We start from the raw sequence: 72,089 nt of genomic DNA, 5'->3' as shown, positions 1-72,089 counted from the left end.
TTAACCCATGCACGATATTTATGAACCTATGTGTGAGACTACAATTGAGATCTTGAAGATGACAACATTTTTTTTTAATGCACATGGGTGAGGGTCCAAATTTCAAATACCCATAGACTTTAGCGAATGAGGATGTATTGACAGATATACGACCATAAAAAATTACAAGTAAGGTGTAGTGTTTAGCTAACCGTATATCATGGGAAAAAAGTTGAGAAACATACTTAGCAAAAGAGTTAATCCTGAAATCTTCATGTCAAGAACCGATTGTAGGGGTGTGTGTTTGTTTATGTGTGTGTGTGTGTGTGTGTGTGTGTGTGTGTGTGTGTGTGTGTGTGTGTGTGTGTGTGTGTGTGAGAGTGTGAGAGATTGATATCCCCTTTGATATACAAACTATATAATTAAATTATACTAAACACCAATACAATAAAACAATAGTGAAATATGTAACACCATTTCCATTCATAATATTGACCAGAAGCACATCATTTTGCTACAGAGGTTGTGGTGATGAATCCTCCATAGAATAATATTGAAGTTTATATACCTGCCACCATCCAACAAGAACACACCTAAGCATTGTGGGTAGACAGGTACAGGTACAAGGAAACCATAGCCTCTTGTTATCATTGTCAATCCCATAAAACACCCACCACACACTCAAATGTCAATACAATGTTAGTTATTTAGAGTAATGTACAATATTTTTGGCTTTTTGGGCAAGCAAAGGTCTAGTCCTAAACATGGTTATGTCATTTGTATCATGAGTAACTACCAGAGGGTCTGCTTCCTGTTTGTTACGTTCTTCAAGTATTTCTCATTGATAATTTCCATTCTGACTGGATTAGTACATACACGCATTCTAGCATTACTTTTGTAATTGTATTCCTTGCCCTTAGCTTGAACCTGAAATACATATCTATTTATGAGATATTGACAACATATGGAAAGTGCACCATTAAAAGTATTTTTTTTAGAAAAATAGTCCCAGATACCAATTTCCAACGAGTATGGTAATCTTACATGATCTTGGGTAAGAATTACTGCCAACAATTTATAATACCATCATACCAGCATGTTTAAAGTTTTTTTTCCTTTTGAGACTTCTTAATAAAGAGACATATGCTCACTTATGCTTAAAACAGACCAGAAGTTACAAGTCATCTATACAGAGTTTACCAATCAGCTTTATGCTTTGTAACATGAGTCAGTTTACCCAGTTACCAAGTGCCATTACCATAACATTACAATTACAGTAAGATGATTGTTTTACCACCCATCTTGATATGTCGAGACACTAAAAATTTTGCCAGAACTTTGTTTGTTTTTGTGTCTTTTTTTAGAAAAAACCATATATCATCATTGTACTATCATACCCTATCCAATTTGCAACGGACCTTATTTCTTAATGACCATCAAGTATTCCTGAGTAGGTACAAACCCTGTTTCTACAGCATTTGGAAATCAAAACGCTACAGAAATTATGCATGAACCATCATGTGGTATCCGCTAGAGACTTTTTTTTTTGCTCTTACCTAATACAGTTTAGCCAAATCCATATAGCATTATATTTCTAGTGTTTAAAAGCACATGATTAGTAAAACAATGATTAAAGGCAGTATTGGATAACTTGGAACAAACCGAAATAACAAAGCAGATTGAGGTACATAAAAGATTCAATGTATAGGTATTGAAACTATTTCATCCCAGTAGGTATGATTACCTACCTGATTACTTGCCGCCATATGTTACGGTGAAGTAGGTTGTAGTAAACCCCTCAATGCTAAGACCGCTCATGGACAACTTATTCCCGAGATAGTAGGGTCGTTGGTATATAGAGCCGCTTGTGCTTGCTGGTGTAAGTGAGTGTGAGTGATTGTATCTGACTTCGTATTTGTATAAGAGTACTCTCCTTACCATAGCCGAGAGAAGCAGAGTGTAACTCTATATTATTAGATAAATAGAACAAATAAAAACTTAATCAAAGCATGAGAATAACTTCTTTGCAAGTGTTGTAGCTTAATGAAAATAAGGCACACAAATACAAAACGTGCTGCCCTTATATATAGTGAGCTCAGAAAGGGGGTAGATCCTATATCTAGGGAGTGATTGTAGAGATATAGAAAAAAGGTCCAATAAGAGAGAGAGAGAGAGAGAGAGAGAGAGAGAGAGAGAGAGAGAGAGGCTGAAAGACTACGGCTAAACTTAGAGTGATTTAAGGAGTGAATTTAGAGTGCTAAAGGTAAAAAGGCCCTGGAGAGCAAAAAACCCTTTAGCCTTATTGAAAGCCTTAAAATGAAGATTTAAACTAGGACTAAGGTACTCCTAGGCTAGGGCATTAGGCTTGATCTCAAACATATATTGTTCCATAACTTCAACAGGAACACTACACAGAAGGGCTAAAGAACTAATGGAAAAAGGTGCACAATGGTTTATAAGCTCAAAATACCAAAGTTGATTGTCTAGTCGGATAGAATCCAACTCCACTTGTTTGGGGGGAACAAGAGGAACCACACCAGAGAATATATGTGGGATAGATTTTTCTGGTTTAGATGATGAAGGAGTGCCAGAAAGGGCTGAGAGGGCTTCTTGCTCTTGTGAATCAAAGAGATCAAAGTCTAAGAGAGGGTTGATAAAATTTTCAGCTTGTCTTATTTCTAAGGGCAAGATAGGGATGTTATTAACACTAGTCCTGTAAAAAATTAGCCACTTTTGTGGCTTTTTGAGACTTTTGTAAAGAAATTTCCAACACTATGTTAGTTATCTAAATAAAAAATGGTTTTAGGGAATTATGACCAACACTCAATATGAGTTGATAAAAAATAGTACAGACCTAAATGAAGGTCTAAAGGTGTCTTTCCATTGCCATCTTGCACAGCTAATTTGCACGGATAGACAATTTTCTTCTATTTTCTATTGAAAGTAAATCAAATCATTATTAAACAGACTCAAACTTCTTTGAAAAACCCCTGAATAGGTATGTGATAGATGTAGCAAGATTTTTTAACCCATATACAAAAGGTGGTGATATTTTTTACTTCTCCAAGTTAAGTAGTAAAGTGCAGTTTTGCGTAAAATTTACTAATTTTAAAAAAGTACTTTTTATATTTTTTAACTTTTCATGTAAATTTTGTATTTAGAAACTTGTTTCATATCTTGAACCCATAATTATGAAGTTTTATGAAATTTTGATGTCATATACAAAAGTTATGTTTCATTTACTAGAATCTTGATGTGAGCCTTTTTTTGGCTTTAGCCAGTTTTGTGGCTCATTACAAGTCTAGTATTAATAAAATATAATTTGTTTACAATAGTAGGAAGGAATGAAAAATAAAAATCCAAGTCAAAACTATCATGAGTATGAATTAAAGGAACATTAAGTAGAAAATTCTAAAATAAAGAAAGAAGGCTAGACGGGTCTTTCCTAAAAGAAGCCAAAAGAGAAATCCAATCATTAACAGAGGCAATGTTTAGAATAGATAAGGAATTGCTAGTTAAAGCGTCAGATTTGAAATCGAGAAGACGCTTATGAAACTCAGGTGCTTTAAAACTTGAGAGAATACATTGAGCGGTCGTAGGTGGGATAGGTATCCTTGGATTGTTGGTATAACCCAGTCTGGTTAGGGAGGAGATCCACTCTACCTGCTAAGAGTAAATATTATTAGTATCTTGGACATTACTAGGATATTATTATAATTTAATTATACAGGATCACTCGACCAAGAGTGATGAGGGAAACAGTATGGTGTGTGTGTTTGTTATAAAAATCCCCTTGGATATACAATCTGTATAATGAAATATTATACTAAACACCAATACAATAAAACAATATTGAAATATGTAACACCATTTCCATTCATAATATTGATCAGAAGTACATCATTTTGCTACAGAGGTTGTGGCGACAAATCCTCTATAGAATAAGACTGAAGTTTATACCTGCCACCATCCAACAATACAGATGTATTAGAACACACCTAAGCATTGCGGGTAGACAGGTACAAGGCAACCACAACCGCTTGTTATCGTTGTCAATCTCATAAAACACCCACCGCACACTCAAATGTCAATCCAATGTTAGTTATTCAGGGTAATGTACAATATTTTTGGCTTTTCAGGCAAGAAAAGGTCTAGTCCTAAACATGGTTATGTCATTTGTATCATAAGTAACTACCACAGGGTCTGGTTCATGTTTGTTACGTTCTTCAAGTATTTTCTCATTGATAATTTCCATTCTGACTAGATCAGTACATACACGCATTCTAGCAGTACTTTTGTGATTGTATTTCATGTCCTTAGCTTGAACCTGAAATACATATCTATTTATGAGATATTGACAACATATAAAAAGTGTACCATTAAAAGCAGTTTTTTTTTAAAAATAGTCTCAGATACCATATTCCAACGAGTATGGTAACCTTACACGATCTTGGGTGAGAATTACTGCCAAGAATTTATAATACCCATCATACCAGCATGTTTAAAGTTTTTTTTCCTTTTTGAGACTTCTTAATAAAGAGACATATAGTCACTTATGCTTAAAGCAGACCAAAAGTTACAAGTCAGCTACAGACTTTACCAATCAGCTTTGTAACATGAGTCAGTTTACCCATTTACCAAGTGCCCTTACCATAACATTACAATTACAATAAGATAAGTGTTTTACCACCCATCTCGAACTATGTAGAGACACTAAAAATTTTGCCATAACTTTGTTTGTTTTTTGTGTCTTTTTTCAAAAACAACCATATATCATCATTGTATTGTCATACCCTATCTGATTTGCAACGAACCTTATTTCTTAATGACCATCAAGTATTCCTGAGTAGGTACAAACCCTATTTCTACAGCATTTGGAAATCAAAACGGTACAGAAATTATGCATGAACCACCATGTGGTATCCGCTAGAGACTGTTTTTTTCTCTTACCTCATACAGTTTAGCCAAATCCATGTAGCATTATATTTTTAGTATTTAAAAGCACATGATTAGTAAAACAATGTTTAAAGGCAGTACTATATAACTTGGAACAAACCAAAATAACAAAGCAGATTGAGGTACATAAAAGATTCAATGTATAGGTATTGAAACTGTTTCATCCTAGTAGGTATGATTACCTACCTGATTACTTGCCGCCATATTTTCGGGGAAGTAGGTTGTCGTAAACCCCTCAATGCTAAGACCGCTCACGGACAGCTTATTCCCGAGATGGCTGGGTCGTCGGTATACAAATCCGCTTGTGCTTGCTGATGTAAGTGAGTGTGAGTGATTGTGTCTGACTTAGTATTTGTATAAGAGTACTCTCCTTACCATAACTGAGAGCAACAGAGTGTACCTCTACAGCGAACTGCACGCAGGCTATACTATGCACATGTATATGGTTAGCACTGTGTGCATTCCTTGTGTATGCATGTCCCTCTTATATACCAAACGTCCGGATGCAGAGCACAGCGCCATGCCAACCCGCTAACATTTAATACTGTAGATGCCCATTAGGTGAAGTAACTATATTTAGCATTATGTATTTAGACTCATGTTAATAACACCCACCACCCCCATGTGATCGGCCAGAATGGGAATTCCCAAAGAGCAAAACTGGTTTTTATTTAAAAGAAGATATATTTAGGAAAATAGGGAAAAATGCACAAATTTGGGACAATTCTTTGTGTCGCATGGACTTGAGGTGAGGTTGTGATGTACTAAGTTGTTGCACACAAGAAGGTTGTGGTACAATGTTTAGTGGATGCTAATATTGTAAGTTGTCAACAACCCTATTATACACTACGGTGTGTTTGGACATGATAGTTTACAAATTTATATATATATATATATATATACACACACACAACACACATCCAAATTCAAGTTATCCACTCAAACATACTTCATTATGAGAACAACTAAAATGTAAGTTGCAAGAGAGACGGGTAACTAAATTATGCTCCCTCGCCACCAGTACTTGTTCCAACATTCTTTGTAAACCTCCACATCATTTTCATTCTTCTTCTGTGAAATTAGTGCCAAGTATTGTACCTTGACTTGTCAGTGGTTTATTGACTTCTTGTTCTAATTGATGTCTATTGTTGCCACTCCTAGACAAATTGGATAATTTGCATCGCAAGTTTGCACAAGTACAAAGTCACCCTTTTCCACATCAAGAGTTGGGTTGAGCTCCTCAAAATATTTATTGTGAATTAGACCACAATGGTGGCCCTCATTTACATCAAGTCTTGCATTTGGATTACCTTCCAATGGAAGGTCAAGAGGATGAGCTTGTTCTCATATATACCTTGGCCAAAAGTCATCAAAGAAAGTGTCTTTGCTTGCACCAAGGGTTTCCATAGCTTGCATAAGATTCTCCTAATACATGAGGACAAGGTTGAATCATCTAACATACTCACTTTTGTCTTCTTTTCCTGGTCATTTCTATTCCATAACTTTATAGCATTTTCCAATCAACATTTATGGGGTGTACTTTGTACTGCATCAAAGGTATGCCATCACTCATATAGGGCCTAGATTGCAATGGTTTTGATCAAATGACCTATTACGTTATACAATGTCAAACTATCTATAAAAAAAACTATCTCAAACTATTTGACATGGAGATTAGATTTCTAGATAGATATAGCAATGGAGCTCAAGATGTTAGGAGAAAAAGACATGGAGTTTGGGCTTCAAGGTAGATTGAGGCCTGGAGATCAAATAAGGTTCTAGGTAGATATAGACATGGAGCTCAAACTTAAGTTTGAGCTGGTAGGTAGATAAAGGCATGGAGCTCAAATATAAGGTACCATTTAGATTGTTTAGAACATCTAGTTGGGTAGGGTCATTTGTAGATGTGGGAAGCATGTTGTTGCCTAAAACAATAAGGACATTGTCTAGACCCACCCGCTCGACGGGCGGCTTGCACCCCTCATATGACCTCCTCCTCCATGCACTTTGTGGCAAGAAATGTGAAGAAAGCTTGAACTCCTAAGCCCAATGTCTTGTAGTCTGTACGTTAACTAGAAACTCACAAATAATTTGTTTCATATTGCCAAGAAAATTCTAGTATTTAGTGTCACTTGGGCAATGTGAAAAAACTTGAACAATGAAGACACATGGAAAGTCTCACCTTTGTATGTAGTGCACCCTAAGTTGGAGCTCCTAGCCTAGGTAGTTATTCACATGAGCTCGAACTTAAGTTTGAACTACTAGAGATAAAGGCATGGACCCCTAGTTTACGAGAGCCTGAGAGAGAGAGAGAGAGAGAGAGAGAGAGAGAGAGAGAGAGAGAGAGAGAGAGAGAGAGAGAGAGAGAGAGAGAGAGAGAGAGAGAGAGAGAGAGAGAGAGAGAGAATCATAGAGCCATCCATGTTTGAGCTGGCGCTAGAGCTCTTGTGGATGGTACTTACTAGTGGTGAGAAGAGGGATATTTCTTGACCCGATGAGGACTCTCAACTGGGTGAGCAAGGCTATCAAATAAGATTGTTGAGCTATCAGTGTCCTGCACGATGTCCACAAGCTCTGCACAGGTGATCACAGTTGAACCCTCCTGCAGATTCTACTACCCTCCTTGTAGACGGCTGGATAGTTCATTATGTGGGGACGTCTTCTTAGAAGATGGGAAGCAAATTACTTAGTAATTACTATGGTAATTACTACAATAAACCCGAAGTGTATAAATAGGGCCCATTACATTGTAATTGGGTTGGCAATTATTATCATTTGGGTTAACGCCTTGGCTATACTTGTACTTGAGAATCATTGGCAGTATTGGCGGCTGTACTTTCTCTCTGTAAATCATATTTTCTATAATCCTGATCTGTAATCCCAATCATGGCATATATTTCAGTTATACTTACTTCTCGTTCAGTCTTCTGAATCTGAATCTGAATCTGAACCTTATTTCCAGTACATAAGTCTGATTCTTATTTTAGTATCCACATTCCAGTCTAGTCTCTGATTCCTGTTCAGTCTGCTGTCTGAAATCTTTCCACACTAGTAGTTGAAATCTTCCAACACTGGAATTAGCTCTCTCAAGAGATCAGCTTCAATTCCATTTTGGCGATCACGGTGGCTCGAGCTGAAGCTCATTGACTGAAAGAATCTTCTCCCGGTTGAAGTTTTCAACAATCGCACCAAAATCCAATGGTGGCCGAAAATCTACCATTCGTGTGGACTCCATTCCTGAGGAGTCAGGAAGAGAGTCTGACCCCAAGCAAGAGAAGATGACTAACATTGAGGCTCAGGAGGAGCATAGTCAGGCTGATGAGGCGCAAGACTCATAGCACTCCTGTCTTTCTCGATGCCGACAGGCAGAACGAGAAGCACGGAAGGCAAAGAGTTCCAAGAATTCCCAGTCTCGCCAGAGAGATGAGGATACCAAGGGCAGTAAGGGAAGTCACCGTACTTCTAGCAGACAAACCAGAGAAGACACTGACACTGAGACAGAGACAAAGATTGATTGGGATGCTGACACTGACAATTGCAAGAAGGCTCCCAAGCGTCATTCTGAAGCCAAGAAGAGAAGTGGCAAGATCAGTAGTAATCGAAATGATTACACAGCTTCCCTAAAGATTTCCTTTCCAATATTCAAAGGGGGGGGAAAGGATGATTCAAATGTTCACATACAAGCTTTCGAGCAGTATGTTGAACTAAAAAACATTGATGAAGATGATTGGGGGGAATATTTTCCACAAACCTTGAAGGAGGCAGTGAGGAAATGGTATTACCATTACCCTACATGCCAGCTGAGATCATATAACAAATTGCTTAAGGCCTTCAGGTTGGAATATTCCGACAATAGAGGGGACGAAGATATCCTTTGTGAATTAGATAAGATCAAACAGAGGAATTTGCAGTCCGTAGCTATGTGGAAAAGATAAAAGAGCTAACCAAGTTGCAAGAACCGCCATCTAAGAAGAGATTGAGGGTATGGTTCTTGAATGGGTTCAGAAGCAAGAAGCTTAGGGAGGAGGAGGTACTAGCTCCTACAAAAAAATTCAATGATCTGGTCCAAAGGGCATTAAAACTAGAACAGCAGGCTAAGAAGAAAAAGATCCACAAGAAGCAAAGGACCATTAGTAGCAGTAGCTCTGCTACTGAAACTTTTGACTCCAGTGAAATGTCCAGTAGCTCTGAGAGCAGCTCCAATGAACAAGCAAAGGAGAAATCAAAGAAGGGATCATGGACCAAGAAAATTGAAGAGATGGCTAGGCAGATTGCAGAAATTAGCCACACAAGATAGCCAGTTCGAAAGATGGAGACTTGGTGTTCAAGATGCAAATCCAAGGACCATATCTCCCACTGAATGTCCACAATGTACCTACTGCAAGGCCTTTGGTCACCTATGGAATAATTGTGGCATCAGAATACACCATTTTAAGAAAGGAAAGGATCTGTCAGTGGTTGCCTACACTGAACCAGTGAAGGTAGAACCAATCAAGGTAGCTCAAGAGGAGAGACTAGGTACCAGTGGTATTGGTCAGGGACGTGGCAGATACCAACCAGGAATGGGCAAAGGCAGAGGAAGAGGAAGAGGAAACTTCCAGAACAGGAGCATGAATTGCTATACTTGTGGGAAGTATGGTCATTTTGCAGCCCAATGTCCAGATGCACTTGTAATGACTACTACTGAGGCTAAGGCACCAGAGCCAGTCCCAGTCAGGGTAGTTACCAAGAGCAAGGGAGTAGTCATTGAAGAAATCCCAGACATTTCAGAAGTACCAATCAATCCTAAAAGTAGCCAAATGGTCTCAACAAAGAGAAGTTTGGAAGGCCAAAGGTAAAGAGAAGGTGGTAGATGAGTAGCAAGAGCAGAGGGAACTAGAAGCTAAAATCATTGAGGATTTAGCTAAGAAGCTGCAAGAGAAGCCAGAAAGTTCCGAAGCTAGAGTCATTCGGAGGATACCAGCCCAATCGATTGATAAAGATCAGTCAGTACCGGCCATGACCGAAACCATGCTGGCTGTGGTACATGGACTAGCTGATGAAAGGGGAGTGGATGGTAAGAGTGGAGTCACTGCAAAAGAAGAATGGCATTGTGAAGATACCAGTTCTTCAAGCTCTAACGATCAATCTGACCAAGAGAGAGAAGAAATTCAGGTGAAAATTTGTGATAGAATCCAGAAGCTGACCGTAGAGCTGGAGGATATAAGAAAAACCTTGCCTGAGGTGGCCAACTTTATCAGACAACGCAGGAAAGCTGAGGCAGAGGCCAGAACAGTGGATCTGACGACTGTCCGAGATGATGAAGTTCCACTTATTTAGGTAGATCACAAGGTCAGGTAGCAGTGGGAACCTCTCTCAAGCGTTATCTTGGATGGAGGGGCAGGAGTCAACATAATGGGAGCCCATCTTCAGCAAAGAATGGGTATCACTAATATGAAACCAGCACCATTCAAAGTAAGAATGGCAGATCATAGAGTCATACAGGCGACGGCTATGATTGAAAATATGCAGATAAGAGTTGGGAGGGAGAAATTCAAAACCAGTTTCCTAGTCCTGGATGTGCGGGGAGCATATGGGATGCTACTAGGGCGCCCATGGCTGAGAACAGCACTATGCAAACCAAACTTTGACCATAGAAGGGGACAGTGGCAGAATCCAGATCCAGACCAACAATACCAGGAGCTGGAAAAAGGAACTGAGGCCGAAGGAGTTGTGTCAGAAGTACAGAGCCAAAAAGATCGAGCGAATGCTAGCGGCTATGAACATATTCCCTTTGGCAGAAATCGACTTGAATGCAGTCTTGCTGAACAAAGAGCAGGCTGACAAGCAGAAGAGAAAATTCCCTGATCAGCTTACCGAAGTCAATACAGGGGAAAGAACAGTTCGGCTAATTGGAAGGATGGTGGAACCAGCTGATACTGGTATAGTAGAGGAACCAGTATGTTCTGAAGAATACCCACTGGATCAGAATAATGATTTAGAAATGAATGGACCATCCTGGGATTACACTGAAGAATTGACCGAACGAAAAGGAGTCGGACCAAACTGGTTGCTTCCAGACGACCAAGAAGTAGAAGAGTGGAACCTAGGATTAGAGGAAAATCCTAGAATGATCAAGGTTAAGAAGCACCTCAACCCGGCATGAAGGAAAAAGCACAAAAAATGTTCCAGAACTATAAAGATGTGTTTGCCTAGGAACATACAGATCTGAAGGGAGTAGATCATGAAGTCTGTCAGCACTGAATACCACTAAAACCGGATGCTAGGCCAGTAAGATTGCAAAGATACCGGATGAACCCGAACTATGCAAAGAAGGTCAAGGAGGAGATTGATAATCTTCTCAAGGCTGGGTTCATTACGGAAGTGGCAAGCAGTGATTGGCTATTTCCCATAGTCGTCGTCCCCAAGAAGAATGGAAAATTGAGATTTTGTGTCGACTATAGGAAACTAAATTCCCAGACTATTAAGGATCCATTTCCCTTACCTTTTACTGATATGTTGGTTGATGAGATCGCAGGATATGAGATGTATAACTTCATGGATGGTTATAGCGGCTATAACCAGTTACAGATTGCTTTTGAAGATAGAGCCAAGACCACTTCAATCACTGAGTGGGGAGCTTTTATGTATCTGGTGATGCCTTTTGGCCTGTGCAATGCACCAGCTACTTTTCAGCGGTGTATGATGGAGATGTTTAATGAATTTCTTCATCGGTTCCTCGCCATTTTCATGGATGACTTCATTGTTTATTTAGATGAGGAACAACACCTTCTATTCCTAGAAATGGTTTTCAAACGCTGTCAGGAGAAGCGGATTTGTTTGAATCCATTAAAATCTGTTTTTCTAGTCTGGAAGGGACAGCTACTGGGACATGTGGTTTCCCGCAATGGAATAGAGATGGCCAATGACCAAATACAGTGTGTTCAGCAAGCTAAATCACCCAGAACTGCTTCAGAGTTGAGTTCTTTCTTGGGTTATGTGAATTTCTATAGAAGATTTGTACACAAGTTTGCTTCTCAAGCAGTACCACTATATGAGCTTACAAAGAAGACCAGTAAGTTCAACTGGACTGTTGAGTGTGAGGAGAGTTTCCAGAATCTGAAAAAAGCTATTATCAGTAAACCAGTCCTTAGGCAGCTGAATTGGTATATTATTTTCCACGTACATGTAGATCTTCGGGATTGGCAATGGGGGCAATATTAGCTCAGCCAGATGGCAGAACAGACTATCCGGTTTATTTTGCTAGTCGCAGATTCAGTCAGGCTGAACAAGGCTATACGACTACTGAAAGAGAAGCCCCCGGAATGGTTTTTAGTGCCACGAAGTTCAGGCATTACCTGTTGGGGAAGTTATTCCATTTTTATGTGGACCATCAAGCTCTTCTGTTTCTGATTAACAAAGTCATTATTCAAGGCAAGCTGATAAGATGGATGATGTTCCTTATGGAGTTTGAATTCAAAATTTTCCATAAGCCTAGCCGAAACCATTGTGGAGCTGATTTTCTTTCAAGAAGTACGGAAGGATATTTAGAATCACCCTTGAGAGATGAACCAGTGGATGCTGATTTATTTCAGTTAGAGGCAGAAGAGTCAGTGGATCCTGAATGGTATGATATTTATCAATTCCTTTTCCAAGGTGCCTTTCTAGAGGATTGGAAGCAAAATCAGAAGAAAGCTCTGATCATAAAAAGCCTGAAATTTACTATCATAGGAGGGTTACTTTATTGACTGGGTGTCGATGGTATACTTCGACGATGTGTCCCTATGGAAGGAAGAATGCAAGTGATTTCACAAGCGCATAATGGTGAGTCTAGTGGACACTTTTTCAACGAAGTAACCTACAAGAAGATTCTGCAAGCTGGTCTGTGGTGGCAAACACTGATTGCTAATGTCAGAAGTTTTTGTAAACTTGTGACATATGCCAAAGAATGGGTCGACCAACAGGTATAGATATGACTCCCTTGATGCCAATACAACCACTGGGAGTATTCATGAAATGGGGACTGGATTTTATGGGACCTTTTAAGAAGGTGACTCCTAGGAAGAACAAGTACATAGTAATGGCTACTTGTTATGTTACCAAGTGGGTTGAAGCTAAGGCTCTTCCTGACAACACAGCCAAGTCAACTGCAAGGTTTCTATTTGAGAATATTGTCTTCTGCCGATATGGATGTCCAGTAGAGATTGTGACCGATCAAGGAACACATTTTATCAATGACACTATGGAAATCCTATTGGATATGCTTTCAGCCAAGCATCGGAAATCTACTCCTTACTATCCCAGATGCAATGGACAGGTTGAAAGTAGCAACAAGACAATAAAGACTATTCTCACAAAAGTGGTGCAAAAGAAACCAGATCAGTGGGATTTGAAACTTCAGACTGCTCTATGGGCTTATAGAACAGCTTATAAGGTAACCACCCACTGGAATGACACCATTCAGAATGGTGTATGGTACTGAAGTTGTGGTTCCTATGGAGTTTGTGATCCCCATTCTAAGAATGGCTATGAAGTATGGGTTAGACTTCAACCATAATCTTAAAAAGAGGCTGGATGAACTCATGCAATTAGATGAACTCAGGAAAAGGGCTATGTTGGAACAAGAAATTGTTCAACAACGAAGGAAGCACTGGCATGATCGCCGAATTAAAGTTCAAGAATTCCAGAAAGGAGACTTAGTGCTTCTATATTAGTCTAGACTGGGTCCAAAAAAGCTGAACTTGAAGATTGCCTGGGCAGGACCTTTTGAAGTAGATTGGGTCTTCTCCAATGGCACAGTCAGACTGAAAGATTTATCTGGATTGATGTTGCCACGAGTATATAATGGAGCAAAGATCAAGCTTTATTATTCAGAGACCAGAGAAACTGAGCTAGAACAAGGTACTAAGGAACTAGAGGTTGCTGATCAAGAGATAGTGGAATCAGACATTTTTGGACTTTTTCATGTGCAACCAGTTCCAACTTCAGAACCAGTACCAGAAGGACCAAATCAGGCTAACCTTAGAATCCATACCAGTATGGTCAAGCCAGACTGGAAATCAGTCCAGTACCAGTATGGACACACTTTCCAATTTTTAGTCGCCCAACGGTCAAATGGCACGCTAGTGGTAATTTTTTCAAGGATGGGTCACAGTCTTGTCCAATGCATGTCTGCCACGATAGCAACGACACACACAAGTCTAGGAGCGGCGAGTGGTGGAGCTTTTATGGCGCGAACACGTATAACAGTCAGGAGAGTTAGCATTTTTCCTCATAAATCCCCTGCGCGACCCTTCCCTCATGTTAACCATTCGCCATCGCCAAGCTCCGAGGTTTCTTCGCTACAGCCGCAAACTTCGACCTCTGACGAGACAGTTGACTGTCAGCTAGCCTTGCCAGCGACACCAGGAAACGGCTTCGACACGACAAGTAAGTCATCGTCTCTTTCGCCTGTTTCATCGTCATCGACCTCACAGTGTATGGGTAGAAGGAAACGCTCAGAGAAGATGCAGGAGTCTCTTGAGGAAACCCAGGCCATAGTTGCTGAGGCAAAGGCAAGCCTTTCCATTATCCCGTACAGTAAAATCCAGCGTTATGTCTTTACTGATCAAGCGATGACTCTGCTATAACTCTGGGATCTTCGAGTTGGGTTGCAAGCTACAAGGATTGCTTTTAATGTAGACATCATCAAGCAAGTTCTTGATTCCTTCGACGCTGAAAATGGTAGTGCCATGGTAAATAGTAGGAAGGTGTCAGTGACACCAGAAGCCATAGCATTTGCATTCCGAATGCCCAATGAGCCCAAACCTTCTGTGGCAACTGCGCAGCAGATAAGTATAGCTCTGAAGGAGGATGAAACAGCTAGACGAAAGCGCAAGGCAAGTACTCAAGGAGTTCCAGTAGAGCAGGACTGGAAGCCTCCACTGCTTACACGTTTGTAGCCGAAGCAGTAAGTCTCAAAAACAACCCAACGTATGTATCCGAAAAACTGTTTGCTATGCTGTTGGCCAAGATTTTGGATCCACAAGTTCCTATTAATCTTTGTCAAATTCTCTCGCACAATGTACTCTAGCAAACTGTCAAGATAAAATCTCAAAAAGTTTTCAAAACCTGGTATGTTTGGAAATTCCTGTATTGGGCTACTGCAGCAACAGATGCTAATGAGCAAGTAGAGAAGGCTTGGAGTGAGAAGCCAATTTCTGAGCCAAAGAACATCGAGCTGTCCTCAGACGATGAAGAAACGGACATTCAAACTATTTCAACAGGCCTGAAAAGGAAAGCAACTGCAGAACAGGCTGGCAGTTCAAAGAAGCCAAAGACTACACTGACAAAGAGCAGTGAGTTTTTGAAGCAGATAGAAAGCCAGGTCAAGATAGTAAACACTCAGAAAGCTGTAGTGAGTCAGACTGAGCAGCAATCTGCTCAGAAGACTGTGTCTGACCAGTCAGTCCGTAAAAAATATAGTTGCTACTGGATCTGGGAAAGATCATGCCAAGCCAGACACTGTTGAGAAGATAGCAGACCATTCAGGGGACAAAGGCAAAAGTCAACTGGACAAAGGGAAAGGTCCAGCGTTCTCGACTTTTCCTGGTGGTGTTCCTACTCCAATTACTAAAAACCTTCTGCAACTGGTAAAATAGAACAAGTTGCAGCAAATGCAAACTAAGCCATTGAAAGGGCATCTTCTGCTCAGCAAAGCTGATTATGCGACTCTACCCTACGTAGCTCCAGTGGCAATATATAAGCCTCCTGATTCTGATCCAACCACAGTCAAAGACAGATGTTCAGTCCTTATACAGTCTTCTTGGAATACCATTGTCAGTTGTATGGGACAACTGATGGAGGCTACTGGATCAGAAGAGGAAGTCAAAAATATCAAATCTGACTTGATAGAGGCACAAAATCAGATTAAAAATCTCCAGAAAGCCAAGGAAGAGCAGAACATACAACACAAGGTACTGGAAGCTCATTCGGAAAGGACTAATGAGTTGTTGAACAAAAAGTTAGCTAAGGCTGAATCTGAAATAATGATCATCAAGGATTTACGAAATGAAGCACTAAGAGATGTAGAGCGGGCTGAAACAATGCTCAGGATGAAGTGGGTGGAATTCAAAAAACTGCTACTGCACCATACAGCTCTGAAGGCTTCTCTGACTTGAAGATACATTTATAACAGCTTGTCTGAAATTTTAAATCCATCAGGCAATGCTGTTTTCAATTTAGAGAATTTAAAGTCCTTGATGGAAAGTATGCAGAGCGATTTGCATGACAAGGTGAGTGAGTACAATAATGCTCTGATGAATCAAGCTATATTAGATTATATTGAGCAATAGACTTCTCCGGATGAGGAAGAAGAAGACAAGGAAGATGAAGCTGATCAGGAGGAGGATGATGAAGAAGCTAGGCATACAAAGGATGATGATGATGCCCCACCATCATCTCCACCTCCAAGACCTGGTACTGAGGCCAGTCACAGCCAGGCCAGAATGAGGGCCAGCAGGAAGGACAGGACAAAGAGCACCAGTCGGGTAACCAGCAGACTGAAGAGCAGCAACCGAGTCACACTGGGAATCAGCCAACTAATTAGTCTCATCTCAACAGAGATGCTAAAGGGAAAATGAAAGTGCAGGATGAGGGACCAGTTGTTGATCATCAGCATTCACTGCAGCTCATTACCCTAAATAGGCAATTGAGACATCAACATGCCTCCATCACCAGACAGTATTTGGAGGATGATGATCTTTTGTCCGACTTGGAAAGATTTCAAAGGTTATATGTGGGAGCCAGGGAAATGGTAGAACATTGGAAATCAGCATCTTTCCATGATAAAGAAGCTTGCCGATTACCTGCGCATCCAAGTACAGCCCAGCTGCTGGAACAAGTTCCTAAATGGATACTCAATGCTGATGAGAGAGTGGCAAACCCGCACTGACAAAGGCAGTCTACTACAGATTTTCGCTCCCTAGCCCTGGAACTGGAACTTCTGCTGGGTAACAAACCAACTTACCGTTGTATAAAGGATGTTAGGGTACAACTCAAGGAAGTTTTGGTGCAAATGCAAACTGCCAGAGGTGTTTTGGATCAGAGAGTCAAAGCCATTCTTGAGGACCAGACAACCACTAGCAGAGGACCTCAGACGCGAATGTCCGTTGGAGCATAAGCAACTGCTCTCCGAACGTTGTTCCAGGTAGTGAGAATCACTAGAAAGATGATGCAGCAAGAGAACCACGTTGTTCTCAATTTCTAAGAATTTGTGCCTGATTCTCCAGTCCTCTTGTATGTTGTTCCAGCAAGAGAAACCGAGCTGCCAGGATTCTTTTCAGCGCTGTATCCTCAACATCAAGAACCAGTTGATCGTCTCACATACTTCAAAATTACTGATGAGCTTCAGGATTGGTATGAGCGCTCAACTGTGGAATGGAAGACTTGGCAGACGGTGTTCAATGATGCTCTCCAAATCAATGACATTCAGGCACTGAAAGAGGAGATGCAAAGGATCGAGCTGTGTATGGGCCAGTGGAAGATTCAAGTCAGAGGATTGACCAGGATTACTAATCAGTTGCTACAACTTACAGTCGAATCTTCCAAATTACTTGAAAAAGACATTGCAGCAAAGCCGGGTCTGGCACCACAATACAGGGAGATGGCTGAGATTCTTTTCGAAGCTCGAGTCAAAACTAATCAGCCTCTTCTAGAAGGATGGATCCATACGGCTTCGCATTGTCATAAGCTGGCCAGAACCAGACTTAGCAAAGGTAGGCGTACACTCTATGATCCTGACACCAAAACCTATCATTGTCTCACGTCTTATGAAGTAGAGACGACCACCGACCGGCGGGATCAACTTGAGCAGGAGGCCATTTACCAATTGATTCAGAAGGAGAATGCTGATACTGGGACTTCTCAGGCGCCATCCAGGTCAAAGGGCAAACGGAAGACGGTCCAATGGAAGGATACTGGGTAGTTCCATCTCAGAATTCAGTGGTGACTTTTCTCCTTAGCAGGCAAGTGGAGATGACAGCTCTACCTTGGCTTGATGAGAGCTGCACCTTGGCCTTTTCAATTGAATCTCGCAATCATTGGCCTTTTCAACTGCCTACTCGCAATCTTTGTATGGACATTCTATCAGTGGTCAAGCCGGAATCCCAACATCAAAACCAGACGATGGATTTTTCAGTCTCACATCAGAATCAGACAGGGGAATTTTTCAAAAATTTTGGACTCTTTCCAAAATTCAAGAAACAAGGGAAGGATGTAGACGGCTGGATAGTTCATTATGTGGGAACGTCTTCTTAGAAGATGGGCAGCGAATTACTTAGTAATTACTATGGTAATTACTACAATAAACCAGAAGTGTATAAATAGGGCCCATTACATTGTAATCGGGTTGGCAATTATTATCATTTGGGTTAGCGCCTTGGCTATACTTGTACTTGAGAATCATTAGCAGTATTGGCGGCTGTACTTTCTCTCTGTAAATCATATTTTCTATAATCCTGATCTGTAATCCCAATCATGGCATATATTTCAGTTTTACTTACTTCTCGTCCAGTCTTCTGAATCTGAACCTTATTTCCAGTACATAAGTCTGATTCTTATTTCAGTATCCACATTCCAGTCTAGTCTCTGATTCCTGTTCACTCTGCTGTGTGAAATCTTTCCACACTAGTAGCTAAAATCTTCCAACACTGGAATTAGTTGTCTCAAGAGATCAGCTCCAATTCCACTCCCTCTACGCATGCGTAGGCAAAGATGCTCCTCTTCTTGATACAATAATGATCATGACGTGGATGCCAATAGTATCCGTCATGAAGCAGCTCCTCCTTGGCAGTCCCTTCAAGGTCATAAAAACTCCAAGCTCATAGTAAGCTCTCTGTTCCCCCCCCCCCCCCCCCCACACACACACACACAGAGTCACATACACACACACACAAGCGCAAGGGCTATAGGCTAGCCTTGAGCTCCACTCCTTGTTGGGATTGTTGCAGGTCAATCCGCGGGTTTTTTTCATTGGTGCAATCCTGTCGTAAACTTGCTTCAAGTGTAAGCAACTTCATGCCCTGGATATGCACAATAGCTTCTCAAGTACAGTTGAGCACATCCTTGTCCCTGTCCAGCTTCGACGACAGCCCCTCCCTTTGTGCATGCATATGCAAACAAGGGCCAGAGATGAGAAACCCATGTTGGGGCAATATTTAACGAGTGCAAGCGAGGTATGTACCTCAACTATTTCCTGCATCAGTGGTCCAGACAACCTGCCAAGCTTTTCCGACTATAGGTAAGAGGGGTGACTATATTAAGGTTGTCTCTCAGAGAAGCAAACAAACCAAGAGCTAATCTTTCAGCTTGAACATCTGTGAGGGATTCTGAGGCACGCACAGAGAAGGAGATCACAGATGCGAGGGATACTAGGGTGCGCACACAGCTGTGTGAGCAATGACGTACTCTTGGAGAGATCAACTACGCATGTGGAGATGCAATTCATGGATGGAGAAACACCATGTCCATTCCCTTGTGATCTTCTTTGACGTTAGGTTTGAATTTAAAATTAAAGTGCACTTTTGCCAGTGTGTTCTTTTCGTAATTATTAGTGCACTTTTGCCAAGAGGACTTGTTCTTTTGCATTAATACTATAGTGCTATGAATAAACTTCTTTCAAAAGCTTGTAAAGCCTACAGAAGAGAAATTTAAGAGGGAATTTTACTAAAATAAACTTTTTTCAAAAGCTTGAAAAACCTACATAAGAGAAATTTTAGAGGGAATTTGATTATATTCATAGGTTTTTACACTGGATTTCTCTGAAATCTTTTAAGTTCTGTAGGTTTTTGCACCTTCAAATTTAATTCTTTTATGTAAATGTTAAAACTTGTAAGTGGGATTGGATTAAGCATAAGTTTTCTTTTAGCACTAATTAATAGCTTGTGTTGAATTTTTATTTAGGTCCGTATAGAAGTGTCATGCTTGGCCTCATCCTTGGAACAAGGAAGTTGGACCTCAACCTCGGACCTCAACCTCAAGTTTGAGGTAAGGCATGCATTCTTTGGGACTTGGACCACAACCTCAACGTCAAGCTTGAGCTGGAGAATCAAAAATTGGACTTCAAGGCTACCAATGGATAAATATTTCTACCAAAGTATAGCCTCATTTTCAAGTTTGTGTAAACTGGATACTCAAACTTTTTGTAGTACCTTTTTTGTAGAATGGAAAGACTAGCCACATGGTGGGAAACTATGCATGATAGGTACATCATTCAACCTAACAATCAACATTTGTGCATCATTGGTGAGCATACATTCGTGTAAACAAGCGTTTAGCAAAAAATATAGGTACATCATTCAACCAACAATCTTCTTGCATTTGGGCACATTGTTCAAACATCAACCCTTATTCAACAACTTTAGGCAAACAAAAAATGCATCCTACACCGGTGTTCACTTCCTCTCAAGGAAACAAGAAAAATATTACCTTTTTTGCACTTTTTTTCTAAAATTCCTAAATATGCCTTCGAGTCACCTCAAGTTATTCTCTTGAGCTCTTTGAAGCTAGCAAAAGGTTGAGATTTAACATTACGTTTCAAGGCTCATTTCCATATGATATTGTAGTAATAGCCTAGGAGGCTACCAAGGGCAGCATGAGCCTCATGACATCCTTCTAGTTATAGAGGGCATATAAAAACACCTTTAGGCTCAAACCTCACTTGAATATGCTATTGTAGCACTAGGGTGTAAGACTAGCCTCATGACCTCCATTTAGATACCTAGGACATAAAATAACACCTTTAGGCTCGAACTTAAGTTCGAGCCTCAAGTGCAAATGCTAATGTAGCCTAACTTGAATATGCTATGGTCACACTAGGGTGCAAGACTAGTCTCATGACATCCATGAGGATACCAAGGGCATAAAATAACACTTTTAGGCTCGAACTTAAGTTTGAGCCTCAACTGCATATGCTAGCATAGCACTAGCTCATATAGGATGCAAAGCCTAGCCTTATGACATCCTTGTGGCTACCAATGGCAAGAGGCCCAAGCTTAATCTTGAGCCTCATCTACCTATGATAATGTAGCACTATCATGCATGGCTAGCTCGTGACACCCTTGATGCTACTACCAAGGGCATGGAGAAACACCTTTAGGCTCAAACTTAAGTTCGAACCTTGCCTGCATATGCTAGTGTAGCATTAAAGGTGCCATGCTAGACTCCTGATATCCTTCTGGCTAACAATGGAAATAGACTTGAACTTAAGTTTGAGCCTAAAGGTGTTATTCTTTGCCTACACCTTTACGCTCAAACTTAAGTTTGAGCTTCATCGGTATATACTAATGTAACACTAGGATGCAAGGCTAGCCTCATGATGTGCTTGTGGCTTCCAAGGGAATAGAATAGCACTTTTAACCTTGAACTTAAGTTTGATCCTCAATTGTGCATGCTAGTATAGCACAAGGGTGCAATCCTAACATCATGATATCCTAATGGATACCAAGGCTAAGAGGCTCCTCGACTGCATATGCATGCTAGTATAGCACTGTCATGAAATTCTAGCTTTATGAAATCCTTGGCTACTATGGGAAAAGAAAAACACCTTTAGGTTCAAGACTCAAGTGCATTTTCTAGTTTATCCTCTCTTTAATATGTTACTGTAGCACTCGGATGAAAGACTAGTCTCATGATATTCATGAGGATACCAAGGGCATAGAATGACACCTTTAGGCTCAAACTTAAGTTCGAGCCTCAATTGCATATGCTTGTGTAGCACTACCTTATATAGGGTGCAAAGCTAGCCTTATGAAATTATTGTTGCTACCAATGCCAAAGGCTCGAACTTAAGTTTGAGCCTCGTCTACCTATGCTAATGTAGCACTACTATACATTGCTAGCCTCATGACATCCTTGAGGGTACTACCAACAGCATATAGAGAAACACCTTCGGGCTCAAACTTAAGTTCGAGCCTCGATTGCATAAGCACTAAGGTGCAAGGCTAGCCTCATGACATCCTTGTGGCCAACAATGGCAAGAGGCTCTAACTTAAGTTTGAAGCTTGCTTACATATTCTAGTGTAGTACTACCATGAAAGGCCACCCCCTCATGAAATACTTGTGGTTACCAAGGGCAAAGAATAACATATTTAGGCTCAAACTTAAGTTTGAGATTCATCGGTGTATGGTAATGTAACATTAGGACGCAAGGCTAGCCTCATGACATCCTTGTGGATACCAAGGGCATAGAATAACACCTTTAAGCTTGAACTTAAGTTTGAGCCTTAATTTTGTATGCTAGTGTAGCATAAGGGTGCAAGGCTAGCATCATGATATCCTTATGGCTACCAAGGCCAAGAGGTTCAAACCTCAAACTTAAGTTCGAGCCTCAACTGCATATTTTAGTGTATCACTAGCTCATATAGGGTGCAAAGCTAGCCTTATGATATCCTTGTGGATAACAATGGCAAGAGGCTCAAACTTAAGTTTGAGCCTCACCTACCTATGCTATTATAGCACTATCATGCATTGCTAGCCTCATGGCATCCTTGAGTTCTACAAAGGGCATAAAGAAATGCCTTTGGGATCAAACTTAAGTTTGAGCCTCTCGTGCATATGCTAGTGTAGCACTGAGGTGCAAGGCTAGCCGCATGACCTCCTTGTGACTAACAATGGCAAGAGGCTCGAACTTAAGTTTGAATCTTTCTTACATATTCTAGTGTTGTACTAGCATGAAAGGCCAACCTCTCCCAAAATACTTGTGGCTACAAAGGGCAAATAATAACAGCTTTAAGTTTGAGCCTCATCAATACATGGTGATGTAACACTAGGATGCAAGGGTAGCCTCATCACATCCTTGTGGCTATCAAGGGCATAGAATAACACCTTTAAGCTTGAACTTAAGTTTGAGCCTCAATTTTGTATGCCAGTGTAGCATAAGGGTCCAAGGCTAGCATCGTGATATCCTTATGTCTACCAAGGCCAAGAGGCTCAAACCTCATTTTCATATTCTTGTGTAGCACTATCATGCAACATTAGCTTTATGACATCCTTGTGTCTACTAAGGGTATACAAAAATACCTTTAGGATCGAACTTAATTCGAGACTCCAGTGCATATGCTAGTGTAGCCTTGCTTGAATATGCTAGGGTATAAGACTAGTCTCATGATATCCACAAGGATACCATAAAATAACACCTTTAGGCTTGAACTTAAGTTTGAGCCTCAACTACATATGCCAGTGTACCACTATTTCATATAAGGGTGCAAAGGTAGCCTTATGAAATTCTTATGGCTACCAAGAGGCTTGAACTTAAGTTTGAGCCTCGCCTAGCTATGCTAATGTAACACTACCATGCATTGCTAGCTTCATGACATCCTTGAGAGTACTACAAACAGCATAGAAAAACACCTTTAGGCTCAAACTTAAGTTCGAGCGTCGCCTGCATATGTTAGTGTCGCACTAAGGTGCAAGACTAGCCTCGTGACATCCTTCTGGCTAGCAATGGCAAGAGGCTCGAACTTACATTCCAGGCTTGCCTACATATTCTAGTGTAGAACTACCATGAAAGGCCAACCTCATGACATCCTTGTGGATACCAAGGATGTGATCCTTGTGGATACCAAGGATGTCATCCTTGTGGATACCAAGGGCAAAGAATAGCACCTTTAGGATCAAACTTAAGTTTGCACCTCATTGTCGGTACATGGTAATGTAACACTAGGATGAAAGGCTAGCCTCATGATATCCTTCTGGCTACCAAGGACATGGAATAACACTTCTAACCTCAAACTTAAGTTTACGCCTCATTTGTGTATGCTAGTGTAGCACCAGGGTGAAAGTCTAGCTTCATGATATCCTTATGGTTACTGTTAGACAAGGGGAACTAGAACCCAGGAGTCGACCACCCAACCACCCACTATATAGCATGGCTCCTAGCCCTTTGCCCTAGTTGGACTCCCTTTCCACAATGCCTAGCCCCCGGCCTTGCCCTTGTTTAGTCCGTCCTTGCCCGTTGTCCTGACATTACTCCCCCCTTAAAGAAGAGTTTTCGTCCTCAAAAACAAAAGTGGGAAACTTCTTCTTAAGAACACTAATGTTTTCCCAAGTGGCACCTTCCTCAGGTTGATCTTTCCACTTGATTAATGCTTGTTGACGTACATAATGACGTGTACGTAACTCATGATAATTGAAAACATGTTCAGGTTCATGCGTTAAGGTAGGAGGTTCAATGAAATCAACCAAAATCTCGGCATACGACTTAGAGCGTCAGCCACCATATTGTATCGACCTTTACGATATCGGAGCTTGGCATCATATTCCTAAAGAATCTCGATCCACCTGGCTTTCGGACCCTTCAAATCCGTTTGTTGTGTAAACCATTTGATGCTTTCCTAGTCAAACATAATCTCAAACTGAGCACCATACAGATAATTCCGCCATGTCTTGAAGGCAGACACTATTGCATGGAGTTCGCGCTCATAAGCTAGTTCAGCTCAGCTGCATAAGCTCAGCTATACAGAGTCAATGGTGAAGAAGTTACATCCTTCTCTCCTAACAACACATGTGCGCCATGGGATTCAAACATGAAGCTGTTGTGCTCATAGCTAAGATTCAGTGATGGTCCTAGGCTATGCAACCACTCCCTACCAAGGACCACGTCTATCCTCTCCATGTTCATAACCTGAAAATCCAAGGATGTTGAGTAACCTTGTACTTCCAACGGAACAGCTCGGACTTGACTATCCCAGATTTTGGTACCATGTCCATTCATCATTGCTACCTTGTAGCGGCAATTTAAGTTTTTTCACCAATCTGTAATTGATGAAATTGTGAGTAGCATCGTCATCTAACAAGATGCGCACCTTGTGCCCTTGCAGAGATCCGTGCATACGTACTAACTCATGTTGGGATTAAAGCCCAAGTGGCCTCTTATGCGGATATGGCCGGCCGCCCGCCTAACTCACTTACCTCTAACTCTTTGTATATACTAACATATTCTTTGTGAATACTAAGGATTTGGGAGATAACCCTTCTAACATCTCTCTGCGTATTGTACTGTGTAAGCTCACTGTGTGTGTGTGTGAGAGAGAGAGTCGACCCACGCTCCGCTCCGCGACTTCAATTGGTATCAGAGCCTTGGTTCAGTGCGGATTTGCGCAATCGCGCGCGCGCGCACTTTTCCGGCAGATTCTGGATCCGGAGTTCGAAAATTCACACTCGGCGTTCCGGGAGCGTTTCCATCAGGCGACCTGGGGTTTTACCCCCCTTTCGAAGCCGTTTATGCCCTCAGAATTTCGTTCTGAGCACTACAGCAGAAGATAGATTTCAGCCACAAAGAAATCCGTCTTGTGTAGATTGGCAAGCAGGAGGTGGTCGACATCAATATCGACATCGACATACATCACTTATTCGTCTTCAGAGCATCATCTATAGACCAGGTACACATATATATCATCAGATATATATATTGTAGTCTGCATTGCTACTTCTTGTGCTTGCCAGGTTCCAGGGGAGGTGTGGCCATACGACGGCTTGACACCACTGGCATGTATTGCAGATTGATGTACTGTGATTGTGGGTCTGCTAGTTGTGAGTCACGCTAGCAGACAGACCGCCGCAGCGGTCATAGGACAGTGATTGGTCTATTATAGGATGTATGCTAGTTCTGGGCAGTTTGCTGAGCCATCTGAGAGGGTCGTGTGTGAGGTTTTTTGAAGCCAAGCACTGGGGGCTGGGTTACCCAGTGTGAGGTGGATTAGGTTGCTGGAGTTCCCCTCTACACGCATCCTCTTCGGCGACTTTTATCCCTTAGGATGTATGACTTTGTGTAGACACTGGATTGCATCTTATGCGTCAGGCCGTTGAGGCATTGTTCAGGGTTCAGTCTTGAGACGGATACAGGTTCTGTCATCGCCCAGAGAGGAGACAGTGTATGCTTACAGGACAGCATATTACAGGGATTTTTTAGATTTGTCATTGGTCAGCTATTTATGATTGTTTCTTGAGCTATCTTTTGGTTCCCAGAGCTCAGTTTACAGGGGAGACTCTGTCAAAAATTTTCAAAAATACTGACAGTTCCTGAGGAGAGGTGTTCAGCTTGTTGATTATAGCTTGTTTACTGTGTACAGAGGCCAGTTTACAGGGGAAACTCTGCCGGATTTTTCTCAGGAGTAAACAGTTTGGCAGATATGGCATCTTCTCACAGTGAGACTCTTTACAACATAAAGAAGCTGGATGGCACAAACTTTCCATTCTGGAAGAAGCAGATTTGGCAGGTTTTGGTGCAGAAAAAACAAGTGAAGCCACTGAAGCTCAAAGGGGAGAGACCAGAATTTATGGCTCAAGATGAGTGGGAAGAGCTTGACGAGTTAGCTTGTTCCACAATCATGCTGACACTGGCAGAAAATGTTTACTTCAACGTAGCAGAAGAGACTACAGCGTATGGCGTATGGCAAAAGCTATGTGATATGTACGAGAAACAAAGTGCTACTTCTCAGATTTACTGGCTCAAGAAATTGGTGGATTTGAAGATGAAGGAAGGGACAGCCATGTCAAATCATCTGAATGAATTTCACTCAATTTTCAGCCAGTTAACAGCACAAGAGATAGTCTTTCCAGATTCAGTGAAGGCTATGTTTCTCTTAATCACTTTGCCAGACAGTTGGGATACTTTTCGTACAGCGTTAAGTAATTCTGTCGCGCCAGAAGGTCTTACAAGTGCCAATGTAGAAGGCAGCTTGCTCACAGAGGAAGTGAACAGGAAGAACATTGACAAAGGCAAAGGCAATAGTGCTTTGGTCATTCGAGGGAGACAACAGTTTAAAGAGAAGAAGGGTAAGAAGGCACAAAACCGAAGTAAGTCTCGTGATTCGAAGTCAAAGGATGACATAGAATGCTACCATTGTGGCAAGAAGGGTCACATGAAGCGAGACTGTACGAAGTGGAAACAAGAAAAAGGCAAAACAAAGAGTTCTGAGCAAGATGAAAAGAAGAGTTCAGTGAAGATTGAAGAGGTGAATGTCACAGGATCTGGTTCAGACAGTGATTCTGGTATAGCAGGTGGTGACATCTTCCTTACAAGCAATCTTGATTCTGTTTTCTTGACTGCAGAGGATGGACATGCTATGAGTGATTGGATTATCGACTCAGGGGCATCTTTACATGTTTCTCCGCACAAAGAGTGGTTTACATCATATGTGGCTACTAAAGATTATGTCAGACTTGGCAATGAGCAGGTTTGTGACATACTTGGAGTGGGAGATGTGCAGTTGAAGTTTCAGAATGGCTCTTATTTATGGCTCAAGAATGTCAGACATGTTCCAGCAATCCGAAAGAGCTTGATTAGTACAGGGAAGTTGGATGATGCGGGTTATGTGACAGTTTCAAGACAGCATGGTCAGGCTCAGGAACAGCCTATAGTGGCTAGAGAGGCAGAATCAGTTGTGGTGAGACGTTCTAAGCGTGTCTCCAAACCACCTGATCGTTATGTGCCATCTCTAAATTATGTCATGCTCACAGATTGCGGAGAACCATCTTGTTACAAGGAAGCATTACAAGTGGTTGACTCGAAAAAATGGCAGTTGGCCATGCAGTCAGAGATGACAGCTCTGCATAAAAACCAGACATGGAAGTTGGTTAAATTACCACAGGGCAAAAAGGCTCTACCTTGTAAATGGGTTTACAGGTATAAGATCACCGCTCATGATAGTCAGCCAAAGTACAAAGCAAGGCTTGTTGCCAAGGGCTTTAAGCAAGAACAAGGCATTGACTTTGATGAAGTCTTCTCTCCAGTGGTCAAGATGACTACATTGAGATGCTTTCTTGCATTGGTTGCTATATTGGATTTGGTGTTGCACCAAATGGATGTCAAGACAACGTTCTTGCATGGTGATTTAGATGTGGAAATTTACATGCAGCAGCCAGAAGGGTTTGTTGAGAAAGGCATGGAACATTTGGTATGCCAGTTGTTAAAGAGTCTTTATGGCTTAAAACAATCACCGAGGGCATGGTACCATAAGTTCCACCAGTTTATGCTTTCTCAAGGCTACAAACGTAGTGAGTTCGATCACTGTCTATATACAAAGAAGGCTAAGGATGGCAGTTGGCTGATCCTTATTTTGTATGTGGATGACATGTTGATTGCTGGCAAACACTTGGAAGAAATTTCAGCTTTGAAGTCAAAGATGGCAAAATCGTTTGACATGAAAGACATGGGTGAGGCAAGTCATATACTTGGTATGCGCATTGAGAGAGACAGATCAAAGAAGTTGATTTGGTTATCTCAAACAGAGTATATTGACAAGGTTTTGCAACGTTTCAATATGGAGAAGGGAAAGGCATTGAGTGTTCCATTGCCACCATATGTGAAACTTAGCAAACAAGATTGTCCTGTGTCTGAGGAAGAAAAGGCTGAAATGGATAAGATTCCATATGCGTCTGCAGTGGGTAGTTTGATGTATGCAATGATTGCTACACGTCCGGATATTGCATTTGCAGTGGGAGTGGTTAGCAGATATATGTCAAATCCCGGCAAGAAACATTGGGAGGCAGTGAAAGGTATCATGAGATACTTAAAACATACAAAGAGTATGCGCATATGCTATGGTAGTCAGGATTTGAGTGTCAGAGGATACACTGACTCAGATTATGCAGGAGACTTGGATAAGAGGAGATCTACATCAGGCTATGTCTTTACATTGGCTGGAGGTGCCATATCATGGCGATCTCGATTACAAGATTGTGTTACGCAGTCTACTACAGAAGCTGAGTATGTTGCAGCAAATGAGGCATGCAAAGAAGCTATTTGGCTTGGTAGATTGGTTGTAGACTTGGGAATCAATGCAGATATGCCAGAGTTATATTGTGATAGTCAAAGTGCTATACAATTGGCAAAGAATCCAGTGTTCCATTCTAAGACTAAGCATATTGATGTGAAGTATCACTTCATTAGGGAAGTACTTGAAGACAAGCAGATACAACTGCTGAAGATCCACACCAAGGACAATCCTGCTGATCTACTCACAAAGGGACTTCCAGGAGAGGGCTTTGTGAATTGTCGTGAGTTATTGGGCATTGGATAGATGGCAGCCATGTAAATCTTTGTACATTTATGTTCATAGATTTACAGTTACTTAAAGTGCCACATTGGACTTTAAGTGGGAGGTTGTTGGGATTAAAGCCCAAGTGGCCTCTTATGCGGATATGGCCGGCCGCCCGCCTAACTCACTTACCTCTAACTCTTTGTATATACTAACATATTCTTTGTGAATACTAAGGATTTGGGAGATAACCCTTCTAACATCTCTCTGCGTATTGTACTGTGTAAGCTCACTGTGTGTGTGTGTGAGAGAGAGAGTCGACCCACGCTCCGCTCCGCGACTTCAACTCATGTGATCCAAAGGTCTGTTGCCACATGGAAGCTGTGAGACAGCATTCATGCACCACCTCGATGTGTGTTACTTCCATTGTAGATAATCGTGAGGAAGACTCAAGAGGCAACAGTTGCACTGTGTGCCCTGCTATCTCCTTGCCATGTGCAACAGATTTCCCCTTGGGACAATTCTTTTTTCCATGACCGCATTAAATTTTTGAGTTTCTGCCGCGATAATACGCAGAAAATGTGTGTGTCGAAGTACTTGCCGGCCGTGTCGATATGCCGAGCCTTGCCGAAGCCGCACAAGAGGGAGGGGGGGGGGGGGGGGGTACCCCACTGTGGGTACTGTCCCTTGTGTTGAAAAAAAAATTTGGCCACTAACCCCCAAGGGGTTGGGCGCCCATCGGGTGTGTAGAGTTAATTTCTCACCGGCTATGGCCACCTACAGATAGCGTGAGGGGTTGAGCAAAGCTCCCCCCCGTCTCGTGTGGTGATCGTCTCCGCCTGCTACAGGCATGGGAAAAGCTCCCCCCACCGGTGTGATGCCGTAGCTCGCAAGGGCTTGCTTTGGCGCAATGTTAGACAAGGGGAACTAGAACCCAGGAGTCCACCACCCAACCACCCACTATAAAGCATGGATCCTAGCCCTTTTCCCTAGTTAGACTCCCTTTCCACACTGCCTAGCTCAGCCTTTCCCTTGTCTAGTCCGGCCTTGTTGTTGTCCTGACAGTTACCAAGGCCAAGAGGCTCAAACCTCGCCTTCAAATGCTAGTATGGCACTATTATGCAAGGTTGTCTTTATGACATCCTTGCAGCTACTAAGGGCATAGAGCAGCACCTTTAGTCCCGAACTTCACTTCAAGCCTCTAGTACATATGCTAGTGTAGCCTTGCTTGAATATGCTATGTTAGCACTAGGGTGCAAAACTAGTCTCATGACATCCATGAGGATACCAAGAGCATAAAATATCACCTTTAGGGTCAAACTTAAGTTCAAGCCTCAATTGCATATGGTAGTGTAGCACTAGTTCATTTAGGGTGCAAAGCTAGCCTTATAACATCCTTGTGGCAACCAATGGCAAGAGGCTCAAACTTAAGATTGAGCCTCACCTACCTACGTTGATGTAGAACTACCATGGATGGCTAGTCTCATGACATCCTTGAGGCTGCTACCAAGGGCATAGAGAAACACATTTATTCTCAAACTTAAGTTTGAGCCTTGGTTGCATATACTAATGTAACACCAAGGTTCCAAGCTAACCTCATGACATCCTTGCAGCTAACAATGGCAAGAGGCTTGAACTTAAGTTTAAGGCTTGCCTACATATGCTAGTGCAGCACTACCATCAAAGGCCTACCTCTCGTGACATCCTTGTGGCTATCAAGGGCAAAGAATAACACCTTTAGGATCAAATGTAATTTTGATCTTCGTTGGTACTTGGTAATGTAACACTAGGATGCAAGGCTAGCCTCATGACATCCTTGTGGCTACCAAGGGCATAGAATAACACCTTTAAGTTCAAACTTAAGTATGTGCCCCAACTACATATGCTAATGTAGCTTTAGGGTGATAGGGTTCCAAGGCTAGTCTCATGAAATCCTTGTGGCTACCAATGGCAAGTGGCTCATTTGCATATGCTACTATGGCACTTTTATGCAGGGATAACCTTATAAAATCCTTGTGGCTAACCAAGGGCATAAATCAACATCTTTAGGCTTGAAATTAACTTTAAGCCTCGTCTACATACGTTAGTGTCGCACTAGGATACAAGCATAGCCTTATGAAATCCTTGTGGCTACCAAGGGTAGAGAATAACACCTTAAAAGTTGAACTTGAGTTTGAGTCTCAACTACATATGTAGTGTAGTTGTAGCATCTAAGTATATCCTCATGACATTCTTGTGGTTACCAAGGGAATAGAACATTAATTTTAGGCTTGAACTTGAGTTTGACCTTACACCCCATATGATACTTTAGCACTTACATGCAAGGCTAGCATCATGACATCCTTTCAAATATCAAGGGCATAGAGCTTCACTTTTAGGATCAAGCTTATTTTCGAGCCTAGCTTGCATATGGTAGTGTAGCACAAGCTTGAAAGTCTACCCTCATGACATCTTTGTTGCTAGCAAGGACATAGAACAACACCTTTTGGCTCAAACTTAAGTTCAAGCCTCACCTACACATGCTAGTGTACTATTTAACTTAGAACCCGTGCTCCTTGTTTAGTTTCTTAAATTGGGTATTTTTTAAAATAGGAATGGAGTCTTCCAATGTATCAAACTACATTAGGTATTCAAGGTGCACAAGTCTTCACATTGGAATCTCTTCAAATATCCACTCAAGCCAATATACTGCTCATAACTTAAAGGTTGATAAGACGTTTGAATTAACAAAAGAAGGAGTGAGATGGTTTGTTGATACCTACAATATCAATGTAAGCTGCAAAGGTGATATTGATCTAAAATTTCTCAAGGTGAGATGAAATATGGAGACATGAGGATTGTTATGGGTGTCAAAGATGACGTGGATGCAGCAATGTCATGCCTTGCATGTAATGTACTACCTTTTGGAGAGAACGCAAACTCGGGGGATTCAGTAGTACTACTAGGAAGACATCACCTGTGTGCACCAAAACTGTTATTTACCCCCTATATATGGTACCCTCCTTTCTAGTAAAATCTACTTTTTGTACCTCATAAAACCCCCCTATTGTACACTCACATGAGACCATATGGTAATCCTTAGTGAAGACCCTGGGAACACAAAAGAAAACAAGTTTTTTGCTTATCATTGGGTAGTTTTTATGTAGTAGCAAACATGAATGGTGAAAAACAAGGAAAAGAAAACTCTATTGTAAAAGTTGGGACTGAAGATCTTCAACTTTACTAATCAAGAAGACTCATTTTTTGGTGTGAAGGCAATGAAACATGCAAAGCGGACCTTGATCTTACCAAAGAAGGTTGTATTGAGTAAGAAACCAATAGGAATTCTAGCTAAGAAATTTGTGAAGAAGACAAGGAAAGCCACAATTAGGGGTGCATTTGCAGTGTTTTCCAATTTTAGCTGGTTAAAATGATAGTAAACCGGGGTTTTTTGCAAACATTGGAAACATATAAAGTCATGATGCAAGATCTTTAAAGCATGCAGAGAATATATTTACCACCATTAGTTTTATAAAGGCCCTAGTGTAAATGCATTGATAGAAGGTTCACATGAGCAAGAGGTAGAAGGACTCACAAGGAAAATAAACGCAAAGGACAATTCTACTATCGAAGAAGATTGACCAAAAAAAAAAAAGCAAAGAGGAAGATGACAAGGAGGAAGAAGACAAAGGAGGAAGATGACAAGGAGTGAAGAAGACAAAGAGGTTTTTTAAGAGAAGTTGATGGAAATTGAAACTCCAACAAAAGATAACAAGACAATGATGTCATTTTAGACTTCACTCAAGAACAAACGCAAGAAGAGATATTGGCAATGTTGATGGCCTTTGATCTTTCTATCATATGTTTCCTTGTCAAACATGCCAAAGAGAATGTTCACAATGTTGGACTATTAGATCATCTCTAAAACACACTCCATTAGTGTTGCCAAAACATTTGCAAGGTGCAAAAGTTGAAAAGGTTACCCATCAATTATGTTAACAATTCAATTATAGATGATTAAAGATTATTCTCGATTTTCCACCAAAGTGTTGCCAAACGAGATTTTTCTCAACAAAATGATGCAAGCATGAGTACAATGGAATGCAATTGGTTGTCCTTATGAAAGGTTGCTAGACATCAACTGAGAATCATGAGTACAATGGAATGAAAATGGTCATCCTTCTCAACCACTGTGAGGAAGTGTTTATCCTTCTAAACCACCACGTTACATCAAACCAAGAAGGGATTTGAGTCTTGGAAGGTACTTGTTTGATTCTTTGAAAATATTACTATGAGCCTTTCATCAATATGTACAGAGTCTAACATAAGCTCAAGCATGCCCTCCATGAGAGGTCATATAGAACTTCAAAGTGAGGCTTGAAGTTAGGCTTGAGCCTTACTTGTACAAGAGGTTCTAACCCTAACGTGAAGATTGCCCATGTATTTTAGACTTTGCACAGATGCATGCGAGCATATAAAGAAACAATTCAATCTAAGAAGCAAGGCTTGAACTTAAGTTTGAGTCTCAACACCACAAGTTAGTGTATTCAAAGCAAGTTAAGAACACTCCTAGTATGCCTTATCATAACAATGAATGTTGGAATATGAAATTTTGTAGTCCTTTGTTAAGACCATGGAGAGCACACTTCAAAAGCAATTTTTCAAAATCAAGTTGCATTTGATTCTATATGATGAGGATGTAAAGAAGAGGTGGGTCAAGATTATGAAACAATATGCTCAAGGCTTTCCACCCAATATGAAGGAATACACAATTGACAAAGGTTCCATTAAAAATCTTAAAATATTAAATTTCTAACTATGAAGGGTTGGCAGGTTCAATAAGCACTAGCCAGAATAATGCTTGCACCTCTATTATTCAAGTGCATTTATGCCTTGCAAACAAGAGGTGAAGTTCTTGAACTACAAAATGAGATCTTGAACAAAAGCATATTTCTAAAGAATGGCAAGTATACCCCTAATATAATGGACATGGATGAGATGACTTGGAAGTTAAAAACTTATCAAGTGTTGAAAGGAGTGAAACTCTCATTCTTCTTTGATCTAAGAAGGAAAAAGTTATCATGGGAGCAAGTTTGCAATAAGTACAAGATAGGAGAGTAAGTGTACAATCAAATGATGAGGTATAGCCAGTAGTATGTCAAGGAATGTTTCTAAGAGTATCTAGGATACCAAGTTTTATGATGCATGCAATTCTCATGTACCAACAAACTCACAAAGTGTGAAAGGTAGAAACTCATATTGAATTGATCAATTGTGAAACTTAAGGTTCTTGAAACATTATTTTAGCTAGACTATATTGTGTCTTTATCTAAAAGCATTGAATTGTAATATGGTATATTATTTTGTGAAAGTTGTTATGTGATACTATTCAAATAGTGGGTTTCCAAATACTTTTCTTAGAATCAATTGTTGATTTGAGTGGCATCTATGCACATCTATCATTAACACATTATGGGAGGATCAAAATTGAGTTTGAGCCTCACTAATCAGACAGAATTCATCACAAAGAATGTCTTTTCTATTTAGAGTTCCATCCAAAAATTATAGCAAGATTAAGGAATTAACTATTATGAAAATATAGTAAGGGCTAGCAAGTTTGGTTTTGGTGAGACAAGAATGTCAAAAACACCGTCGAGTCTAAAAATAAAGCTCAAGGTTAACCAGGAGAGCTAGTAAAGCACTAGTATATAAGTCTCAACCAAAAAAGTCCTTGGCATAGACCCCTAGCTGAGCAATTCCAAGTGAGGCTCAAAATTTCATATCCTAGTGTATAAATTACATATGCTAGGTGCAACTCATAAACTCTTTGTGTCTAACAAGAGATTAACATTTATATTGTAGGCTCAAACTTAAGTTCAAGAATTTTCTCCATATGTTAGTGTAGCAGTATCATGTGGGGTCAGACTTATGTCGTATCCTAGTGTAGTAGCTACATATGCTAGGTGAGACTCATAAACTCTGTGTATCCAACAAGAGATTGACATTTATTTTGTAGGCTCAAACTTAAGTTCAAGCTTTGCCTCCATATGTTAGTGTAGCAGTACCATGTGGGGCCAGACTAATGAGAATTGTAGAAAAAGAATGTTATAGATAGTAGTTTATAGCTTGAAAAAATTCATAGATAAAAGGTTTTGTAAATAGGCCTCTTGGCATAGTATTTTGTTGGAGCAACTCATGAGAATACACAATGTTTGAGAATGTATTTATAGTCATTGGATGGAGTTTATCTTTCCTAAGGATGAATTCTAAAATACTTGGATATCATATTATTATTTCAATTGGATTTTATTTTTTATCTTGGTGTTTCTAGACACCACACTCTTTTGAGAACCCCTTCAATTCTGAAATTCATTCTTGAGTATTTTAGAAAAAAATTGGGTATTATTGATATAGCCAAAGATTTAACCTTAATGTTTCAAAATTGTGCTATTAATTTAAAGCACTTATTTCACATGAAGAATGTTGTATAATACAAATTAAGTTTAGTGCCATGCATCCCTCACACTTTTGATGTCCTTGCAATTGATGTATGTACCTATGTGTTTAAATGCAGACACCCCTATAGATATGTGTCAAGGGATATATTTTAATGGGACATTGAGTGTGCCCAAAAATAGATGACATCTCCAAATACACAAAAATACCAGGTTTTTGTATTAGAATTATAAAAAATGGGACTTCAATAATTCCCAAAATTCCTAAATATGTCTTAAAGGGAATATTACAACATTATGAAAATTCAAAGCACACGGAATACAAGAAGGGGAGAAAAAGCCTATTTTAAGCTTTGAAATTACATCATATCATCTTCATCATCCAAATCGAGTGAAGACCGTGTTCACATGCTGTCGGAGGAAAAAATGGTGGCCAAAGAACTTCCTGAGATAGAATTTTTCTTCATACACCATCATGTACAGTTATATTCATGAATAAAACCAAGAAATGTCTTGGAAATATTGCTAGTATGAAATTTTGACCTTGAGAATGCCAGTAAAAAAGCTACTGTGGAGTAATGTTATTTTAAGGTTTTAATGGAATTTGTGTATAACCCGACACCATTCCAGTGATTCCTCCAGATCATTCCATGTTATGAGTGTGTGTGTGTGTGTGTGTGTGTGTGTTGAACTATTAATCATATATTTTATTCACAACTTGAAGCATATGATTCAAAAAGAGAATTGACAAAGATCAATAAAAATGAGTACAAACATTTTTTTTAAAAAATTACATTTGAGATGAAATTTGGATGTTCTAATACATCTAAGAAGTAAAAACTAAAGTAGCGGCAAAATTTCCTACACAAATGGTAGAGCATCATTTGAATCCATTGATCAAAGAAGTCAGAATCCTTACCTACAGCCATCATGCAAAAATATATATATATTAGCATTTTGTTTAGGCATGGAATGCAAATATAGGACGGAATCCGTAGTTGTCATACATGTCCCTCTTATTTATGCATTCAAATCTGTTCAAAAAGGATCAGAACATGTGGTCCATACCCAAGTATGCCTTTGGCAACAACCCTTAGGTTGAAGATTACAGAAAATACATCCATAGGTGCCTTCATATGACAAGTTGTGTGTGTGTGTGTGTGTGTGTGTGTGTGTGTGTGTGTGTGTGTGTGTGTGTGTGTGTGTAGCTGTTCTATTATAGATAATAAGACATAATTGAACTTATCAAAAGACAACTAGCTTTTACACAAAGGAGATGATAAGGACAAAACCATTCGGTCTTAGAATCAATTTTGTACAATGATTGTAGGAATGAAGCATCATTCCAATATATAGTTTAATAAAAAAACTTTTCAAGCAGTAGATATGTGTAATCTAGTGTTGGACAGCTTGCTAGCCAAAAAGAAAAACTTTCCAAGATAAGATAGAGTCCTTACCTGCATCCATCCAAACAAAACGACAGATATGTTAGCCTTGGATGTGTTTTATAGGTATCAATGGACTATACCCGTTGCTATCCATGTCCATCTTACAAACTTTTTAAAAAAACTTACCAGCTAAGTCCATATTTATGAAAAATGTTTTCTCTTTTTTTTACAAAAATCCCAAAGTTTTCAGTAAAGGAGTGTCATTTTGATTAGAAGGCCATCACCCCTTCTAATCCAAGTGTCTGAATCCCCCCTTTTTTATTATTATTTTTATCAATTTTATCAGTTATGTCAGTTCCATCAAAAGAAGTTTTTCTTAAAAAAGTTCCATTTTAAAGTTCTTATATAGTATCAAGCCTGTTTAAGTTTGTTATTAGGTCAGATACCCATCTTGGTAAATGAACTCCAAATTATCCAAAAATCTGTATTCACTTTTCTTAAGCACTCCAAGTAGCACGGAGCCTTGATATAAGCCAGGCCTTGAGCCGAATCCATGAATTTTTAAGAAAAGATATACCATGCTTAACATCAATATCCAAAGCTACAAAAAGGAGTAACATCCGCCCAAAAGAATGCAGAAACTGTAATGTCAACCCAAAGTAAAGACCAAGTACTACAATATTATGCAATCAGGCCCAACATGCCTAAGAACCCATAACAATGCGCAGTAAGACAACAAAGCACCATAAGCTATGTATGTACCACACCCAACCTAAAACAATGCGCAGTAGGATAGGAACACACCATCATCCATGTATGTACCCATAGCCAATCAATATGCGAGGCCTATCAAGGCTTCTCTATGATAGTGCTAAAAAACCTATGTAAAAGCGAGAGTAGCAAGTAAATCACAAGGGATTTTGATGCTCATTAAGCTCCTCAAAGCATGTCTAGTAGCTGTCGACATAGTACTTGCCATGCTACATAAAGTGGCAACACAATCCCCTAAAAAAATCCAATGTTTGACATAGAGCAGTCCTCCAAAAAAAAAAAACCAGTTTTCAGAGATTTTCAACGGCAACAACCAGTACCTCATACGCCCAAAAAAACCTACAGTAATCACGACGTTTAACAGCAACCCCACCAGTGGAAGGGAAAAAATCATGCTAAAATACCATTACAATATATGTTTTTTCCATTCAACCAAGGACCTTAACCCAATTATGTTTATACAGAGCTGAAAACTCATAAAGCACCACATTAGTTACAGCACCATTATCATAATGAAATTGCCCCTTAAACCAGTAGATATTGTAGGAAAAACCAGTACATACCATAAACTACAAAAGCATGCTATTGTTTAATCACGATCCTATTTGCTACACCATGTGGTAACTCCATAATGAGTATGGTCAGATTAGTTCAACGCAAAAATGTACATCATTCATGCCACACCCACATGAGGATTAAGGCTCTTTTTACCATCATTAGATAATTTGCAAATAATTTTCAAAAAAAAATCCTTTATCCATCAACAAAGGATAGCATGAAAAAGTACTTTTACAGATGTGATTTTACTACTATATACTTAAGTACCTTCATCAATATTGAGTTCCTGCATATACAGATATATCACTATATAACAAAATTTCCTCCTCAAAAAGCTTTTGAAATTTCCATTCCCAAAAGAAAGTGCTATTTTTAGCTCAAAACCCATAAAAATCTTAATCTACAAGAATGTAAACTTCTATGTCAAAGAAAGAGATGAGTGTTCAGCTTTAAAAGCTATGAAAATTTCAACTATAATACCAAGATGCCATTACCATCTTAGAGAGAGTACCACTTAGAGGGAGTACAATATCAAAGTTAGGAATATGCATCAGTATCAGAAAATCCCATCAATATGGGAAAGTCCATAGTATATTATGGATGGTAGAGAATCAACCCCCATTTTCCTAGCTTCAAGAACTGGATTTTTGTCGACAACAATTAACGTCCCATGATCAATAAACCCCAATCATGTTATCATAGTGGCACATTTTGGTATCTATATGCCAATGATACCATGCCATTACCAACTTTCCATATCCAAAAACAAACAGTATGTCCAAATTTCGATATTATTTTGCATTCTTATGACAAGCACTTATCTTGCATAAAACATCATGGTCATAGGGGCAACCAAATTAAAGATCAAACTTGTCAGTATATGCCTGTTGTTCAAGTACCAAAACAGCCTAAAGTGGTATATTGGTTAAAACTCGAGATGCCAAATTGAAGATATTTTCAGATCTTGGAGATTTGGGTCAAGCTCCATCCTTAGTTAAACGCTTTAAATGTGCAGATTCTGCCCTTATCACGGTATGAAACAGTTGCAGTAGGATACGAGTGTGTATAATTGAGAGGAGAGCACGAGGGTGCAAGAGGTAGATTGGGACCAAGGCAGACAGAATATCGAGTGTGTGTGTGTGTGTGTGTGCACGCCCCTGAACACAGCCAAAGAAAGAACCATATCCTCTTTGATCAATAAGCTGTATAGCATACCACCACATAAAAGTCCCCCAAAATAATTGTCCTATTCCCAAAGTAACATTCTCATCATTAAGAATTATCTTAGACCTATGGGACTAAATGAAAAATTCTACTTGCTCTATGTTGATTTGATCAATGAATCTTGAGGCTTGAATATTACGGATTTAAGGATGGCAACTAACAATTCATGAGGGCTAGGAGAGAAAGGTATGTTGGCAATGGTTGAGGCTGAAATTTGAGAAAAGCAAGCTTAATGTGATGAGAAACTGAGCACTCACATAGTGTAATAGCTATGATACTTAGACTCTCGTAAATGTGCGCGACTAAGGCGGGCGACCAAGGCAAACTCGATCGGCAACTCGACGGCACCAAGGCTCCGAAGGCTTCCGTTGGCTACGCGCGTAAGAAGTCCCGCTTAATCCTTGCATGAAGGAGGGTTGAACACACCCCATGAGGGTAAGAGGCCAACACTTTACCATCAATCTATTGGCCCTTGTTGTGTATAACAAGGAAAGATAGTCTACTTGTCTTGAAAGGAAAACTAGAAGGAAAGGGAAAGCTTCAAACTTCAAGAAAGTAGCTTTACCCTTACTTTTCACTTCTTGGAGGAAGGCAAGTTTTCCTCCAAAAATTCGTTGTTCCTGAAGGAGATAGCTCCAAAGTGAAGAAAAGCCTTCACAAAGACGATGATTTTTTGTGAAGAATCATCAAAGGAGTTATTGCAAGGAACGAAAAGTGAAGCACTCAAATTCTCGCAAGGCGAGGTTCGCATGCAACGCAAATCGCAGAGCATACAAAACACAATGACTTCAATTTCTCAAGGTACAAGTTGTCATTTCTTTTTCTCTCTTTGCATTAGTGTGTGTTTACCATGCCCAGTGAGGATATCCCACTTACACATACGTTTGATTTTGAGCACGTACATCAAAATCAGGGCACCATGGGTGCTGTTGACACTAATATGCATGATGATGATGATCTAGGAGATCATGGGCTTGTAGATATGGCTTCTTTCAAGACTTTGGAACATCACCAAATCGTACATGAAAGAAACCTCTCTGCATTCAATGCAAATGTTACCAATCTTACAGAGTTACTTCTGAAATTTATGAATTCACAGACAGCTCCAGGAGCCATAAGTGGTACGGTTCAAGGGAACCAAGCTTGCACGACTCAAGGAGTCCAAGAGACAAGTGCTGCAGAAGATGCAGAAGGTAGCAATGCATTACTTAATAATATCACCATTCCTGAGTTTCACGGGGAAGAGCATGATCGCAACAAGGATGCGATCAATACGTTCTTACACAAATTCATAGATTGAGACACACCCCGGATATAAAGACGGCTATGGAAACAAGTTTATCTCTTAAAGGCAAGGCCTATAAGTGGTGGATGACATTTCCAATAGATGCTCGTCCTCCGTCTTGGGCTACGTTTCAAGCTTCTTTCTCCGAAGAGTTTTTGGACTCCAATAAAGAAGATAAGAATTGGTTAGCATGGGATGCATGCCGCATGTCTGGCCTCTCTCTCACACAATACCTTTCAAAGTATCAAAAAATCATATTAAAACTAAAAGGTCTCGATGAATTCCAAAAGATACGGGGTTTTAATAGGGGTCTTGACAAAGACTATCTTCTTCATGTCAAGACCCAACATCCAAAAACTTTGCAAGAAGCCATTAGTCATGCACAAAGATATGATGATGGCCAAGAGAGGAAAGGAAATGTTCCTTACTCTAAGAATAATTTTGCTAAGACTAATGTGGCTAAAAGCCAATGGCGAGGTAGATCTCCCACACGTTCCAAGAGGAATAAGAGACAATTTACCTCTCCACGTCCACAAGAAGCCTAAGCAATCACAAGATACTCCGCGTGGGTCTCTCAGTACTGCTGATTTTGAGCGTGCAAAGAAACACAATTTGTGTTTTAGATGTCTTTCGGACCAACATAACAAGAAAGATTGTCCTCTTTTGCAAGAAAGAAAAGACCATGCACATGGTGCAACGCCTCACATTAGATTCATCTCCTAAATATTGTGCTGTAGAGGTTCTTCATATGGAAGAAAAGCACAAGTGTTGTGTGTCTGCTTCAATGTGGCAGCCCACCTTTGGCCCCCATGATTTGATTCGCATGCATGGAAATATTAACGGACAACGTGTTCGTATTTTAGTGGATGATGGTGCAACTCATAACTTCTTGAACTATAAGCTAGTCAAGAAATCGAAGCTTACACAGACTCCCTGCTCTCACAAGTATGTGGTGGAGCAGATGTCTGGGAATGATAAAGAAGTATGGGACATTGTAGTTCAAGGGGTTGAGCTTATTGTTCAAGATCATACGATGACCCTTGACTTCCAAGTTATGAACATGGACCGTACTGATGTAATTTTAGGATGGTTTAGGAAACACATTGCACACTAGTTATGAACACAACTCCTTATCCTTTATGGCCAATGGTAAACATGTGCTTTTGCTTGGTGAGAAAAATATACCATCTGCACCTCTTATATGTACAGCCGAGCTTTCTATTTTTCAGAAAGCAAATTTAATAGATGAAGTCTTTTTGTGTTACTGCTTGTCTCTAAGTCTTGTGAATTCTCAAGAGCAAAGTGCGGTGAATTCTAGTAATGGTATGCAAAGTGCAATGACTTTTAGTAATGGTAAGCAAAGTGAAATGAATTCTAGTAATGGTATGCAAAGTGCAATGAATTCTACTGATAAACAAAGTGTTAACAAATCTAACGAGCAAAGTGCTCTCAATTTTAATTCTATGGAGCAACGTGCAACTGTTGTAAAACAAACATTACAGGAATTACAAGATTCTCCATCCTAGCATAACTCTAGTTTACTTTCTCCTTTTGCACGGCAAAAACTGACTCACTTACTCACGGAGTATAGTGATGTAATCTCAAGTGATTTACCACCGGGTTTACCCCTACACATGATGTGCAGCATGGCATAGATGCCTTGCCAGGCACTAAACCGGTGAGTAAACCACCTTATCATATGAGTGGTAAAGAAGCCAAGGAGGTTGAGAGTCAGTTGGTTGACTACCTTGCTCGTGGTTTCATTAGACCTAGCACTTCGCCTTAGGCATCACCAATTCTATAGGTAAAAAAGAAAGATGGTACTATACACATGTGCGTAGATTATCGTGGATTAAATGCGATAACCATCAAGAACAAGTATCCTCTACCGCGAGTGGATGAGTTATTTGATCAACTCCACGAGGCAAGATACTATACAAAAATAGATCTTCGTTCAAGATACCACCAGGTACGTATCCTATTGCAAGATATCTCCAAAACTGCCTTTAGAACACGGTTTGGGCATTTTGAATTTTTGGTAATGCCTTTTGGTCTAATCAATGCTCCAGCTACATTTATGACACTCATGGATAGTGTCTTATGTCCCTATCTTGGAAAATTTGTTGTAGTTTTCCTTGATAATATTCTCATTTACAGTAAGACTGAAGATGAAGACATAGAACACTTACGATTAGTGTTTGAACAGCTACAAGCTCACGCGTTGTATGCTAAGCAAAGCAAGTGCGATTTCTTTAAAACAGAGATACATTACCTCGGTCATGTGATCTCTTATTCTGGCATCAAGATGGACACTCACAAGGTCGCTGTCATTCTTCGATGGCCACATCCCAACACGGTGTCAAAAAGTTGGCGGTCGTGCCAGGAAGGCACCGGGCCTCTTGCTATGAAAGTTTGTGAGGAAGCTCAAGGGTTATGAGAAGGAGCTAAGATGTAGATAACATAGCTTCTAGAGCTAAAGAAGAAATGTAGACAAAGAAGCCGCTCACTTTCCCTTACAAACACATACATACTAAAGAGAACTCATGAAAGATAGTCAAAACAAAACAAAAATGAAAACATCGAGATTACGATCATATCGTATCATGGGTAGGCTAAAAGGGTTAATGGATGAGTTAATGATATTTAATCTTTGTTGTCCAAATAAGCTACGGATTGCTCTTTGGAAATGTAGCTTTGTGCTTACTATAATGTATATGTTTTGTCTAGCAATGGGGATTAGTTGTAAGTGCAAATCCTCTTGATTCATAATAAAATAACCACACTCACATCAAAAGAGAAGTTATAGTCAATAATAGGTAGTATGATGGGATCTGGAGAGAGAAGTATTTCGTTGAGCCTTTCAGGACCAAATAGAAACACTATGTGTTGTTGAAAGTGAATCTTTCGACTAATCCAAATGTTGACACTAATAGATTGCACAGAATGGAAATGAAAGAAATCGCCTCTATGTGGATTATGGTTATTCATCGATGATATACTTAGTATGTTCAAAGATAAAGGTGTGAAAGAAGTGAAAGGAGAAGAAGAAGAGAGTTTCTCTCCCAAGCCCAATTGTTGCCCTTAGGCAATAAGGATACTGCGGGGAGAGAAGTACCTGTAGCAAGGAGATTCTAGAGTTTGTGAAAGAGAATGAGAACCTTGAGAGAGAGAGAGAGAGAGAGAGAGAGAGAGAGAGAGAGAGAGAGATGCATGTGGAAGATGAAGATATGGTTACTAACCTTGTGCACATAATTGTTTCCCGCAAGAAGGTTGTACCCATTACATTGACAAGCTTGTTGCTTGAATACCTTTCAATGAAACAATTAGGACACAGCAAGAGAGACCAAAGGAGGAGTAAGATAAAATTAGAGATAGATCTAAGTGTGGTGGTGGTATTAAAGATAGATAATGAGAGATAGAGATAGAGTTAGAGACAAGTATTGGACTAGATATGCAAATGAAAGTAAAACTAGCAACATATATCTTACTTGAGAGCAATCGCCATCACCTTAATGGAGAGAGAAGATGAGGCAAGACTTCAGCCATTCTTCAAGAGAAAGTGTGACACTAAGATGAGTGTGTCACTATGGAATTGAGCTATTCTCAGTCACTCATAACTTACCCCAATGAAGAGAAGGTTTCCCTTTTTATAGGTGAGGGAGTTATGTTTTACATAATCACTTGATTAGGCTAAAGAGTTAGCCCAAATCAAATGTTCTTTGGATATTTCTTAGAATGGGCTATATTAGGACTCAAAATATCATGAAACTCAGCATTTTTGGTCGTTGAGGCTCCATGTGGGTGCATGATGTATATGGCCCCACCTAGGCATCTTCTGTGTGGCTCCAGCAGGGGTCCCAACTTGTGTGTCTTGTCCTTCAAGGCATCTTTGAGGTGTCACATTCACATGCTTGTGTCTTTTATCCTCCAAATATCTTATTTTATGAAAAAACACCAAGATTACCTCTTTTCACTTGATTCACCTGTTTACCATCTCTTCTTGCAGTGTAGTTGTGAGAGGATTTTTCACTCTTTTCCCTGTAACTTGGATTGGCATGCTTCAAAAGGCAAAATTGGCCTACTAAAAGAGCTTGACTTGGTTTTGGCCTTTTCTCCACGCCCTTAGGTCGGGATTTTCAAATTGGGATGGTCCAAGAAGCTTTGGATCTTCCTTTTCGTAAAGTCTTGTAGTAGGCCTTTCCCTCTTGTATGTATCCAAGAAGGTATGCATTATTGAAGGGTTATATTATTAAATAAATATGGAAAGAAGAAAATAATTTATATATGATAGGATATAGCTGAGATATTATAAGAAATATACAAATGCTTTTTTCCCAGATAAAAAGAGGCACAATCATTGATACTTGCTTATAGTACTTTCTAATAGTAATGTACATTTATATTACTTCAAAGGTAATACTAACGTATGGTAGAAAGCTTTTATTTATGCATATGAGTATTATATGAAGTATACTTATGCATCAAAAAGTCACAAGATAAATCGTTTAATGCCCGTTCCCACTATATACGTGCCACAGCACGACATCCACCCCCTCTAAACCTGCACATCCTCCGGTATGTGCCACGTTGTCTCTTTGTTAGATCAGACCTCTTGTACATCTTCTTTGCTTTCTTCTTCACTGGATGATTCTAGAGCTTCATATTCACTTTGATCTGCACCTGTGTTTTTCTCTTCTTCCTCATCAACATCTTCTAGATCATTGTCTCTTCTTCTCTTAAACATTTTAATCCTTTTTCCCGCAATGGGAATCTTTACTTCTGTACCATTTAGTTCAGACAAGCTGTAAGTAGCATTTTCATGCACATGCTTTACAACATACGGTCCAAACCATCGTTTTGAGAACTTACGCATAACTGTGTGCTGGTTATCAAGGCTACTATCATACACTAAAACCCAGTCACCTTTGTCAATTGCTTTGCTCCTGAGTCGATGTCGCTTATCAAAGTAGTCCTTGTTTTTCAACCTTGCATTTTTGCGTCGTTCTTTTGCAGCTTCAATGTCTCTAGGTCTTCTTTCTAGTTGCCTTATACGTAGTGCAAGGAGATCTTCCCTGCTAAGCCCCTCTTGCCAAGGTAGTACATTCCATGTGGGAATTGTATCTTCAATCGGCATCACTGGCTTTTGACCATACATTAGCTCCGCAGGCATATATCCAGTTACTGAGCTATGTGTTGTACGATCAGCCCATAAAGCATATGGTAACAGTTTTGGCCACTCATCAACTCTTCCTTCACAAGCCTTGGCCAAAGCTTTGATGATATGAGAATGCCCTCTTTCACTCTTTCCATTGCCTTCAGGTTGTAAGCTGTAGTAAGAGAAAGCTTGATTCCTAATCTAGAAAAGAACTCCCTTGCTTCTTCGACATCCAGTTCACCTCTATCTGCAGTAATTTTTCCCACACAACCATAACGGCAAATCACCTCATCAAGAAGGAATTTGCACATAGCTTCTGTGGTTTTAGCTCTTAATGCTCTTCCTTCAACCTGATTAGTTAGGTCCTCTCGTGCAAGAACCAAGTATCTCATCTGCCAGAGTCCTAAAGGCATTGTAACTAGATCCACAACCCATTTATAGTGCATGGCTAGTGGATATGTAGGGTGCAATCCATCACGATGTCGGACATTTGAATACATTTGACAAGTTACACATGACTCTACAAATTGAGATACATCTTTATACATACCCTTCCACCAATAGTTTTCTTTCAACTTGGAGAAGGTTGCCCACACACCCCTGTGTCCAGCCCATAGACTCTCATGAAACTCTTGCATGAGCTTTACTTGGAGAAGGTTGCCCACACACCCCTGTGTCCAGCCCATAGACTCTCATGAAACTCTTGCATGAGCTTTACTTGAGTCTCTTTTTTACATATAACCCGTTGTGGTGTAGCACCCTTTTGTTTAGGATGCTTCCACAAGTAACCATCCCTCAAAAAGTATCCATATGCTTTTCTGTGTATCCTCTTGAATTCTTGTTCAGACCAATCATCCTGTTTTGTTAGAGTACTCAAGTAGCTTCCAATAAGAAGCCAATCACCTTCATAAAGCTCTTTCAAGAGCAATTCAAGTGTATTAGTCATGCAGACATAGTTACCTTTGACATGAGAGATGGAATAGAACTTTGTGCCCACATCATCTCCCTCATCAATTATCTGTGACTCATCTTCATACCTTGCCCTTGATAGCATATCTGCAGCTGTATTGTCTTTACCTGCAATGTGCTTGAACTCGGAATTTAAGGACTTAATGTAGGCAATCCACCGCAACATAGCAATGTCTGGCGTTGAGCAGCTTGTAATCATCCCAAGAAGTGGTAGACAATCTGTTTCTACAACCACACATGCACCAATTAGGTAGCCTTTCCCACTTTTCAAGGCTGTAACCATACCCCATTACTCTCTCTTTATATGTGGATAGTTTCTTTGGCGAGCACTTAGTACCTTTGCTCCAAATCTTACCACATACATGTGTTCTTCTTTGTCATCTTGCCCTATTGCCCATCCAATCCCTCTAGGACTGGTGTCTACTGTCACAATTACTGGCCTTTGACACTCATAGTCTACCTTTCTCAAAGTCGTTGTTGCTGACTGGAGCAACTCCTTTAGCTTTTTCATGGATTTTACATGTGCTTCTGTCCATTTAAACTTTTGATTCTTTCTAAGCAGCTGATAAAGAGGATCAGCTACATGTGTATAATGTGGAATCCAAATAACATAGAAGACACATGCTCCCAGAAACCTTCTTACCTCAATGATGCTAGTGCATATTTCTTTCATTCTTTGGATGGCATCTACCTTTGTTGGACAAGGTTTCCTACCATATGGGCCGCACATGTGCCCCACAATGAGCACTTCATTGACACCAAACATAGACTTTTTCCCTGACAATGTAAGATTCACTTCTTCCAGCCTAGACAAAATTTTATCACAATCATTTATGTGATTTACCACAAACCTGCGACATCTCTTGAGATCCAAAGCTTCATCTTTGTCACTTTCTTCACATCCTTTGATAAGAAAATCATCAATGAAAGGCATTGTGATTTGAGGAATAAAGTCACGTAAGACCTTATTCATCCCATTCATCATATGTGAAACCGAGTTGGTTGCTCCCTATGGCAAGGTACACATCTTTACCAAACCAAAAGGTGTCCTCATGGTTGTCAAGTCTCTGCTTTCGATTGCAAGCTGAAATTGATCATACCTTGAGTAGAGATCCCCCATTGATTAGATTGCCCTCCCTGCAAACGCCTCTGCAAACTCATCCACAATTGGACCTGTACCTACATTTCTAATTGTCACCTTGTTCACTGGTTGCATATCTTGGATGAAGCGTAGAGAACCATTCTTCTTTGGAACTGTGAACCACCTATTTGAGTATGGAGCACAAGAAGGCTCCAAGATTTCCATTTTGATTTTCTCATTCAGTAGCTCTAGTAACTTTGGCAAATGAGCCTTTGGAACGGGAATGGGCCGCAGATTCCAAGGCACATGAGGTATTGTGAAAATTACCATTGGAGCTACAATAGAAGGATCAACACATCCTATCTAATGTGGCTCAAATGCAAAAGCCTTACCATGATTTGAAAGCATTTCTTTGAAGCACTTTGTCTCCTCCTGTGTTAGAAACTCCTCGCAACCAATCTACAACTCTTGAAAAGACTCCTTTGTGAAGGTATGCCCAATATTTTTAGGATTCCTCAAACTTGGTTGTAAAGAAGCCTGCTTAATCTTTTCCCTGTTGTTGGGTGGTAAGGGTGAAGCTACTAGTTTCACCTTCTTTGCTACACTCTTGTATTTAGTTTCCACATGGACTTCTGGGCCAACTATTTGACTTTCTTTAAAGGCTTCTATTACTTGATACATTTCCATAGAACAAACTTCCACAACTTCATTTTCAAGATGCAAATTAGACCCCATTATAGCATCAAGCTCACCCATAGTATCTACAAAAGAAACTTGTTCACACAAACCCAAAACATTTTCAGTAGGCTCTAGCAACCCACTCTTTTTCATGCCTATTTGTACATTATGCACATATTGCCTCTCACATTTCTTCAAATCTTCAAGTTTTGTAAAACATACTGATCCATTCCTTGTTACCAAGGAGCCCGTTGAAAAAGTTTCACCTATTTTTGGATCAGGCGAGACCCTTTTTCTTTCTGTACCACTGCAATCTCGCTTTACAATGGTACTTGGCCAAAACCCATCATTTCTCTATGATCATGAAACTCTTTGCTCACCTTTGGTAGAGGATGTTCTCTGAGGTTGTCACGATTTCTTTCATGGTTTACACAAACTGTGAGAAATTAGACAGCTCGTTTACCATCTTTGCTACGTATCCTAGCATATGTTGAACCATCATCCATTACCTTTGTTTCCATTCGAACTCCCACAATGTAGGGTTGTCCAAGGATGAGATGATATGAAGATGTATCCTGTACAAAGAAGTTTTGGTCAATCTTTACATCACCTATTGTTACCTTCACACCTGGACATGCTGCATACAATTCACCGGATGAATTCTTTGCCACTTTTACCATCTAGCCATGATCTGTGTCCATCGACCATTTGCACTTGTTGTAGAGACTCTTTGATATTATGTTTATTTCTGAACCATGGTCAATCAATGGCTCTTCAAGATCACCTACCTTGACCAAAGTTTTTGTAGTAGCCCTTGCCCAATGACTTCGTGAATAGTAACTCTTAGGAATATCCTCAACTTCTTCATCATCATTTGAGAAATGCACTTGCTTCACTCTCCCACTAGATTGGTAGCATCCTACCATAGTTCCATCATCCTCCTCCTTATTTTGCAGCTGTATCCCTTGTGTCTTTGAGGTTTCCCCTTCAATTGTGGACGAGAAACTTCAGCAAGAGTTTGCCTCTTCCTCTTGATGATGTCAATGATCTCCTCATGGAATTCACGCTTTGCAATGCCAAGAACTTCTCTTAGAGTAAACTCAATCTTGCTATTTAAGATCCTTTCCTCCAAGACTTTCTTTAAATCTGTAGCAACCTCAATATCAGATTGTAGTTTATAAGTTGGGCCTTTTGTCTTACCTTTTGCTGGCTCTTTCTTCTTTTCTGTTATAGACTCCTCCATGAGTACTTCAGGTGGAGATGCTCCTTGTGTTGAGGGTGTTTGAGAAGGCATTGAGTCGCTTCTTCCCCCACTTCTAGAAGCTCTTTTTGATGGTCCTTCATCAGCATTCTCATGCCTGCGCTTCTCTTCTACAATCGCCTCATTTTGTTGGCATTTTGTAATGTAGGCATGCACTGACAATGAGTCCACTGGATCATTCCATCCTGTTTCTAGACGTATGCAATCACCTGCTTCATGTAGAATCTCTTTTGTAAGCTTTTTCTTTTTAGCTAATTGCATGACATTTGGCCAAATTTGACCATGATGGTCACTCACCTCTTCATCAGTAAGATGCTCAATTTTTACTCCATAAGTAGCTGCCTCAACTGAAGAGGTGGCATGGTTAGTTGCCATATCTTCAACTAAGGTTTGCATTCCCCCCTTCCCAAAGTTAGTTCTCAAGGGTAGACCTGTCTCTCTTAAGTGGATTTTACCATCCTTAAAAAAGACAACGTCTTTTGACAAAGCATCACGAAAATCATCACAATCCCTTCTTACATGGTTTGTACTATCATACCAAATACATCTATTAACAAACCCTTCCTTGGGCTGTTATCTTTGCCTAAGAAGTGACCCTGATGGTGTGCCTTCTTCTTCAAGCTTTGCAAGTTTCACCTTCAAGTAACGCATTCCCTTCACAAGTTCATCTAGCATAGACTCATCAAACTTAGGAGCTATATAAGTAGGCTTTACCATTTTGTCAAAAGTTGAGGTTGAAGGACTTGTAGTGTTTACTACCATCTTGTCCCTTCTTCTTTGTCGTTTGGCAAGCAACGAGACAGCACCTTCAACTTCATTCCAACTGGTCTTTAGTCCTTGCTCAGCATCTTTATCTTCAAGGAGAAGCTCCAAATTTTCTTGAAACTCTTTACCTGCGGATTGTAAGAAAAGATCTGTCTTCTCTGCATCTAGTGTGGCCCTTTCTGTCCTGGTGAGTTGTACATAGCGTCGCTCAAATTCCCTAAGTAGCTTTGTTATTGATAGTCCTTGCTTTGGCTTGACTACCCATTCTAAGAATGTCCTTTTGGTCACTCTCTCTGAGTCCTCCATGAAATATTCCTCCTTTAAAGCTACTTTGAGCTCTTCCCAATTTCTCCCATGCCCATCTTTAATTGCCCTAACATGCTCCCTAATTTCTGGAGCAACAACTAGCTCAAAGCTTTGAATCATCTCACCTTCTAACACGCGATGTAGCTCCATCTCTTTCACATACTTGCGTAAGTACTTGGTTACATCTTTTCCATTGAACTAATCCATTCTGTTGACGACCACTTGTATGGCCTTCGTTGCTAAAATCTCCCTTTTTTCAGAAGCATGTTGTTGTTGCATGAACATTGCAAATGCTTGAAACATTTACATTGTTGCTGGGTCAAAATGCATACCCTGTTGCTCAACATGATCACCCATGGTTACGCACAAAATCTCACCCTGGCAGTTTCGCATCGGGTTCACCAAAAATATGTCAAAAAGTTGACGGTCTTGCCAGGAAGGCACCAGGCCTCTTGCTGTGAAAGTTTTTGAGGAAGCTCAAGGGTTATGAGAAGGAGCTAAGATGTAGATAACATAGCTTCTAGAGCTAAAGAAGAAATGTAGCCAAAGAAGCCGCTCACTTTCCCTTACAAACACATACGTAATAAAGAGAACTCATGAAAGATAGTCAAAACAAAACAAAAATGAAAACATCGAGATTACGATCATATCGTATCATGGGTAAGATAAAAGGGTTAATGGATGAGTTAATGATATTTAATCTTTGTTGTCCAAATAAGCTACGGATTGCTCTTTGGAAATGTAGCTTTGTGCTTACTATAATGTATATGTTTTGTCTAGCGATGGGAATTAGTTGTGAGTGCAAATCCTCTTGATTCATAATAAAAATAACCACACTCACATCAAAAGAGAAGTTATAGTCAATAATAGGTAGTATGATGGAATCTGGTGAGAGAAGTATTTCGTTGAGCCTTTCAGGACCAAATAGAAACACTATGCGTTGCTGAAAGTGAATCTTTCGACTAATCCAAATGTTGACACTAATAGATTGCACATAATGAAAATGAAAGAAATCGCCTCTATGTGGATTATGGTTATTCATCGATGATATACTTAGAATGTTCAAAGATAAAGGTGTGAAAGAAGTGAAAGGAGAAGAAGAAGAGAGTCTCTCTCCCAAGCCCTATTGTTGCCCTTAGGCAATAAGGATACTACGGGGAGAGAAGTACCTGTAGCAAGGAGATTCTAGAGTTTGTGGAAGAGAATGAGAACCTTAAGAGAGAGAGAGAGATGCATGTGGAAGATGAAGATATGGTTACTAACCTTGTGCACATAATTTTTTCCCGCAAGAAGGTTGTACCCATTACATTGACAAGGTTGTTACTTGAATACCTTCCAATGAAACAATTAGGACACAACAAGAGAGACCAAAGGAGGAGTAAGATAGAATTAGAGATAGATCTAAGTGTGGTGGTGGTATTAAAGATAGATAATGAGAGATAGAGATAGAGTTAGAGACAAGTATTGGACTAGATATTCAAATGAAAGTAAAACTAGCAACATATATCTTATATGAGAGCAATCGCCACCACCTTAATGGAGAGAGAAGATGAGGCAAGACTTCAGCCATTCTTCAAGAGAAAGTGTGGCACTAAGATGAATGTGTCACTATGGAATTGAGCTAGTCTCACTCACTCATAACTTACCCCAATGAAGAGAAGGTTTCCCTTTTTATAGGTGAGGGAGCCATGTTTTACATAATCACTTAATTAAGCTAAAGAGTTAGCCCAAATCAAATGTTCTTTGGATATTTCTTAGAATGAGCTATATTAGGACTCAAAATATCATGAAACTCAGCATTTTTGGTCGTTGAGGCTCCATGTGGGTGCATGATGTATATGGGCCTCACCTAGGCATCTTTTGTGTGGCTCCAGCAGGGGGTCCCAACTTGTGTGTCTTGTCCTTCAAAGCATCTTTGAGGTGTCACATTCACATGCTTGTGTCTTTTATCCTCCAAATATCTTATTTTATGGAAAAACACCAAGATTACCTCTTTTCACTTGATTCACCTGTTTACCATCTCTTCTTGCAGTGTAGTTGTGAGAGGATTTTTCACTCTGTTCCCTGTAACTTTTGACATGTAACTCGGATTGACATGCTTCAAAAGGCAAAATTGGCCTACTAAAAGAGCTTGACTTGGTTTTGGCATTTTCTCCACGCCCTTAGGTCGGGATTTTCAAATTGGGATGGTCCAAGAAGCTTTGGATCTTCCTTTTCATAAAGTCTTGTAGTAGGCCTTTCCCTCTTGTATGTATCCAAGAAGGTATACATTATTGAAGGGTTATATTATTAAATAAATGTGAAAAGAAGAAAATAATTTATATATGGTAGGGTATAGCTGAGATATTAGAAGAAATATACAAATGCTTTTCTCCCAGACAAAAAGAGGCACAATCATTGATATTTGCTTGTAGTACTTTCTAATAGTAATGTACATTTATATTACTTCAAAGATAATACTAAGGTATGGTAGAAAGCTTTTATTTATGCATATGAGTATTATATGAAGTATACTTATGCATCAAAAAGTCACAAGATAAATCGTTTAATGCCCGTTCCCACTATATACGTGCCACAGCACAACAACGATTGAGGAGCTTCAAATATTTTTAGGCATGGCTAGATTTTATCGACAATATATCCGTGCCAAAATCAATGTTGATATGACAGATCAACTTAAAGCAAAAGGTAAGACCTTTTCTTGGGAAGAAGCCCAAAAACGCAGTTTCGAACAGCTCAAGATAGCTATAGTCACTGCTTCCATCCTAGCAATCGTCGACCCACTTAAGCCGTTTGTGGTAGAGATTGATGCTAGTGATAAAGCCATCGGTGCGGTACTTCTCCAGGAGGGAAGACCTATGGCCTTTGAAAGTAAAAAGTTAGATAGAGCTCAATAGAATTATTATGTCTATGAAAGAGATCTCTATGCCATAATTCACGCTTTACGAAAGTGAGGACACTATTTATATGGTGCCGAGTTTGAAGTAGTTTTTAACCATGAGAGTATCAAATGGTTTACTACTCAAACAGACTTAAAGGGCCGTAAAGCTAGATGGGCAGAAATCCTTCAAGATTATGATTGTAAGCTACGATATTGCAAGGGGCGATATAATGTAGTAGCGGATGCACTAAGTCGGATGCCTCAGATTAATTCACTTGCTTTCATGGAACTAAAGAGTGGATTTCTGGAGTCATTACGTGGCAAGTGTGCACAAGATCAATCATATGCTAAAGGGTGGAGTGCAGTTTTAAAAAAGGATCCCTCACACTCACATGTCTCTCAACAGCCAGATCAACATGTCTCTGCTCGCGCAGATAAAAAATCCAACACACAGAGCTCCACCCTTACTTAGGAAGAGCTTAAGCGATGGAATAATTTTTTCATTGATGATGGCTAGTTACTCCACAAAGTTAGAGTATGTGTGTCAAAGGACTCAGACACTAAGCGCCAAATCTTATTTGAGTGCCACGATAGTCCAAGTGCTGGTCATCCATATATCCGTAAGATGTATGTCTTAGTTCGACGGCAATTTTATTGACCGGGCTTACATCATGATATTCAAGAGTACGTACTAAGCTGTCAACAGTGCCAAGTTAATAAGGCAGAGCGCCTCAAAGTAGGTGGCCTTTTACATCCTTTAGAGATTCCACAAGGTAAGTGGGAGAGTATCTCTATGGATTTTGTAGTAGGACTACCTACTACAAATCGTGGCCATGATGTCATTTGGGTAATTGTAGACCGTCTCACAAAGATGGGTCGATTCATTCCCACTAAGACTACGGTTAAGACACCGAAATTAGCACGGCTATTTGTAGAGCATATATATAAACTCTACGGTCTTTCAGCTAGTATCATTAGTGCTGACAGAGATCGAAAGTTCGATAATCACTTCTGGAGAGCTATGTTCCAAAAGTTGAAAACTAAACTTAATCTAAGTACTGCTGATCATCCAGAAATGGATGGTCAAATAGAAAGAGTTAATCAAGTGCTAGAGAATATGCTACGAACGAGCATACGTTAGCAAGAAGTAAACCAATTGGGAAGACTCCTTACTTATATTGGAATTTGCTTATAATAGTTCAAAGCGTGTGACTACAGGGTTTAGTCCATTTATGCTTTTGTATGGATTTCAACGTAGATCACCCATTACGGTGGGCTGGCCAAGGAGAAGATACAATAAGCGAAGAATTTTTCCCAAGACCATTTTTGACATGCTTCGAGTTGCTCGACAGAATGTTAAGCAAGCTCAAGATCGATATAAGAAGTACGCAGATGAGCATTGACGTCTTGCTACTTTCGAAGAAGGAGACAAAGTTTTCCTCAAAGTTCTGGAGCATTCAGAAAGTATGAAGACGGAAAAAGTTGCTAAACTTTCACCACGCTATTGTGGACCGTTTACCATTCTCAAACGTATAGGTCAAGTGGCCTATAACTTAGCTCTTCCAGAGCACTCACGAGTTCATCATGTTTTTCATGTTAGCCGTTTACGAAAACAGTTAAGACAGAATGATAATGTCATTGACACAGGTATGTTGGTTGACCTTATCACACCGCCAAGCATTCTTCATGAGCCCAAAAAGATTTTGGATTCTCATGAGCTTCGCACCAGACATCATGTCAAACGACAAGTGTTGGTAAAATGGCTGGATAGACCTGAAGAAGGTTCTACATGGAAGAATGTCTCCACACTTAAGAAACCATTTTCTATGTTTGTTTTCGAGGAAGAAAACGATTCTCCAAGGGGGGGGTAATGAAAGGACATGGGTCCTATGGGCAAGGCCACTGGCACGGCCGAACCAATGTGTACGCTAGGGGGAGGCTATAAAATAGCACGGTTCGGTGGAGGCTAGCACACGCATTACCACCGCCCTTTCACTCCTCTCCCAAGTAAAAACATACATTTGTAATGAGAGAGAGAGAGAGAGAGAGAGAGAGAGAGAGATCATTGCATGCTTAGAAGTCAAGACTTCAATTTTGCAGCATGCCCATAGTTTAGCATAATGCCCAAAACACTTGCAAAGATAAATAAGTAAGCAATTGTTATTTTTTCTTTTGCTGCCATCAACTTTTGAGGTGCCAATGGTGCTTGAATACACTGTAAAGAATTTATATGCTACAACAATAACTTGCGTACATATTGTTGTGATTGGATGATGATGTATGCTATTGTCATAGCTGCCATACGTGGTTCAAAACATAGGTAGAGATACAAACACGTGAGGCATCTAAAGAGAATTGTAGACGGAACCAATTACCTTTCGGCGGATACTAAAAGAAAGCCAATTCAGCTCTTAGTTCTCATCTTTTTATAATCTACTGTCATAGTTGATTTGTACCATCGAGATTTAAAACACTGTGCTCCCACGGTAGACCAAGGAGATCATGAACCCTTTGACTATCACTTTCAAGAATGCAACAAACTCTATATATGTAGAAATAAAACATTGATTATTTTGTAGAAAACATTGATTATTTTGTAGCTAAGGGAAGATAACATTTTAAGAATAGAAATCATATTATTTGGCCGCAACAACGTGCAGATCACATACTAGTTATACATAAAGCAAGAGTTCATGCCAAGGACCTATCATAAGTAAGGAACCTTTCAATTCCAACATCATAGTTGTTATGCGAATGCCAAAAAAACAAGACATCTATTAGCAAAACATTGTAATATCATCCAACCAAAGTATAGTTCCAAAACTATACACATAATCATGGTCAAAAGCGAACAGCATTCCTTGTGTAGTTTGGAGAATTCGATAAAACCAATAAAGTTTAATTTTTGGTAGCCAAAACCAATATTAATTACAGAGATTGCATAATATTCAAGCTACCTTCCAAACACTATGACTCAAAATTGACAATTCACAATTCTATTTGATCAATCACCCACATCCATTCTAAGTAGATGCAAAGCACTTACCTGGTGTGAGGACATCCTCCTTCGATTTCCCAAGTTTAATGTGACAAAGCATCTTGCTATCATATTGGGGCCATGCATGTTGCATTTCGCAAGAAGCAGCTGCGAACACAATAGTGTTGATGTCGAATGCGATCACCGCCTGGGTGTGCCTTAAGCGGAAGCACGAAAGTAGCCTTTCACTGCAGAACATGAGAGATTGCGATGGCTAGGTACGCATCTAATCCACCATGCCTCTCTGCACATGGCCATGAGCACCTACCTATCTCTGTTCAACGGAAAATTGTGTGTGTGTGAGTGCACATGGCCATGAGCACCTACCTATCTCTGTTCAACGGAAAATTGTGCGTGTGTGTGTGTGTGTGTGTTATCATTCCATGAGGATGCGATCGTGGGCTAGCCAAGGATCACCTAAGCAACCATGCAGAGATAGTGACCACAAGAGGATGCATAAGCAGAGATAGAGAGACAGAGATGAGCTCTGGGAAAACACAGCAGTATGATGCAAGCAAATCACAAGGACATGCAAGCCAAGGGACGGTCTAGAGGGGTTGCTTAACATGGGGAAGAGCAGGACAAAGGGCCTAACTGGCAGAAAGAGGTGTCTGAACAAAAAGAGATAGATAGCATGTTGTGAGATAAAGAGAAAAAGAGACCGTGCTTTGCATTAAAGAACTTGTAGGTGGACCCATGTAGGATGTTTGCGAACCTACTTGTGAATTACTACGATTGAGATTTCTAAGGGCACATTCACACGCATGGTTGGAGGGGGTAAAGATGCCGTCACACTTTTTGGAATTTATTGCCAACAAAAAAGCATGTTGCACCTACGCCTGTGTCGTGTAGCTCCAAAATGAAGCTTGCCATGGCTAATTTTGCCATTTTTGGCAAAGTTGGATTAGCAAAGGCAGCGTTGAGGTAATAGCAGCAAAGCAATTGATGTTAGATTAACCCCCGCCCCATGCTGCGTGCGGATCCGCCCTAAGATGATAACATATCTCTTTGTAGGTGGCTAGAGGGCATTCCCATATGGTGCTACAAGTTGAGCTTACCCTAACATGTAGAGCTTGAATCTCTACCCAATGCCCATAAGCACTTTACAATATGCGAACTTTCAAAAAGTCATGATTATGATTACAACATATCTTATAAACCCATCAATTGAGTTCTATCTCACTCATAAGATAAGGGGTAAACTTAGCTCCATAATAATGGCTAGCACTTGCCGAGTGCCAGCAAAAGTACAAAATGTACTACAAAGAGCCCAATAACACAATATATTCTCTCTAAGATAAAGAAATTCTAATGTTTTTCAAGGTAAGAGCCATTACAATTACATAAACAAGTTGATCTTCATCTATATTTCCAAATCAAAATCAGCCATACATATTCTCATGTGATCATGAACACTCATCATCACCCCCGACCACATGGACGTGCAATCATTAAAAGATACATAAGCCTTTCATAAACAAACCTACTAGCTCACTCTTTGTATACCATGTAGTTCAAAGCACGTACAATATATGTTCATAAGTTTCTTTGATTGAGCATGAGGAGAAGATTTGGAGATTCTACTCTCTATCAACTTTTGTTACAGAAACATCCTCGCCTTAACTGCGGGGTTGCCATTAACAGTATCATGTGGACGGAGTAAATTGCCACTTTTCTTTGGTTCCATGATACATACAGACATGGACTACTGTACATTTTGATTTATATCAAAGGCCAGTTTGGCCTTCCATAGAAATTAATATGCTCTCTTCTCTCCCTCTGCCAAGCTGAAGGAAACTGGAACTTGGAATTGATCCCCTTGGTAAGGTGTCTGTTGGTGTAGCTTGTGCAAACAGCTGGTATGAGGATCTCCAGTGTTCAACGGTAATCGCCAAGAATGGTGCTGCTGTACAATTGCTAATGGACAGCTTAAAGCACTTTTGTCTCCTGGACAGGAACTCGTGTAAGCGACCCGGTCGCACTGCCTTTGAGAAGCATACCTTAATAGTCAAAAACAATTTATATATTTTTAAAGCTAGATTTCAAAGTGCACCAAAAGAAATGATGAATGCTCTGTTCTGCTCTGCACATTTTTCACCAAAACCTGCATTGTGCTCTCTGGACTTTCTGATGAGCAATTTTAATGGGCATTAGCTTCCCTCTCATCACACACCAACCCACAGAGCTTTACTGCTTTACCGATTCCACTGAGATCCAGTTGAAACGGAAAGCACAAACGCCACAATCCGGAAGCATCGCTCCATTTGAAATGAGAAAACCATCCTTTGTGCATAATCACAAGTATCATCTATGGGATAAGAAGGGAGCTGACTGCGACGTATGATCGGCGCTGAGAAGAATGGAAGAGGAATCCGAGCTTGTGTCACCGAGAAATGCTAGACCGTATTTATCTGGAGTAGCAGAACATATAAGCTCATCAAAGGATATTTGAGATGGCTTTCCTTGTCTCACATACAACAATGCATTAAGAACATCTGTCATTGACGGACGATCTGCAGGAGCCCTCTTTACACAAGACATTGCAATGACCAACACGCTGTATATCTCATGTTTTAACTTCTCATCTGCCAACTCCTTGGTTAGAGCTGGATCAATCACATCAATCCAGTTGGTGTGAAATGCAGCTTCCGCCCACAACGTCATGCTTGTCGCCTCTGCAAAGGCGTCACTCGTTGGCCGTTTTCTTGAGAGCATCTCCAAAAGCACAATGCCAAAGCTGTAAACATCCCCTTTAGCAGTAATTTTTCCACCATATGCATACTCTGTTGCAGAAAAACCAAAAAATAACCAATGTGTCAAAATCATTATATACAACACTTCATGTAAAAGCACCCATATGTGCGGGTCTGTGTGTGTTTGTGCAGTTGTATGCGTATATGTTATCTATTATTACCTGGTGCTACGTATCCAAACGAGCCACGAAAAGCTTCCACCGCACTCTCGCCATCCTTCCCTGCACAGATCAGTCTGGCTATGCCAAAGTCACTTATGTGAGGCTCATAATCTTCATCAAGAAGTATATTGCTTGGCTTCAGATCACAGTGAAGTATTTGGCCAACTCCACTATCGCAGTGCAGATATGCCAACCCCTGTGCAACTCCAATGGCCACTTGAAGACGACGATCCCAACTCAACACACATCCATCCTTGTGTAGATGCATATCTAGATCTCCATTCGGTATATACTCTAGTACCAAGCAATTGATATGTGCCGTGGCAAGAGTGCCTAGGATTCTCACCAGGTTTCTATGGCGTATTTGGCCCAAGACAGTAAATTCTGAGACAAAACTACTTTGGCCTTCTTGGTGGCTGAGGTTATCCAGCTTCTTGACAGCAACTACCAAGTTGTTACTTAAAATGCCCCTGTATACAGTGCAAGAGCCACCTCTGCCAATAATATTCGAATCACTGAAATTATTTGTTGCACCCAGAAGCTCTTTAACAGATAAACTGACTCTCTTGTCAAAAATCTGGATAGATGCTGACTTGCCTGCTTTTCTCTTTTTTAGAACCAAGTACCAGGCTAGACCAATCACACATGCAGTAGCCACAACCCCGGATACGCAACCACCTATAATTTTCCATTTTGTCGTTGAACTATGATTCACCAAGGAGTCTTGATTATTTCCTTCTGCACATTTGACAGAGAGCGGATAACCACAAAGATCTGGATTTCCCAAGTATGACTCATTTAAAAATAAATCAAATTGGTTCCCTGCCAAAGAATTATCCATTATAAAGTCAGAATAGAGATTGCCTATTCATACTCAAAACATGTATCATACAACACAAAAGTCTACGCACACACACTCTATCTAGGTATACCTGTATGAATCTTAGGCATACATACATGTGTGCATCCACGCATGTGTGTGTGTGTGTGCGTGTGCGCGCGCGCCACACAATATATCTGGGTATACCTAGATGAATCATATATCATAGGCGTGTGTGTGTGTGTGTGTGTGTGTGTGTGTGTGTGTGTGTGTGTGTGTGTGTGTGTGTGTGTGTGTGTGTGTGTGTGTGATATAAAGCAATGCAATAGTGAATCATGAAAGACCGTGATGCAGCAAATTTGAAACAATCACCTTCTGGAATCCTCCCGGAAAACTGGTTATATGACAAATTCAAGAAGGCCAAAGCTGTTAACTCTGTGAGCTGAGGGGGTATTTCACCACTAAGTGAATTATCGGAGAGATCCAATGACTGCAATGTAAGTACATTGGCCAAAGAGTGAGGAATGGGCCCTGTCAGAGCATTCCCTGAGAGATTGAGGTTAAATAAGCCCCTTAATACCCCAATCTCACTGGGTATAGTCCCAGTTAGCATATTTCCTGACAAATCCAGCGAAATGACAACCGAAAACAAGTACTTGAAGTATGCCTCAGACCCCTTCAAGTCCACTACAAGATCATCCTGATACAAATTCCGATTCTCCTCTACAACACTGACATTATACTTCAGCCCCTCTGCTTTGCTTATCTGGCTAGATATTGTACCTGAGAAGTTGTTATTTGCTAAGTTAATCAGCTGTAATAGGTTAAGACTCCACAGCCAATCAGGTATGGAACCCTCAAGATGGTTATACCCCACACTCAGAACTCTCAAATTTTCAAGCTGAGCCCAGGAATCCGGCAGCTGCCCGGTAAACTGATTCCGCTGAAAATCCAAAACCACCAAACTGCTAGAGTTCACAAAGTCGGCAGGAAGGCTCCCAATAAAACGATTATTAGCAAGTGCGAGAGTGTGAAGCTCTTGCAATAAGGTATACATTATAGGAATCTCACCACTCAAAGTGTTATTAGAAACTCTGAGCCACTGCAACTTTGTACAATTGGCAAGCTCCTCGGGTAGAGTGCCCGAAAACTTGTTCTTGGAAAGATCAATGTAAATTAAATCCTTGAGCTTTCCTAGAGTTCCTGGGATGGATCCAGTGAGCAGGTTCGGACTCACTTCAAAGTAACGAAGATTTTCCAGATTTCCTAACTTCTCAGGTAAGTTGCCTGTGAAGACATTGTCCCCAAGGTAGAGTGACAGCAAGGCCTTCATATCTCCAAGCTGTGGAGGAATGCTGCCATTCAGGCTGTTGGAAAAGAGAACGAGATTTTCCAGATTCTGAAGCTTGGCAAGCTCAACTGGCAAAGGCCCAGAGAGATGATTAAAATAGAAGTTAAAATTAATCAATCTTTTCAGCTGACCCAACTCTGGCGGGATTGCTCCTGACAGCTTGTTGTTGAAAGCGTACAGATGCTGAAGGTTTGAAAGATTTCCCAACTCTTTCGGTATGCTGCCAGAGAGATTCATCTGAAATAACTTTAACGCTTGCAGATGATTCAACTGACCAAGCTCAGGAGGGATGGCTCCAGAGATGGCATAATTATATGACAGATCAAGCTCAATCAGGTTACGAAGGTTGCCGAGCTCTGCTGGTATGGTGCCTTCAAGATTATTGGAGAGACACCAAAAATACTTCAGACTGGTAAGGTTTCCGAGATGAGGGGGGATGCTACCCTCAAGCTTGTTGATAAACAAAGCCAGGTATTCCAGATTTTGAAGCCGGCCAAGCTCTGCAGGGATCGTACCATTAAGTTTGTTGAGTATGAGATAGAGCTCCTTGAGCTTGTGGAGGTTCCCGAGTTGCAGGGGAATACTGCCTATCAAGTTGTTGCTGCCAAGATAAAGGTAAGTAAGGTTGGTCAGGTTACCCAATTGTGATGGAATGGGACCTGTCAAACTAGGTAGGTCATGAAGCTGAAGCATGAAGAGATCAGAAATTTGCCCGAGAGAGGTCGGTATCGTCCCATTAAGCTGGTTATGGCTGACATCCAGCCATAAAAGAGATGTACAATTGCCGAGTTCTGCCGGGATGGGACCCGTGAGGCTGTTCTCCTTAAAATCCAGATATGCGAGGGAGGCAAGGAGGCCAAGTTGCGGTGGAATCCGACCTGTTAAGCTGTTGATGGAGAGGTTGAGATGTGTCAGCAAGGTGAGATTTGCAAGGAAAGGAGTAATAGAGCCTGTCAAGTTTTGGGCATGGAGATCAAGAGAGACTACTCTGCCACCTGAGTCGCACCTTACACCTGCCCAGCTTCCGTTGCAAGGAAAAGCAGAACCTGATGTGCTCCAGGAGCTCAATGTCTTATGTGGGTCATGAGCGATGCCTGCCTTAAAGGCCAGCAAGGCCACTTTGTCAGCAGTGTTGGATGCATCAGCGCTTGCAAGCAGTCCCCTTCTTCCTGAGAATTTGGCCGTGGATGTGCTCTCCGAGCTCCAAATGTGAGCTGGCTCTTTGAATTCGAAGAGTAGCGTACGAGATCTAGATGCAAAGGACCGTGTGTGGGAGCTGTAAGAATGAAGGGCCCCTTCTGCGGAAACGCCATTAGCAAAGGCAAAGGGGGAGAGTGGGTCTTGACTCTTCTGACTTACTTCAGCGATGGAAGAACAAACACAGAGAACGGCGAGACCTGGAATGCAGAAGAAGGAGGAGAAGAAGAAGAGGGGAATGAGAGTACCTTGGGGTTGCAGCATCGTGCACGCGAGCTATGGTGGCAGGTAACGATAGAATCGGCCTCATTTGATTCACAAGTAGGGATTCGCAAATGGCAGCGAGCCAGTGGTATCAGCGCTGATGAATGAAGGACTTTTGCAAGTCAAAATTTTAACTTTGTGCAAGGTTCAAACCTTCTTGGCGGCCAAGTTGCCAACTTGTCCAGCTCTCAGAAAACGGAAGTCTCTTAAAGAGGCTTTCACACGAGGAGCCTTGCAAGGACAGGATTGAAGCTAAGGCGCATATCCTCTTTTGCATCAAGAAAGGTGGAATGAAAACTAGCACGGTTGGAGCATGCACACATGCATTGTTCATGCAAAGCATAGTTGTCACTTACTTTTCAAGATACTTGTGCCTCATGCATGGTCACACCCGCACTAGAGTTGTTGTCATATGTCATACTAGCTTGCGCAACCCGCCTATCGACAAGCCTCGCTCGCTCTTACTATGACACAAGTTAAATTAATTAATGATATTTGCTTACATGTTGTCAGATCTCGGTTACTCCATGTTGGGTGAGAGAGAGAGAGAGAGAGAGAGAGAGAGAGAGAAGGGGAGGGAGAATATTATCGTGCATTTGTGTCGTGTTTTGACTTATGTTTGCAAACATTTCATACGGATTGTCTTTTCTCCCTCTACCTTCAATGAGTGGTCTAGAGAGAGAGAGAGAGAGATTACACAAAAACACATCAATAAAGAGAGAGACTTCAAACCAAAAAGGATTTTGTCCCTTTCGAGTCAAAAAGATTTCAAAAGTTACATCATTGCCAAAAAGGCTCTGGAATATACATATATCTACATAGTATAGCACTCATAGTTGTGCTATTTCAACAAAATCAAGATATTGAGCTGGAGCTTGACATACTTCTCTTAAATCTTTTTTTTAAAACACTATCACCAATAACTTACAAATACTTATTTACCCATTGTTCAAATGCGAGTTTTTGTCTCACGTTGTCTTTGGCCCCTTTAGACTACTCCTGTTACATTTAACATTTTCGCATCTTTCTCTTCTTCTTCTCCCTTTCGTGCACACTCACACACACACAAAGAGAGAGAGAGGGAGAGAGAGAGAGAGAGATTACATAAAATCACATCACTAAAGAGACATTTCAAACCAAACAAAATAAGTTTTTACATTATTGCCAGAAAGGCTCAGGAATATATCTACATAACACTCTTATTCGTGCTATTTCAACAGGATCAAGATATTGAGCTGGAGCTTTACAAATTTCTCTTAAATCTATTTTTTGAACCCAGCTCAAGTAAATCTTGTAATGACGAATCAACCCAAGCTCTTGCTTTAAGAGCATGAGTCTAAGATTGGGAAAGAAATAGAGATCAAGCAACCTGATGTAAATCGTGTCCAACTCTTCATCTATATATGACCCCCAAACAGTGTAGTTTTTCTCGATCACTTCCCATGCCCATTGCCATCCCCATTCAACAGGTCACAAACTTCCTTCAAGGGCATCAACAATAAGATTTTTTACACTTGGAAAAATATTCTCAATTTCATGGGCCATTTAATTGGCTACAAGAAAAGAGGACAACATTAGTACTAAAAGCTTAAAATTAGAGAGAGAGAGAGAGAGAGAGAGAGAGAGAGATGATCAACATGGCCACTTGTTAAAAGTGCACTTAAACACTTAAAAAAAGTATAAGCGCAATATGAAAATATAAGCGCAATACGAAAGTATAAGCGCCATGCCAAAATAGAGCTGCATTGCCAAAAAGTGTCAAGAGATCTATAAGGTCAAAGTCTTTACAACAACCTCAATGTTTTGGTTTACAACAACGACTCATATTCTACTCTATAATTGGACGGTTGAGGATCACTCCAATATATCCCATTGATAAACTTCACAATTAACTTCAAAACTTGAAACTCTTCATCTAAAATATAAGATTTATGATTGTGATATATCTTTCGCAACTAAATATCACAACCACAAACATTGACATAATAAATATCAATCATATGTAGTTCTTGTAGGACTCTCATCAATTTTATTTCGCTCAATATTTGTGACGCTTTGCATAGTGAAATGCTTAAGCGTCCACAATTTCCATACCACCCATCTGCATATGAATACACCCAATGATGCCACCAACACCATGTACCATTTCCTTGACAAATGTACTCTTCCTTAACTTTCAAATAGATCATCATCTTTATATGTATTGGGAGAATAGCCAATACATCATGACCCATGTTGACCTACATTAGCAATTAGCAAAGTTCTCTCTCTCTCTCTCTCTCTCTCTCTCTCTCTCTCTCTCTTATGTAGTAGATAAAAACCCACTTCAATAAGCCAACAATAAGTTAAAAAATATGGTTCTTAGAATTCTTAGACAATGGATCAAAGTGTTCGATCAGCTAAAGAAGTTGAGCCTACGACACAGTCTACTTGGAACTCTCAAGATCCAAGGTCCAACACGTCGAACACTGCGATCGAGGCGTCGAGGTGCATCACCCAAAGAATAGATTCTAAACATCCATTCATTCACTCCATAGGGACCGTATGAAAAGTTGTAATTGAGAGGTCATTGCATACCTAACTCTCGTACAGTGATTCGCATATCATTTATATCAAACTCTATATGATAATAACCTACAACACTTCTAAAATATCGTGCTTCATATAATGCCAAGACAGAATGTCTGCAATAATATTGAAGCCTACAATGTAGATAACAACCAACCATTCAGGCGTAAAAAGTAACAACACATTTAGTGTCACATGGATTCAAGTTCAAGCTATACGCACCGAAGGATCTCAAAATCTTCGATAATACGAACAATATCCTCAGCATGTGTAGGACCCCTCCACAATGGAGGATCTAGAAAAAGACGTCGCACATGTAATATACAAAATAAAGACCACAAAGTTCTCCTTCATGGTAAAAGTAAGTATCAGTATACAAAATAAAGACCACAAAGTTCCATTCATGGTAACAGTAATTATCAAAAATAGATTTTACATACCTCTAATATAAGAAGGTACATCATTCAGGGTGTACGAAACCATGATGTATCGTGCCATTCTTTATCTGCTCTAACTGCAGAGATTTAGAAGTTTAAGAGCAAGAGAGATGAAATAGAATAAAGAAGACTTTGATGATCATACTGTAGAGATGTAAAATTTAAGTGAAGGATTTAAGAGAGAGAGAGAGAGAGGAATAAAAGCAATCTAAAAGACTTTGAAATTTCATAACTTCACAAAGATGCTTTGAATATTTTAAATATAGTAGAGCTAATACAAAAGAGTTATTCAAAGTGTAGCCTGTGTGTGTGTGTGTGTGTGTGTGAGAGAGAGAGAGAGAGAGAGAGAGAGAGAGGAATGAAAGCAATTCAAAAGACTTTGAAGTTTCACAACTTCACAAAGATGCTTTGAATATTTTGAATGTAGTAGAGCTAATAGAAAAGAGTTATTCAAAGTGTAGCCTTCGAGAGACCACGTTAGGGATTCTATAAGTCCAAGGACCTATATTGTATACATTTTGCAAGATATGGGGGGTGTTTCAACTTGAGTAAATATCCTCAATCAATATGGTGTAGTGCGGTCTCCAGCAACCCCCACCTGTTGTGCATTGACTGGCCTCTCGTCACTCACAAACCAAATATTAACTTGGATCTGACGATGCTTGTGGTCCAAAGAAAAGGCTACATGGTAGTATCCAAGAACTTTCATAGCCATATCCCTACCTAAGTATAGCATTTCATAAACACCTACGATGATAAATCCTCGATGGTAGTGATCTCTGCAATGGCATCCATGAATTATATAGAGCATTAAAAGCTTAAAACTACCAATATACCATATAAAAACTCTTACAATATAATATGAGTTGTATCAATTAAGATTACCAAAAACATAGCAAGAACTCTTCCCCTCCATTGCGGTGGATCTTCAACAAAGTAAGTCAATGTATAAGCCAATCTTTTCAAGAAAATAATAGGTCAAGTTAATACACTAAATTAAAAAAGAAGATAAATACCTCGAATGAATTCAGTGATATGACCCACTACATAGCCTTGCACTGCATCAAGGATCCATTTGTGGCCAATTCTTTGATCTAAGAGATATCAATAAAATTTAACATCAATTGTGTCGGACTTTAATTGAGATCCACAATGTCAATTTGAACTTATTGTTATGAGTTTGCTAGTTGCAATACTTCCTTGAATACAATGTTTGGTGTGTAGTAACACTCCGCTAATTGAGTGTTTTCATTATTGACAACAATCCTCATGTCAGCTGCACTTCGCACACGTGACATTGCAACATACAATTGTCCGTGAGAGAAGATCGATGATGCAAGATATAGTCCAAGAATTCGTAGTGTTTGCCCTTGTGCTTTGTTGATAGTCATCCCAAAAGTAAGCCTGATTGGAAACTAACGACGCTTCATTTGAAATGGAAGCCCCTGATGGTTTCCAATAATAAAGTCAATCCTTGGAATAAAAACTATCTCTCCGATATTCGATCCTGTAACTATCTCTGTCTCAATTACCTTATGATGAAATTGTTTGCATATCAATCTAGTTCTGTTACACAAACGACGTCTTGGATCCAAATTCCGCAGCAACATGATAGGAGCATTCTCTTTCAAGACTAAAGCATGATGTGGAAAACCACCACCAAGAGTAAGGCTATTCAAATATTCAATTGTGTACAAATGTGTGTTTTCCTCTGACATACAAATTGAATATGCACTAAGATACTCTTTGCAAACTCCATGCATTCTTTGCAATGCATAGTCATTGATTAAATCCACCTCTTTACTCCGCGGTGCAAGTATTGCTCGATCTCTGAAAAAACTTGCATGATCTTGCACGACACAAATCTCCATATATAAATCCTAGAAGATCCGCCAAACTATTTCTTGGAAGCATCATGTGTGAAGGTATTTTGACTCTATCTAAGTCTCCTCCATCATCCATATCCCCATTGCCAATATCAAGCGCCCAACGCGAAAAACTTTGTTGAAGAGCATTTTGACCACATTCAAGTATGCGCATATTTCTGGTAAGCCTCAATATCTTCGTACATTTCCATATGTGAGAATGACAAATGAAGCATTTACAATGTCTGCACGACTACCTTTTGGTACAACAGGTAGTATTTGTCGAAAATCACCTCTAAACAAAACGACTTTTCCACCAAACAAAGTATTTCACTGCATAATATCTCTTAAAATTTTGTCCACTGCTTCAAATGCATAGCGATTTGTCATGGGAGCTTCATCCCATATAAGCAAAGCTGCATTCCTTAGAAGTTCTGCAAGTTGACTATATACCTTTATATTGCAAGTTGATTTAGAGTGAAGATCCAAAGGTATCTTAAACTTAGAATGAGCAGTTCTTCCATTACTCAAAACCAAAGCTACAATACCTGAAGATGCACATGCAAGAGCAATTCTACAACTTCCTCGCAATTGTGAAATAAGTGCATTGTATAGGTAAGTTTTTCCCGAGCCACCAGGACCATCTAAGAAAAATACCTTCCCTGAATGTGTGTCAACAGCTTGCAGCACTTGGTGGTAGGCATCTCGCTGATCCTCATTTAAGGAAGTCTCCATACGATCTGCTATATTATGTTGCTCATCAACATTAAACATTGTCTCTTCAGCCATAGCACCGGTTTCACTTAAGGATACCATTGTTGAGTCTATTGCAGGCAACATATAATCGCAAAGCCTCTTCCCATGTTGTTGTAAAAAGCACTCTATATGAAGCAAAGCTTGATTTTTTGCCACATCAAATCGTACACTTGCATCTGAAATAAGCATCCTAGTCCTCACATAATTCGGTACAAAATGTGTCCCAAAGAGCAGTCGGATGTAGTGGCTCACAAAACACTAATATGATTGCAAAGAGTTATCTCAACTGCATTCCATTTTGAAAAAAATATGCCTCTTGGAGGCAAAGTGACCATTTTTCATCGTCTTGCAATAATCCTCTAGCTATACATGCCTCCTTATATGTATCAAAAACGTGACCATCATACATCCGCAAGTTTTCAAAAGATTTACATCCTTTGCAAATATTGAGTAGCATTCGTAGGTAATAAACCTCATTGCAGTTGGGACAATATTATACATTCTTCCAATCGAAAGACCATGTTGTCTTGGAGACCATGCCTTTTGACTTTTATTCCATACCCAACCACTTGGAAAGTCATTATATGTGAGGCTATTTGCTTTTGAATAGTTTTGATTTGCAACAAACCATTCTATCAAGGTAGTTTTTTTATTTTGCTCGTTATCCAGTAAATCTGATACATCATCACCATCTTGGAATGTAACCATATTCTGCAATGGAAGGTGTACTTGCAATCGTTGAATAGTTGGTTTTTCACTATGCATGTCAAAGCCAAATATTCTCCACATAGCCTCGGATGCAAAAACATAACGTGCATTGAAATAACTCTTGATCTCATCAATAGGCCCTTCAAAATCTTGAAGAACAACAGTGGCTCTATCATGTCCCTTGTAGACATACTTATAAAGATATTTAACGGAAGTGAGACAATTGAGCAGATCTCGACATTAATATGGTCTTTGTATCTTAGTGATAAGAGAGGGCTATAAGAAAAAACCCAACGATTATCTAAATGTAATTTTTAGAGGGAACAAGCATTCCATCATCTCGTCTCATATACACAGGATATCCACTTTCATTTACAGACATAGACACAGAGAATGTTCGTGGAAACCTGAATCTACACTTTCCATCAACCATACATGGAGAACTTGGGTTCAAGGGACCACATGGACCATGAACATTACAACGGCTAACCACATCAAATAATTCTGGAAACACATTCTTATCAGGGAGCTCTGCACAAACCAACTTGTCATAGTGGAATGTATCTATGGGCTTACATTCGAATGCAAGTATCAGCAATATATGAGCATGAGGAAGACCTCGTTTTTGAAACTCTATTACTGAAACATGTCCAATCACCTCACCAAATACGGCTTGCTTGATAAGTAAATGCATCAAATCTTGGAACTTCTGATAAAACACACGTGCAGTCACATTAGGACGATCAACGGCACTTTGTCTAGGTAGTAAGGCATTATCTATTTCCTTCCATCGTGGATTACATGTGAATGTGATGAAGAGATCGGGTTTACCCCCACTACAAATAATTGCCATTGCATCTTGGAATAGTTGGCACATATATCTTGGACCTCCAACAAAAGATGAAGGGAGAAAAATTCTACGCCCAGCATTTTGACCTTCGGTCCTCTCTAAGCCATCTCTTGCCTCAACCATGTCAACCAATCCTTGGTACACTTCAGGAAGAAGTGTTCTTTGGTTATTTCGCATCCACAATAGTCGTGACTCCTCTATAGTACTATAAGCATCCACGACATATTGTTGTAGTAGCCTACCCCCTCGAAGAAGACACTCCATTGTATCATCTCTTATTTGTAGGCGGAAGCCATAATATTGCTTCTGACTCAACTTTTTTCCATCGCTAGTTTGTAGATAAAGATGCCACCCATCCTCTCCAGTTGGAAATAATAAAACATACAATAAGGACATGTAAACTCAATGCATGTTGGAGATTATTTTCAAGCCCCCATGTTGAAAATTTAGTACAATGTCACAATGGCTAATATTTCTATCATCCCCTTGCCCAGGCATAATTGCAGCAACTTTCGAACCCCTTGGAGCGAGATATTGTCAGCCATCACAACGATGCTCCGCAATAACCATCCTAATATTGGGTACAATAGCATCTCCAGACAAAGAAGCAGTAGATCATAGAGCATTCGCATAGGGATTTACTCTATGCATCATCAATTGCAAGCACTCTAGAATACTACGATCTAAATTTGAAACATGATGCAATCTATTGCTCAACTCATGCTCGGTATCAAAAAAATATAATTGTGCAAAGCGTGGAACTTCATTTTGTCCTTCTGTTGACGCTAAAGAACCAATGCTATGATACACAGATCCATGTACCTTAAAAGTGTATACACCTCTTCCACCACAATTAATAGTCTCATCGACATGGGCACCAAGAGACACAAATGCCAATGCATTCTTATAACCCCGAATGTTTTGCAAGAACTGTCTACTTCTTGTTGTGTTTGAACTCATCAAATCTTTCAATTCATTTGGTGGCTCATTCAAAGGAAGTAATCTAACTCTTCCATCAAAGCAACAATATTTACCCACAAATGTTTGGATGGTCTTTCCTTCAGCCTTCCAGGCCTTTGCTCCGCATTTGGAGCAAACAAAATCTAAGCTTCCTAAGTTGTGCAACACACACTTTTTGGATAGAATAGGTGCCATCGACTTGTGATGTAAAAGGAGAGAAGTTGTATTCCACAGTATTCAAAGCGGATGGACAAACAACGCTTTGCTACTTTAGTATAGTTTTCCTCTTCAAGGATAACTATAGGCTCTGCAGTCTCTTGATTACATCGCAATGCTATGTTCTCAGTCGTACCAACATCCATGGCTTCATCAGGCAAGCATAGTCGCTCATTGCACTCCAGTATAGTTCCAATGGTATTTTGTAGTGAATGCCTTGTTCTCTCTCTCTCGTGTTATTTGGCGTCTCGACTTTTGCGATTCATCACATAGTCGGCTTCGTCATGCATGACCAGGTGATAATATACGTGGTCCTGATACCATCTATCAAATCACGTGCAAGTAGATATTCTCATAAAAGCTACTTTCTATAGTTTTAATAAAAATTAATTTTGACTCCATTTTGCATAATAAACAATTAATATTAAAAAAATCAAATTCTCTCCTCTAAACTAAATA

The 72,089-nt window shown here is 40.1% G+C and overlaps 3 protein-coding genes and 1 long non-coding RNA gene across 4 annotated transcripts; all 4 read right to left on the bottom strand.

Moving 5' to 3' along the window:
* Window positions 1-36,642: 36,642 nt before the first annotated feature.
* LOC147418350 (uncharacterized) lies at window positions 36,643-57,350 on the bottom strand. Its single transcript, XR_015187224.1, has 2 exons — window positions 56,734-57,350; window positions 36,643-36,822 (listed from the first exon to the last, which is right to left on the bottom strand). It is a non-coding gene; the product is annotated as an uncharacterized LOC147418350 (long non-coding RNA).
* An 843-nt stretch (window positions 57,351-58,193) lies between these two features.
* LOC147418349 (uncharacterized) lies at window positions 58,194-63,465 on the bottom strand. Its single transcript, XM_086506663.1, has 3 exons — window positions 60,831-63,465; window positions 59,639-60,460; window positions 58,194-59,507 (listed from the first exon to the last, which is right to left on the bottom strand). Exons 1-3 carry the CDS (start codon window positions 63,268-63,270, stop codon window positions 59,029-59,031), a joined length of 3,741 nt encoding a protein of 1,246 aa, XP_086362789.1. The 5' UTR covers window positions 63,271-63,465; the 3' UTR covers window positions 58,194-59,028.
* Window positions 63,466-67,690: 4,225 nt separating this feature from the next.
* Window positions 67,691-68,146, bottom strand: LOC147418348 (uncharacterized). Its single transcript, XM_086507101.1, has one exon. It carries the CDS (start codon window positions 68,144-68,146, stop codon window positions 67,691-67,693), a length of 456 nt encoding a protein of 151 aa, XP_086363227.1.
* A 1,759-nt stretch (window positions 68,147-69,905) lies between these two features.
* On the bottom strand, window positions 69,906-70,850 carry LOC147418347 (uncharacterized). Its single transcript, XM_086507100.1, has one exon. It carries the CDS (start codon window positions 70,848-70,850, stop codon window positions 69,906-69,908), a length of 945 nt encoding a protein of 314 aa, XP_086363226.1.
* Window positions 70,851-72,089: the final 1,239 nt, after the last annotated feature.

The sequence above is a fragment of the Adiantum capillus-veneris genome, chromosome 30, assembly GCF_014529385.1.
Source record: "Adiantum capillus-veneris isolate H3 chromosome 30, ASM1452938v2, whole genome shotgun sequence".
Lineage (NCBI taxonomy): Eukaryota > Viridiplantae > Streptophyta > Polypodiopsida > Polypodiales > Pteridaceae > Adiantum > Adiantum capillus-veneris.
This window is presented reverse-complemented; position numbering and strand designations above follow the sequence as displayed.

Bases quoted from the DNA above. Each gene is read 5' to 3' on its own strand.
- LOC147418349 (XM_086506663.1), bottom strand. From the start codon at position 63,270: ATGCTGCAACCCCAAGGTACTCTCATTCCCCTCTTCTTCTTCTCCTCC. The intron at 60,461-60,830 runs GTGATTGTTTCA...ATTCTTTGGCAG, and splicing joins TTCCGGGAGGATTCCAGAAG to GGAACCAATTTGATTTATTT. The intron at 59,508-59,638 runs GTAATAATAGAT...TTTCTGCAACAG, and splicing joins GTTTGGATACGTAGCACCAG to AGTATGCATATGGTGGAAAA.
- LOC147418348 (XM_086507101.1), bottom strand. From the start codon at position 68,146: ATGGAGATTTGTGTCGTGCAAGATCATGCAAGTTTTTTCAGAGATCGA.
- LOC147418347 (XM_086507100.1), bottom strand. From the start codon at position 70,850: ATGTCCTTATTGTATGTTTTATTATTTCCAACTGGAGAGGATGGGTGG.